This window comes from Gobio gobio (genome assembly GCF_949357685.1).
Source record: "Gobio gobio genome assembly, contig: scaffold_160, whole genome shotgun sequence".
Classification (NCBI taxonomy): Eukaryota; Metazoa; Chordata; class Actinopteri; order Cypriniformes; family Gobionidae; genus Gobio; species Gobio gobio.
Genome location: NW_027645701.1, coordinates 1 through 72,089, shown reverse-complemented (window position 1 = coordinate 72,089; position 72,089 = coordinate 1). Strand labels below are relative to the sequence as shown.

At 41.0% G+C, this 72,089-nt stretch overlaps 4 protein-coding genes across 6 annotated transcripts; 1 reads left to right on the top strand and 3 right to left on the bottom strand.

The window, feature by feature from the left end:
* Nucleotides 1-35,454: 35,454 nt before the first annotated feature.
* On the bottom strand, nt 35,455-44,648 carry LOC307122407 (interferon-induced GTP-binding protein Mx-like). Of its 2 annotated transcripts, XM_079846394.1 has the most exons (14): nt 44,523-44,648; nt 43,308-43,359; nt 43,002-43,198; nt 42,790-42,927; nt 42,517-42,671; nt 40,199-40,337; nt 39,728-39,926; nt 39,557-39,635; nt 39,359-39,481; nt 38,961-39,093; nt 36,769-36,927; nt 36,601-36,677; nt 36,254-36,511; nt 35,455-36,152 (listed from the first exon to the last, which is right to left on the bottom strand). In XM_079846394.1, exons 2-14 carry the CDS (start codon nt 43,355-43,357, stop codon nt 35,928-35,930), a joined length of 1,932 nt encoding a protein of 643 aa, XP_079702520.1. In that variant the 5' UTR covers nt 43,358-43,359; nt 44,523-44,648; the 3' UTR covers nt 35,455-35,927. The 2 variants fall into 2 exon arrangements, with proteins under 2 accessions (XP_079702520.1, XP_079702519.1); XM_079846393.1 differs by lacking the exon at nt 44,523-44,648 and having other exon boundaries at nt 43,308-43,465.
* Nucleotides 43,670-47,431, bottom strand: LOC307122408 (uncharacterized protein). Of its 2 annotated transcripts, none has more exons than XM_079846395.1 (4): nt 47,258-47,431; nt 46,858-46,951; nt 46,038-46,131; nt 43,670-45,890 (listed from the first exon to the last, which is right to left on the bottom strand). In XM_079846395.1, the coding sequence occupies exons 1-4, from the start codon at nt 47,277-47,279 to the stop codon at nt 45,189-45,191; spliced, it is 912 nt and encodes a 303-aa protein (XP_079702521.1). In that variant the 5' UTR covers nt 47,280-47,431; the 3' UTR covers nt 43,670-45,188. The 2 variants fall into 2 exon arrangements, with proteins under 2 accessions (XP_079702521.1, XP_079702522.1); XM_079846396.1 differs by having other exon boundaries at nt 43,678-45,890; nt 47,244-47,431.
* A 1,711-nt stretch (nt 47,432-49,142) lies between these two features.
* LOC307122405 (uncharacterized protein) lies at nt 49,143-51,010 on the bottom strand. Its single transcript, XM_079846391.1, has 4 exons — nt 50,642-51,010; nt 50,469-50,562; nt 50,306-50,393; nt 49,143-50,227 (listed from the first exon to the last, which is right to left on the bottom strand). Exons 1-4 carry the CDS (start codon nt 50,679-50,681, stop codon nt 49,535-49,537), a joined length of 915 nt encoding a protein of 304 aa, XP_079702517.1. The 5' UTR covers nt 50,682-51,010; the 3' UTR covers nt 49,143-49,534.
* Nucleotides 51,011-55,578: 4,568 nt separating this feature from the next.
* LOC307122406 (plasma membrane calcium-transporting ATPase 2-like) lies at nt 55,579-69,977 on the top strand (the record flags this gene model as incomplete). Its single annotated transcript, XM_079846392.1, has 6 exons — nt 55,579-56,180; nt 59,562-59,976; nt 64,178-64,375; nt 68,580-68,837; nt 69,489-69,614; nt 69,741-69,977. Coding segments are annotated over exons 2-6 (1,009 nt in total), but the record flags the coding sequence as incomplete, so codon positions are not given.
* Nucleotides 69,978-72,089: the final 2,112 nt, after the last annotated feature.

Genomic DNA, 72,089 nt, shown 5'->3' with positions numbered 1-72,089 from the left:
ATATTTGAATGTGATTTGAAATGCTTGTGGTCCACTTTGATTTGATTGTGTAAACTGAAGGTATTTTCTTACCTGTAAAAGAAAGGGAAAGGAGTTAACTCAGGAAGAAAAATAGAAATTCTAAATAGGTGCAACCTAGAAAAGACCGGTCTAACTTAGATTATTAATAACTTAGGTGAACTAAAGAACAAAAAGAGAGTGAAATACCTTTTCATTTATTTTATTTACCTCAATATTAAGAACCTGCAAGGTATATATTTTTTGTTTTGTTTTGCATACTGTAAATTCTATGTGTGTTTTGCATTCAGTAAATTGCCGGCCTTTTGTATTTAAAGCAACGGTCTCTGGTGTAATTATTTTTTTGCTTCCCACTCCTTAGAACCTAGAACTGGTCCAGTGGCGCAGTAAGTGGTGTGATACCGGTGCTACAATGGGGTTGCATAGCCTCAGACCAGTCAGGGTGCCCATGCTGACCCCTGTCCACCCGCCGAAAGCGGCAACAGTGGGCACGTGAGCATCAGAACCTGAAACTTTTAGCCGGAACTTCATTTAGACCCAGAGGTGTCAAGTAACTAAGTACAAATACTTCGTTACCTTACTTAAGTAGAAATTTTGAGTATCTATACTTTACTGGAGTAATTCTTTTTCAGCCTACTTTTTACTTCTACTCCTTACATTTTCAAGCAATTATCTGTACTTTCTACTCCTTACATTTTAAAAATAGCCTTGTTACTCCTATTCCATTTCGGCATGTTTTCATTCCGGCTTGTCATAAAAAAAAAAACAACTATCCAGATAAATCGCGCCATCCGGACAGAGTGAATTTGATTGTGGTTGGATGAGAAGGATAAACACAAACCATTCCGACACCCTATTGGGTTGTACGCGATCAATCATGCCTGCACCTGAACAAATCACACACCATGCTGCCAGATAGGGCGGGATCTCACCGACGAGCACGCACTTTCAGCCAATCAGCGATCAGCAGGCAGACGTGCTCATTCATGACTTTAGCCGGGTTTTTAGCGCGATAACTCGTAGCTGTATATTCCAGTGATCGCTATGCCAATGGCATAAATATACAGTAAGTTGTATCTACAGTAAAGAGTGGGAGAGTGACTCAACTGTCAAACACCTGTGACTCGAAGACTCTTTATAAATATAACCGTGACTCCTGTCCATCGTCATATACACACTCAGGACATCTGCAACTAGCAACCCCGACAGCTGCTGAAAGAGGTTTAAAGGTCCCATGGCATGAAATTTCCATTTGATGAGCTTTTTCAACATTAATATGAGTTCCCCTAGCCTGAATATTGTCCCCAAGTGGATAAAAAGGTTGATCGGTGTAAAACCGAGTTCTGGCTGTCTTTCTCTGCCTTTGAGAAAATGACAGGCCAGACGAGCCAATCCTGAAGTCTCCTGGTTTGACGTCCAAGCAGGAACGGTTTCCTCCCTTTCCTCCACCCAGAGAATCTGGCACGCCCATGCAAACGCTCGAGAGATCATTACTTGTGAACGAGTGAACGCTGGCAGTTTCTCAGTGTTTGGATGTACAAATGAAAACAGAAGTCTTTCTTCAGTTCCTTCTGATCTGTGATCAGTGATTTCTGATGTGTAGCTAATTATTTATTATTCGTGCACACACTGCGGCTTCTCTCTCTCCCGACAGAAAGGTGTTTTCTATCTTGTGAGTCAGTGTTTTTGTACGTCCTCGTCGCGTCTATCTGTTCTTAAATGTGCATATAGTCTTTTCTGCTCAACACCAGCAGAGTCACGTCTTTAGAGATAAACCTCACACACGCCGAAGCTCCGCCTTCAACATCCCCGACCCCCAGTACTGCATCTGGCCCACAGCGGAGGCACCAAACGCGGCGTGAGATTAAGCAGAAGGGGGGTAAGCGTGAACATATCTGGGCTAGGCTAGCCAGCTTTCCCCACAATAAACTGGATTACATTCGATTACTGCTGTTGTGTCTTTGTTTGCGCTGTGTAACGTTACTCAATGCGCGTCACTGACGCTTATCATATGATTGGAACATATCTAGAAATAATGCTATACTCAACACTTACTAACTCGTTCATCTCGCTGTAATGGTACATTGCTGTATATAATGATGAAGACGGACTCGGCGTAAATGGGACTCGTGTTTATTCAGAACTCTCAGATACAAACACAATAAACTCGCGCTGACAGACAGCGCTCTCATAACTCAGTAGTTACTATAAATAACTTTGTTAGCAATCGCTCCGTCTCCGTGATGTCCGGTTCGCGAACAAATCGTTCTTTTGAATCGGTTCTTTTTAGTGAACCGAACCAGTTCACCAAATCGGACTGAATCGTTCTAAACGGTTCGCGTCTCGAGTCAGCGCTGATCCATAATTTACTAAAGTTACTAACTTTCTGACATGAGTGACAGTCCCTCTGACTAGAAATAAACTAATAACCTGAAGTATATTCTAGTAACTACAACAGTTCACCCTGAACTGAGACATGCTGAGAGAACTGATGAGAAGTGAACACAGGTCCATCCGTCTCTGGCAGACTCGTGCCTGCTCGTGCCTCGTTAAACCACGCCCCCTCCGCTCATTTAAAATGCACAGATGTCAGCCAATCACAACAGTGGGCGTTTTTACTGAAGTCTCACAGCAGACACGCCTCTTGAAGCAGGGCATTCAGCCACAGGGCAAACAGCAGTATAGAAAAAATTTTATGATGTAAAAATCATACTAACAATATAAGTACACCTCAGGAAACACTATAAAATAATAGAAAAATGCCATGCCATGGGACCTTTAAATCAAGATTAATCTGCTTTGACTGTGCTAAGTGCATGTGCAATGTACTTCACGAAAGACATACTGTAGTTTTGTCAAAGCAAAGTGCAACACAAAGGTAAGCGCATTGTTGTTATGTTATGTTGGCGGATTACTGTACAGTATCAATGAATTATGCATTTTGGCAGTGGTGTGTGCATTAACGTGTGAAATACCTGTTTATTACATTGCTTTTATGGAACATAGCAGTATGGAACTATTTGGTGTCAAAATATGGAACACCAAAAGGGCCGAAATCTGTATAAATTTTTCCCTCTCTCACTACCCTCTGTCCTGCATGTACGAGGGTAGTCCCGACCCAGGGGTTATGCAGGAACTGCGTGCGGTGGTGGACCTCGCTCTCTGGGCGACGGAAATCACTGCACGCTCCCTGGGTCAGGCGATGTCCACACTAGTGGTCCAGGAACCTGGGGCTAAACCTGGCAGATATGCGTGAGTCCGACTAAGTTCGGTTCCTTAACGCCCCTGTCTGTCAGGCTAGCCTCTTCGGCGACGCCGTCGAGTACTTTGCCCAGCAGTTCTCGATGGCCTAGAAGCAGACAGAGGTGGTTTAAAAAAAAAAAAATCCTAATTCGCAGCACCTCTGCCTGCTTGTCGCAGAGGGCGCCCCCCCTGCGTCCGCCTCCGCCCCTGTGAAACCCAGGCAGCAGCCTCCATCTGGGAGGCAGGGTGCCGGACGTAAGGGAGGCGCCCAACCCACTCAGGGCTTGCTAGTCTACAAGCAAGCGTAAGGGCAAGCGGCCCTGAGATGGGCAGCCCAGGGAGAACAGGAGCTGCTCCGAGGGAGTTGGTGTCCGCACCCCTCCCTCACCCCCCCGGAGAAGGACCGGGGGCCCTGACTGGTGTCAATACTCTGCCGCTGGCTCTCCGGAGTCCAGCGGTACCCACATTTTCAGAGCAGTTTCCTCTCTCCCTGGGCCCCAAGAGGGCCAGGTTGGCAGTGTGCGACGCCCCCGGGCCTTGTCACTTCTTTCCTCCCCTCCCTTCGCCAGGGGGCAGCAGTGTGGGCACCGAGAACGCCCCCGGGCCTTCTCACCCACACTCTGCCCCACCCTGGAATACTCAGACAACACTCCGGGCCGCCTCCGGGCCTCCCGAGTCGGGTCTGTCTATTCCGCCTCGCTGCCCCACCCCGGGTACGTCTGTGGTGCCGTTGGTCCCGCTTGTGCGGTCTCTGGGCTTCGGCCCCCAGGCCGTCTCGCTGGCTCATCCGTACCATCAGACTCGGCTACGCGATTCAGTTCGCTCACCGGCCTCACAAGTACAAGGGCATCCTCTTCACCTCCGTGCGAAGCAGCAATGCTCAGGTCTTGCGGTCAGAGATCGATGTCCTACTGGCGAAGGACGCGGTCGAGCCGGTTCCTCCAGCCGATATGAAGGCGGGGTTCTACAGCCCCTACTTCATTGTACCCAAGAAAGGGGGTGGGTTACGGCCAATCTTGGACCTGCGTATCCTGAATCGGGCCCTGCACAAGCTCCCGTTCCGGATGCTAACGCAGAAACGCATCTTCGAATGCATCCGTCCCCAAGATTGGTTCGCAGCGATCGACCTGAAGGATGCGTACTTTCATGTCTCTATCCTTCCTCGACACAGACGTTCCTACGTTTTGCGTTCGAGGGGAAGGCATATCAGTACAAAGTCCTGCCCTTCGGGCTGTCCCTGTCGCCTCGCGTCTTCACGAAAGTCGCAGAGGCAGCCATTGTTCCGCTCAGAGAACGCGGCGTTCGTATCCTCAACTATCTCGACGACTGGCTCATACTCGCCCAGTCTCGGGAGCAGTTGTGCCAACACAGGGACATGGTGCTCAGTCACCTCAGCCTGTTGGGCCTTCGGGTCAACCGAGAGAAGAGCAAACTCTGTCCCACGCAGAGGATCTCTTATCTCGGTATGGAGCTGGATTCGGTCAGCCAGACTGCGCGCCTCACGGAAGAGCGGGTCCGGTCGGTGTTGAACTGCTTGAATTCGTTCAAGAACAGGACAGCGGTCCCACTGAAATTTTTTCAGAGGCTCCTGGGGCATATGGCATCTGCAGCCGCGGTAACGCCGCTCGGATTGCTTCATATGAGACCGCTTCAACACTGGCTCCATGGCCGAGTCCCGAGGTGGGCGTGGCAGAGCAGCCAGTACCGGGTCCCAGTGACTCCTTACTGCCGCCAAACTTTCAGCCCATGGTCCGACGCTTCGTTTCTCCGGGCCGGGGTGCCCTTAGAACAAGTGTCCAGGCATGCTGTGCTCTTCACGGATGCCTCCTCCACGGGCTGGGGGGCCACGTACAACGGGCATGCAGTTTCAGGTCTGTGGACGGGACCTCAATTGCATTGGCATATCAATTGCCTCGAGTTGTTAGCGGTACACTTGGCACTGCGCCGCCTCAAGGGGCCGCTACGTGGCAAGCATGTACTGGTCCGTACGGACAGCACTGCGGCCGTTGCGTACATCAACCGTCAGGGTGGTCTACGCTCCCGTTGCATGTTCCAACTCGCCCGCCACCTCCTCCTTTGGAGTCAGAAGCATCTGAGGTCGCTTCGTGCCATTCACATCCCAGGTGCGCTGAACCAGACAGCCGACGAGCTCTCTCGCCAGTCGACACCTCCGGGGGAGTGGCGACTCCATCCCCAGGCGGTCCAGCTGATATGGGACCTCTTCGGAGCCGCACAGGTAGACCTGTTTGCCTCTCCGGACTCGACCCATTGCCAGTGGTACTATTCCCTGACCGGGGGCACCCTCGGCACGGATGCACTGGCGCACAGCTGGCCCCTTCTTTCTCAGGGACGGGGCACTCTATGGCACCCGCGTCCAGACCTCTGGAAACTCCATGTCTGGTCCCTGGACGGGACGCGGAGGTTCTAGGTGGTCTACCACAGGCAGTGGTGGACACCATCTCTTCTGCTAGAGCCCCCTCTACGAGGCGCCTCTACGCTTTGAAGTGGAACCTGTTCGTTGAATGGTGCTCTTCCCACCGGGAAGACCCCCGAAGGTGTTCGGTTAGTGTCGTGCTTTCTTTCCTGCAAGATGGGCTGGAGCGAAGGCTGTCTCCCTCCACCCTCAAAGTGTACGTCGCAGCAATAGCGGCGTATCACGACGCAGTCGAAGGTAAGTCCATAGGAAAGCACGACTTAATCGTCAGATTCCTCAGAGGTGCGAGGAGGCTAAATCCTCCTCGTCCAAACTCGTTACCCTCTTGGGACTTAGCTCTAGTGCTCAGAGCACTTCAGAGCCCTCCCTTTGAGCCTTTGCAGTCTGTGGAGCTTAAAATCCTGTCAATGAAGACAGTTCTTCTGACGGCATTGGCCTCCATCAAGAGGGTAGGGGACCTGCATGCACTTTCGGTCAACGAATCGTGCCTAGAATTCGGGCCGGCCAACTCTCACGTTGTCCTGAGACCCCAGCCTGGATACGTGCCCAAGGTTCCTACCACTCCCTTCCGGGACCAGGTAGTGAACCTGCAAGCGCTGCCCTCGGAGGAGGCAGACCCAGCCCAGGCTTTATGTCCCGTCCGCGCTCTTCGCGCTTACGTCGACCGGACACAAAGCTTTCGGACCTCAGAGCAACTCTTTGTCTGTTACGGAGGCCAGCAGAAGGGAAAGGCTGTCTCCAAGCAGAGGTTAGCCCACTGGATAGTGGATGTTATCGTCTTGGCTTACCAGTCCCAAGACGTGCCTTGCCCGTTCGGGTTGCGAGCACACTCAACAAGGAGTGTTGCTTCTTCCTGGGCGCTGGCTCAAGGCGCCTCGCTGACAGATATATGTAGAGCTGCGGGCTGGGCGACACCTAACACGTTCGCTAGATTCTATAGCCTCCGTGTAGAGCCGGTATCTTCCCGCATCCTCGCCCCCAGTGGCCAGTAGCGCTAAGTGCCCATTCTAAGTGTCGGCTTGCAACGCCACTTCCGCCCTCTGGGCCGGATACGTGCGTCTATTTTCTCCAGTTGTGTTCCCCGGAAACGGCTAACCCTGTCGAGCTCCTCCGTCACCCCTGCGGTGCCAGACGTTGCGGTCGTCTGACGCCAGGCCTGCACCCGTATGCTTGTGAAACGTGTGTGTAGGCTGGGTTCCATATGTAGCGGTCCCCTCACGGCTACCCCATATGTGTATTCTTCCACGGTACCAGCTACCCTACTCGGCTAGCCCCGTGTCTTTCCCTTGACAGAGCCCGCTCTGTCGTCTCTGGGCGTGTTCTTTCCCCCCTGGGACCAGGCTGGAACCACCCCAGAGACTGCCATATGTTGCACTACCCTGCCAGGTTAGTCCTTATGTGTTTTCTGCCACCTAGCCTTCTACGAAGGACGTGGCTCTGCAGCGTACCATCTCCCGAGACGGGCACGCTTTCCCAGCGTTATCCAATAGTCACACTGAGTGGGTCTTGCAGAAACAGCAGTGACTGACCTCCCTGCTTGGAGCCCTGACTTCCGTACCATCTAAGACGGTCCAGTGCGCTCAAGCAGGACGCTGGAAGGGCCAGCGCCCTGGCGTTTTGGTAGGGATCTCAATTCGTCGGTCAGTTCCGACGTACGTCGAACGTGACCGACTGAAAGGGAACGTCTCGGTTACGTATGTAACCCTCGTTCCCTGAAGGAGGGAACGGAGACGTACGTCCCGTCGCCAGGTGCTGTGCTTCCGCTAGGGGGCCGAGTCACTAGTTCGGCTCCTCAGCAGAAAAAAGCAATGATCAAGCATTCCACTTCCTTATTTATACCCGCGCTGCGGGGCGGTGCGTGGAATGCGTGGATCGCATGCCAATCTCCATTGGCTCGTTTTTAATACACTCGAAGTAGATTGGTCTCTGAGATCAGATCCCAATTCGTCGGTCAGTTCCGACGTACGTCTCCGTTCCCTCCTTCAGGGAACAAGGTTTACATACGTAACCGAGACGTTATCAATAACCATTTTTTTAAATATAAATGTACATTTGGTGAGGTTGTTTGGGCTGGAAATCGTCTACCCAATCTGGCCACACTGATCACACATTCAAAAAATGGTTATTGATAACATGCCTCTGAATTTTGACTTCTTGCACCTTTACAATATTTATAGGCAACTAGTAATCAAATCTTCTGCTCCATGAAACACGTTAATGCTCAGTAGTACACATATGGTTCTTTAATGTATTTGTATTGTCCTAAAATGCGTTCATTTTCAATGGGAATATAAGCGGCTGAAACGCATAGCCAAGTGCAACTAAAAATGTTCAACATTAACTTTTTAATATAACATTATAGTCATTATGGCCTTTAGAAAAATGTTTTTTTGAGGAGGTGGGGTATGCACTGTGACCTAATTTTTTGTCCTTAAAGGGATAGTTCACCCAAAAATGAAAATTCTGTCATCATTTACTCACCCTCAAGTTGTTCCAAAGCTGTATGAGTTTCTTTGTTCTGAAGATATTTTGAAGAATGTTTGTAACCAAGCAGATAGAGCAACTATTGACTGCCATAGTAGGGGGAAAATACTATGGCAGTCAATGGTTGCATATAATCTGCTTGGTTACAAACATTCTTCAATCTTCAGAACAAAGAAACTCATACAGGTTGGAACAACTTGAGGGTGAGTAAATGATGACAGAATTTTCATTTTTGGGTGAACTACCCCTTTAATGGCATTTTTTCCCCTTACATTACTTTTACTTTTATACTTTAAGTAGTTTTGAAACCAGTACTTTTACACTTTTACTTGAGTAAAAACCTTGAGTTGATACTTCAACTTCTACAGAAGTCTTTTTAAACCCCAGTATCTATACTTCTACCTGAGTAATGAATGCGAATACTTTTGACACCTCTGTTTAGACCCTGGTCCCTGCAGTTACACCGAGTACCACTCCAAAATGCCTAGTTCCTGGAGAAAGCTCCTGCGGTGGAAACACGCCTCAAATCTGTTGTGTAATTCAAAATATTAACTTTTCACAGTATGAAGCCAAACAAGTTAAGACGCCACTTAAGAGACTTCACATCATGAACAAAAAGAGAAGCTCATTGAAGTTGAGAAGTTGTTGTACTGTATAAATTACAATATTTCAAATAAATCCGATTGGATTTTGCAAGCAAGGTTGTGTCTATGAGTGTCTTTATGTGGGTACATGTAGGTAAGGGGACTTGAAAATATTTTAAAGGTCCTGTTCTTCGTGATCCCATTTTTCAAACTTTAGTTAGTGTGTAATGTTGCTGTTAGAGCATAAATAATACCTGTAAAATTATAAAGCTCAAAGTTCAATGCCAAGCGAGATATTTTATTTAACAGAAGTTCCCTTTCAAAGCCTACAGCGAACGGCCAGTTTGGACTACATCCTGGTACATCCTGCTTTAATTACGTCAGTAGAACAGTTTGTCGACTAACCTCCGCCCACAAGAATATGCGAAAAAGGGGGCGTGGTCTTGTTGCTCCCTCGTGGAGAAGAGGAAGTGTTGCGTTCGGTTCGGTTGCGTTTGTCGCCATCAGACGCTGTTATTTTCATCCCGGAGTCAAATCACCTTTGTTTGGCCTTCAGGGGCTGTAGTTTGAGCGCATTCATCTCCCCGTTATGGTAAGAGGCCTGACCTTCCCGGGCAACGTGCGCTAAGCTGCTGTCGAATCACAACACGGGAACTGCTGGCACAATCAGAACTCGTTACGTATTTCTGAAGGAGGGACTTCATAGAACGAGGAACTTCTCAGGCCGTTTTGAGGACAGCGAAAACAGCAGTATACAGATAAGTAAATTGTGTGAAAAATACTGTGTTTTTTTACACATGAAACATGAACACATGTTATATTGCACACTGTAAACACAATCAAAGCTTCCTTTAAATAAATTAAATAAAAAGTTTGGGAACCACTGGTCTATATAATGTAACAGCACAGCACTCTTGTTCGAGCTTAATTATACAGGTTTGAAAAAAACAGAAGACATTTTGTTTCTCAATAATGTTGTCACCATATGACATACATGATGCTTTGGAGTTACTCAGATGACATTCCCATTGCTTGAACACTGGTCGAAGGAGCGAGGAGAGGTTCCCATTGTCTGAATCTCCGGTTCTACACAACTCCTTTATCTGGTCACTGAACTCCAAGATTTTCTACACATACAGAAACAGAAGTTCAGTTCAGTCAGGATTTCTCAGATATTGGACAATATAAGTAATGATGCTTGTGCTTCCTGTACCTTGCTGAGAAAAGGCCCCATGCACACAGGTTCTAAAGGAGGACCGTCAGCATAACTCTTGAACTCAACTCTCACTGTAGACAAGTTGATGTGAATTAAGTGATATTTTACAGGAAGTGAAGCCTGTAAAATAAGATAACTCATAAGTTTAATGTTTAGATTAAGTTTCAGAATATTTTGAAATGTTTAGACTTGCCTTGATATGTTCGACCAGCTGGCCAGGCAGGATGTTGTGGTCCTCTGCTCTTCAAGAAGAAAACTAGTGGCAACAAAAAAACACTCTTAAATTGCTTTGAACATTACACAAAATAACAGATAACGGAATATTTACCAGTTTAAATGCAACATAATACCTGAAGTGCATATATACTAAAATGTGAAAATTAATCTTTCCTGTAGCTCAAGCAGTAGAGCATGGCACTAGTAATGCCAAGGTCATGGGTTCGATTCCCAGGGAAAGCAAGAACTGACAAAATGTAAAATGTGTACCTTGAATGCAATGTAAGTCGCTTTGGATAAATGCGTCTGCCAAATGCATAAATGTAAATGTAATCTGGAGTTACAGTGGGAGAACAAGTATTCGATACACTGCTGATTTTGCAGGTTTGCCCACTTACAAAGCATGTAGAAGTCTGCAATTTGTATCATAGGTACACTTCAACTGTGAGTGACGGAATCTAAAACCAAAATCCAGAAAATCACATTGTATGATTTTTAAGTAATTAATTAGCATTTTATTTCATGACATAAGTATTTGATACATCAGAAAAGCAGAACTTAATATTTGGTACAGAAACCTATGTTTGCAATTATAGAGATCATACGTTTCCTGTAGTTCTTGACCAGGTTTGCACACACTGCAGAAGGGATTTTGGCCCACTCCTCCATACAGACCTTCTCCAGATCCTTCAGGTTTCGGGGCTGTCGCTGGGCAATACGGACTTTCAGCTCCCTCCAAAGACTTTCTATTGGTTTCAGGTCTGGAGACTGGCTAGGCCACTCCAGGACCTTGAGATGCTTCTTACAGAGCCACTCCTTAGTTGCCCTGGCTGTGTGTTTCGGGTCGTTGTCATGCTGGAAGACCCAGCCATGACCCATCTTCAATGCTCTTACTGAGGGAAGGAGGTTGTTGGCCAAGATCTCGCTATACATGGCCCCATCCATCCTCCCCTCAATACGGTGCAGTCGTCCTGTCCCCTCTGCAGAAAAGCATCCCCAAAGAATGATGTTTCCACCTCCATGCTTCACGGTTGGGATGGTGTTCTTGGGGTTGCACTCATCCTTCTTCTTCCTCCAAACACGGCGAGTGGAGTTTAGACCAAAAAGCTCTATTTTTTTTTAATCAGACCACATGACCTTCTCCCATTCCTCCTCTGGATCATCCAGATGGTCATTGGCAAACTTCAGACGGGCCTGGACATGCGCTGGCTTGAGCAGGGGGGCCTTGCGTGCGCTGCAGGATTTTAATCCATGACGGCGTAGTGTGTTACTAATGGTTTTCTTTGAGACTGTGGTCCCAGCTCTCTTCAGGTCATTGACCAGGTCCTGCCATGTAGTTCTGGGCTGATCCCTCACTTTTCTAATGATCATTGATGCCCCACGAGGTGAGATCTTGCATGGTGCCCCAGACCGAGGGAGATTGACAGTCATCTTGAACTTCTTCCATTTTCTTATAATTGCGCCAACAGTTGTTGCCTTCGCACCAAGCTGCTTGCTTATTGTCCTGTAGCCCATCCCAGCCTTGTGCAGGTCTACAATTTCATCCCTGATGTCCTTACACAGCTCTCTGGTTTTGGCCATTGTGGAGAGGTTGGAGTCTGTTTTATTGAGTGTGTGGACAGGTGTCTTTTATACAGGTAACGAGTTCAAACAGGTGCAGTTAATACAGGTAATGAGTGGAGAACAGGAGGGCTTCTTAAAGCAGCACTAGGTAACTTTTCAACCTTCATAATATATTTTCAAGACTCTTGTGATGATACATCGACTTACAATAGGTTGAATGACACGTCTGCCATAGCCTGACGGCAGAGGTGGAAAGTAACGAATTACATTTACTCGCGTTACTGTAATTGAGTAGTTTTTATGTGTACTTCTACTTTTTTAAGTAGTCATTCAGTGTTGACAGAACGCAGTTCGGAGAGTACGAATAGAGAATTCGCTGTCGCTGTTGTTGTTGTTTCAGAGTGCGTTCATATACAAGTGAGTGACTTTGTTTATGTTATTCATTATCTTTAAAGAGCCATAGTTAAAATATACATTTGATTTTATTGAGGTTATTTAGTTGTAATCGCGGATGCTCGCCATATCATTGTGTACCTATTGCATCATATGCAACGCTAGTGAAAGCATACAGAGACAGTTAATTATTAATGTTTTGAGATACTTTGAGTCACGTTGAGCATGTGTACGTTATTATGTACTGTATAAGTGATCTTATGCACATTATATACGCCATAGGTGTTGATTATCCCGAGCTCACGTGGCAGATAATGTGATGCTAATTTCACGTGTGCTAATCTAGCCTATCGATCGATATATATGTATAACTATATACATAATGGATATTTAAGTGACAAAGTGATTTCATTCTTGTTATTATTTGCATTACTAATTGAGTATTGTTATTTCTGTTGTTCAGAACCACTCATACTACTCATAATACAGTCCAAACTACTCTGTATCATTCTGCCATCCATCTGCTACTTGTACGACAATTCATCAAGCCAATAAAGTGTACTTCGTCTCTGACCGGACGACTTATGTCTGCTCAATATCCACCAGCACCCACACTAGTCTACCCCACAAGAAAGCAAAGGTTTTGTCGGAGGAAAGCAAAAAGAGGAAACGAGAAAGTGATCGGATTAAAGGTAGGACGAGGATGGGCCAGCGTTTGCTCGTTGGCGTGAGCTGAAGGAGGAGGGGCTACATTCTTGCAAGTAAATACATAAGACGTACAAAATCATATTTTAGGATACCTAACATGTCTGTGATATTTGTTTATTTGTCTTGCCTCAAGCTATAATGCAAATCGATTTTTCAAATTTGCAGATTCATCTATGGTAGCTTGATATTATAATATTGACGATATGTGACCCTGTCTGTGAAAACACAGCTAAAGTCATTTTTTGTCATTCGCTTTTTTATACATAAAATCATCCTACATAATGTAAAGAACATTCTGTGAAAATATAACCTTGATATCTTTAATATTGACTGAGTAAGACCATGTCAAAAGTTAGCTGTATTTCGGCCTCAGAAAATCATGATTTTGAGAAATTCCAATTTTAAAATCAAGCTTATTTTTGAAATTGTAAAACATTTTAACCATTATTATTCTGATAATGTGCCATATACCACATTAAAGCTAAGATTCTCCCATTTTCAGTAATATAGGACACATTTATGGGAAAATTCTTAGTTTTGTAAAACAAGTCTATTTATTATGATGTGCATGTCCAAAAAGCGTGAAACATTGAAACGAATGGGGGCACCACAAGAGCTTGATTTACCAAGTCAGTTCACTCTAATGATTTGTAGGCTATAACTTTAATAGTAAAATTAAATCTCAGTAGAAAATGTCATTAATAGGCCTATATATATCCATTAAATATAAAACATCCATAGAAAATCTCACTGTGTAACATTTGGAGTAAATCCAGGACTAGGCCTAATGCCCTAACAAGTTAACAGGTCAGTCTCAAACTTTGTGCAGATAGTTAGTCATAACTGTGAATCTTCACTTGTCTCACAATTCGATTAGATTATGATTCATTCGGATTTTTTCATGGCTCATTGTGCTTAATAACTCTTTTAGCCTACATAAAGCACGTCCTGCACTTTATGTTCTCATTCATGCATGTTCTATTCGTATAGGTTTACAAACCGAAACCAAAACATCAGATGCAAGAGCTTTGCTTCCGAAGGACACACGCAACTTTTTTAAATTAATATATAATACGGGTTCTTTATTTAGCCTACAAAAAACAGTAGGCCTATATTAATCCTTATTAATTAAACTATCAGCTGTTCTGTTCCTTGCACTTCGCTTGCCGCGGCCGCCCTGTCAGAGAGCGAATTCATAAACTCAACGCCTCAGCATCCAAAAAACTAACTATTTAGACACTTAGCAGCAGGGCCGTGCAGAGAGTTCGTCAGGGGCAGGGGCTCAAATGTAAAAAAGGGGCAATATGTAAATATATATATATATACACACACATATATACACACATACACACATACACACATATATATATATATATATATATATATATATATATATATATATATATATATATATATATGTACATATATATGTATATGTGTATATATATATATATGTATATGTATATATATCCTTACGCTCATCAAGCCTGCATTTATTTAATCAAAAATACAGAAAAAACAGTAGCCTAATATTGTGAAATATTATTACATTGTGTTCTTTTTAACTTTTTATTAATCAAAGAATCTTTAAAAGAGTATCACAGTTTCCATCATTGACATTAAATCCTCATATTAGAATGATTTCTGAATGATCATGTGACACTGAAGACTGGAGTAATGATGCTGAAAATACAGCTGTGATTACAGGAATAAATTATATTTTAAATTATTTTAAAATAGAAAACCATTATTTAATATATTTCGCAATATTGCTGTTTTTTATCAAATAAATGCAGGCTTGATGAACATAAGAGACTTATTTCATAATGCTGCATAATATTCAAAAATGGTAATATAATAAAGTCCTTTCACGTAACCATTTCACCACACTTCACTTAATAGGCCTGTAGGTGCCGGTGGCACTTGGGTTTTGTTAACTTTGATAGTTTCATGAAATAGTAAACGATGTATCAATATAGGCTACATAAACACAAGTGAATTTACTACTTACCATTAATGCGACTTTTGCTGCTGTGGTTTTGTGCAGGGATTTGTTTGTTGTCTGTTAAAATCCATTTAGTCAGTGATGCAATTTAGAAAATGAGCCAAACCGCAGGAAATTGTTCCACAAACGTTAGTTCGCAGGGACGGATTGGTAATCTGTGCGTTCTGGAAAAGTCCAGAACGGCCGTCCAACTGAGGGCCGTCGCCCGGCCGTCGGCAAAAAAAAAAAAAAAAAAAAGTCTATGGCTAGCAGAAAACGTAAGGAGAAAGGTGGATGGGGGAAAAGTTTCCAAGTCTCTCGAGTCGAGACTACTGGCTTTTTGGTTGCAGTGCAATGATGTGACCAACGAGATGCTGAGTCAGTTTGACGGCAAGACATTTAGTAGTCGCTTTATCCTCCTTCAAGAGGAAGCTGTAGAAAAAATAAAAGCACTTTTTGTAAGGTGGTATACAATATAGCTTAATAACCTGGTATTTAAAATTTTAAAATTTAAAATATCATAGTTGTGGTTTGGCCAAAGTGAACATTACTCGTCATTATATGCCTCCGTGTTCCCTCATGAGAGGACTCGAGACCGGTGTGTCTCATTCTCAATCATGCACACCGATCTCGCTCGCTATTACTGAACTACATCTCAAACTAGCGCACGAAATCAACGTCATCACTCTCAGCCACTCCCTCTGTTCGCTGATTGGACCGGTAAAAAATTGTTCGGGCGAAAACCTAAGCATATACAGCAGTACCAGACATAGTACTGAAGGAAAATGAAAATTGAGCGGAAGTACGTAGGAGGGCGGAGCCAGGCTAGAAAAAAACAGCCTAAACAAATCATCAAATTCCCTAGACACATACATTTTAGAGAACAAAATGTTAAATTATTCTTTTCAGATTGTAACCTGAATTTGTCATGCTTTTGGAAGAAATCTCTCTCCATTTGTGTCGCCACCTCCAGAGAAATCTTATCATCGATCTGCTGTTGTCCTCTACACTTCACCATGATGTAACCTTTGCGGAGAGGAATCACTTTGTTCTGAACAATGTCCAGAATGTTCTTCTCTGTTCCCCTGTCTATGAGGTCTGGCTTGGTCAAAATGCCTGTGAGAATGAAAAAGAATATTTTGTACAATCTGCAAATTTGCTGACACTAATGCTTTAAGATATTTGTTGATATATTAGATGTTGTGCGGATCATCTGCTTCATTACCGACAGTTCTTCTGCCCTCAGGATCTACTTCTTGTGCCATTCTTAATGCTTCTGTTGTTGCAATGTCAATGTTACAAGGGACCACTACCATGTTTATAGTCTCTTGCTTCTCAATAAATTTCATGATCAGACGTTTGATCTACAAGACATGAAGACATAGTTTAAAAACGGAATGACTAAGGTACTGAGTGTGGCGTGCAAGACAATAATAAATGAGATTATATTGCCCACCTTGTTTTCAATATCATCTGGTTGTCCTTTGACTGGGACTCTGGCAATTCCAGGTAGATCGATCAGTGTGAGGTCACACACATCTGGTGACATGACCTCTAAAGTGATGAGGTCATCACATATGCCAACCCCTTTTCCTGCCAGATCATCCTGGGCTGTAGGACACACATACCGCATCATTAAATAATTACATGTTTCTCAACCTGAATGCACAGTTTAATACAGAGCACTCCTGCATGATTATGCAAGGCTAAAAGGTCACCTGATTTATAATAAAGCAGACTACAGTAGAGTTAACGCACTGTAATAGAGAGGTGTATGCTACAATTACAAATAACTATCCCCAGTATCCTAAGTGGAACTATTTGACAAGATTCTCCCAAATGTTGACTACACCCTCACACGATATTTGCTTGGATTTTCCCATCGCACAGATTTTCGAGTCGACAACGCCAACAAACAAGTTGGCCGTTGGATTTAGAATTTTATGAAAAATAACAGACACCAACAAACGCTGATTGAACATGTTCAGTCAGGTGAAAACAATCCCCGACCAACGGCAACAGATGCAGACGAGTTTGTTGGCGTTTGTCTGTGCGGTGTGAATTGGCCTTTAAAGGTATAGTTCACCCAAAAATGAAAATTTGCTGTTAATTTACTCACCCTCAGGCCATCCAAGATGTAGGTGACTTTTTTTTCTTCAGTTGTACAGTAAAGAAGATTTTTAGCTGAAAACGTGGTCCTTGGTGATTCATATAATTCAAGTCAATGCTACCATCACTTTGAGAGTCAAAAAAACATACAGGCAAAAGAAAAAATAATTCACGTCCTTCTCGACGATACATTGAGGTCTTATGAAGTGAAACGATCAATTTATTTACAACATTATTATATGTAATCCACAGCCTCAGCAAATGGTCCTGAGCGTGTTTATGAAAGTCTGGAGCGCAAACTTCCTGTCACATTATGAACTGATCCCTATCCTGGATCCCATAACCTATATAAAAACGTACGGTTACGTTCACTTGCGTGAAGGGCCCCCTCAGCCTGGACCGCAATATCAACCGAATCCCCCTGGAAAATATAAAAGCCTGGGGAAGATTGACTTTTCAAAGGTTCCCAACGTTTGAGATCCCGCACATACGTCGTTATGCGACAGGATGCTCATGCTTCAGACTGTCGTGAATGCTCTCAGGACCGTTTGCCGAGGCTGTGGATTACAAGTAATAATGTTGTAAATAATCTTCAGCTTCTTGCACAGGCCAATCGGTTTGCTTCATAAGACCTCAATGTATTGTCAGGAGCCATAGATATTAATTTTGCTTTGCCTGTTTATGTTTTATTGACTCCCAAAGTGACGTAAATTCACAGCAAATTTTAATTTTTGGGTGAACTATCCCTTTAAGTATGATCTTTTCAGCGACATGACCTGAGCATGTTTAATATTATCGTTGTATAATCTTTAATCTTGTCTTAAAATATCCTTGTCTGCATTATGTTGTATATGCATTGATATGACATCAAGATTACAGATGAAAAGAAGACTTATGTAATGTAAGTAGTACAGTGATTCTGTAGTCATATAACGTCTCGGTTACGTATGTAACCCTTGTTCCCTGAGGAGGGAACGGAGACGTACGTCAGTGACTGACGAATGGGGGGGTTTCGCCTAGAAGCCAATTACCTTCGAGGTGTTTAACAGCGGCCAATGGCGTGCCAATGCCATGGGCATGCGGAATTTGCATGCGTAACTCCGCCCCACCTCGTGGGTATATAAGGAAGTACGCTAGCAAAATCGCATTATGTATCTGCGGCGGAGCCAAGATCTGAACTCCGCGTTCAAGCAGCACAGCTGACGTGGCTGAGGAACGTACGTCTCCGTTCCCTCCTCAGGGAACGAGGGTTACATACGTAACCGAGACGTTCCCTTTCGTTCAGTCACTCCGACTTACGTCAGTGACTGACGAATGGGGGTTCCAATATAACCGCGCCACTCAGCTGTCGTCCAGTGCCCTGCGTAAGTGTGAAATCCCGCCACTTAAGGCCGTAGGACTCCCACTTATCACAGGATTACCAAGGTACACTGGGAAGCATATCCCAGTGAGGGAATGCCAAAGATGCCTACCCGTGGGGAGGACTTAGAGAGTATACATATGACCCGCTGTGGGCTGCATTTGGGAAACTCTGGGGTACCAGCCGAAGGTGGATTTTTAACCTTAGGGGTGGCAGGGCTTGCCAAGGGAAAGACACCTGCTCACTGAGGAGGCTTACGGTGGAAATACTCGTGTGGGGGTCGCCGGAGGGAACCATGCACACGGGGCACCTGGCCGGACATGAGGGTCTGGGCTCGAAAGGGCAGACTGAACTGATGTCGGCGTCGACAGTGCTGGAGGAGCTCAGGGCTCTCGGGGAGCTCACCTGAGGAGAATATCGCACGTATCCAGTCCGTGGAGTGGAGTGGCGAGCAAGCGAAGACACCAGAGCCTTGTCCATTACCGGCCCCTCGGGGGGGCGAGTACATAGTCGGACACTGGCTCCACTCGGAGATTGTAGAATCTGGCAAATGTGTTGGGTGTCGCCCAGCCTGCAGCTCTGCAGATGTCTGTTAGCGAGGCGCCATGCGCTAAAGCCCAAGATGAGGCCACACTCCGGGTGGAGTGTGCCCTCACACCAAGGGGACATGGTCGACCTTGCTGCTGGTAAGCCAAAACAATGGTGTCCACTATCCAGTGAGAAAACCTCTCAGGGTTTTTCCTGGGTCAAAAATGGTCTTCGGTGGTGTCTGACAGACATGGTCATCCACACACACAGTAAAAAAGTACCCTACCCACGTGATCTGTGAGCGCAATACTGACAATACATTTAAAATAAATGCAAAGAAACCGTTTGTAATTTTTGCTTATCTTATTTTGACATCTGATATTATGTATGATCTCTACCTTGATGTTTGTTTCTTTTGATCCTAATTTTTTACACTTTTTACTGATAATTGTTTTGGTATAATCATATCAATATTAAAAAGTAGCATTAAAAAATGTACAAATAGCCTAATTTTCTACCATATACAATTTTGTAAAATTATCAGCTAGCTAACAACTTTGTTCTGGTCTCACCTAACTCCAGTCTACACTAAATTACATTTCACTGCACATTGTCAACATAAATAAGCTGAATGACTGTGGATGATTAAACTAATTCCTTCTATCCGCTCTTGCTAAATGGGGTAAGCATACTTGTGTTCTCGTTTCAGATGTTCTGAGTAAATGAATAAACTGATTCGTTCGTTCAGTGTGGGACGGATCAGTTGTTCTAACCAGTCGCTAAAATGATTCGATTCAAAGGAGTCATTGGTTCGCGAATCGTACATTAGCAGACGCGTTGCGTGCGAATCCCGTCTGTTAGAACATCGCGAAAGATTTGTCAATACAGAATACACTTCATAACAGAATATAATGTTTTCCCGTTTATTGAAACTTATGTTTATGTCAACTGGTCAGAGAAAAGTCAATGTTTTTTGAGCGCAGTTCACACTCAGCGGGAATTCAAGGAAAAAAAATATCCGAATGCGGCACGTGCAACATGGATTCGGTCTTCCGACCTTTTGATTTTGATTAATATGTGAAATATGAACCAATATGTGAAATATGAGAAGACATCGACAGAAAGAGAGAGCGGTCGCGCGGGGGAGGAGCTCTCTGCTCGTTCTCTGTCACTCATTTAACACTGCCATATCACAGGTGCAACAGTCATCTATTCTACACTCATAAATCACAATAACTCATCAAATAAGGCTTTGGCGGGCCAAAAATTTGTCTTGGCGGCCGCCAAAAAATTTTCAATGCAGGAAAAACCCTGCCTCTGCTTTGAGAGAGCTCTTCCCTTCCGCTCTCCACCATAACAGACAAAAAGCTGGTCTGAGGTCCTGAAACACTGCGTCATGTCTACGTAAGCGCGGAGAGCGCGTACTGGACAGAGCAATGCCAAGGCTGGGTCTGGTTCACTACCTGATCTCTGAAGGGAGTGGTAGGAACCTTGGGCACATATCCAGGCCGGGGTCTCAAGGTCACGTGAGAGTTAGCCGGCCCGAATTCTAGGCACGCTTCGTCAACCGAAAATGCCTGCAGGTCCCCGACCCTCTTGAGAGAGGCCAATGTGGTCAGCAGAGCCATCTTCATCGACAGGAACTTAATATCGGCCGACCGCAAAGGCTCAAAGGGAGGCCTCTGCAGAGCACTTAAGACTACTGAGAGGTCCCAAGAGGGAACGAGAGGAGAGCGAGGAGGATTCAGTCTCCTCGCTCCCCTCAGGAACCTGATGATCAGGTCGTTCTGACTTACCTTTTTGTCTCCCAAGAGGTCGTGATGGGCAGATTGCAGCCACATACACTTTCAGGGTGGAGGGAGACAGCCTTCGCTCCAGCCCCTCTTGGAGAAACTCAAGCACGGACCCGATCGGGCATTTCCAGGGGTCTTCTTGGCGGGAAGAGCACCAGGTGACGAAGAGGTTCCACTTCAACGCATAGAGGTGTCGTGTAGACTCTGCCCTAGCGGAAGTGATGGTGGCGGCCACCGTAGGTGGCAGGCCACTCAAACCTGCCGCGTCCCGTCCAGAAGCCACACGTGGAGCTTCCAGAGTGCTGGACGCGGGTGCCATAGGGTGCCCCGTCTCTGAGAGAGGATGTCCGGTCTCAGAGGGATAGGCCAGGGAGGGGCTGTCGCAAGGAGTAGCAGTTCTGAGAACCAGGTCTGGCCGTGCCAATACGGGGCGACCAACATGACCTGCTCCTTGTCCTCCCTGATCTTGCACAGTACTCGTGCGAGAAGGCTCACTGGGGGAAACGCATATAAGCTTAGGCCCTGGGGCCAGCTGTGCGCCAGTGCATCCGTGCCGAGCGTGCCCTCGGTCAGGGAATAGTACAGGCTGCAATGGGAAGAGTCGTGGGAGGCAAACAGATCTACCTGTGCGTCGCCGAACTGTTCCCAAATCAGCTGGACCGTCTGGGGATGGAGTCTCCATTCTCCAGGAAGTGGCTGAATCCGTGAGAGCTCGTCAACTGCACGGTTCAGTTCTCCCAGGATGTGGATAGCACGAAGGGACCTCAGGTGCTTCTGACTCCATAAAACGAGATGGCGGGCGAGTTGAGACATACGGCGGGAGCGTAGACCACCCTGGTGGTTGATGTACGCTACAGTGGCCGTGTTGTCTGTCCGGACAAGTACGTGTTGACCCCTCAGCAACGCTCGGAAGCGGTGCAGGGCGAACCGTACTGCCAGCAACTCGAGGCAATTGACATGCAGAAGGCGCTGGGGTCCTGTCCAGGAGCCCGCGGCTGCTTGTCCATTGCACATGGCACCCCAGCCCGTGGAGGAGGCATCCGTTGATACAACAACATGCCTGGAAACTCGTTCTAAGGACACGCCGGTCCGTAGAAAACTGAGGTTCGACCACGGGGTGAGTGTCTGTAAGCAGGCCCGGGTTATTTGGACCCGGAGCGTGCCAGACCGCCATGCCCATCTCGGGACTCGATCGCGAAGCCAGTGCTGAAGCGGTCTCATATGTAGCAATCCGAGCGGCGTCACCGCGGCTGCAGATGCCATATGCCCCAGGAGCCTCTGAAAGTGTTTCAGTGGAACCACACTCTTGCTCTCGATTTGACGGAGGCAAGTCAGCAGAGACTGCGCGCGCTCGCTCGTAAGCAGCGCGCACATGGCGACCGAGTCGATCTCCATACCGAGAAAAGAGATCCTCTGCACGGGGCAGAGTTTGCTCTTCTCCCAGTTGACGCGAAGGCCCAGACAGGCTAAGTGGTGGAGAACCAGATCTCTGTGTTCGCAAACCTGCTCTCGAGAGTGACTGCGTGAAATGAATCAGCCAGTCGTCGAGGTAGTTCAGGATGCGAACCCCGTGCTGCCGTAGGGGCACAAGGGCTGCCTCGGCAATCTTCGTAAAGACGCGAGGGGACAGAGATAGCCCGAATGGGAGGACCGCGTACTGGTATGCCCGCCCCTCGAAAGCAAACCGTAGGAACGGTCTGTGTCGAGGTAGGATGGAGACATGAAAGTAGGCGTCCTTCAGGTCGATCGCTGTCAACATCTTGAACGGTAGCCTGGGTAGGTAACGGTTCAAGATGCGCAGGTCCAGGATTGGTCTTAACCCACCGGTCTTTTTGGGTACAATGAAGTAGGGGCTGTAAAACCCGGACTTCATCTCGGCTGGAGGGACAGGTTCGATCGCACCCTTCGCCAGTAGGGTGGCAACCTCCGCTCGCATGACAGGGGCATTGGCCCCGACCATAGTAAAGCGGACTCCCCGAAAGCAGGGAGGAACCTGCGCGAACTGAATCGCATAGCCGCGCCTGACTGTCTTCGCGACCCAGCGGGACAGCCCTGGAATCTGAAGCCAGGCTCCCAGGAACTGCACCAGCGGGGTCATTCGGACTACAGACGTACCCGGTGTGGGGCAGCGATGCAGCGTTACCGACCCGGACAAGGGAGGCTGTTGGGCGTCCCCGTGTGGGGGTGCGGTTAACGGCTGCGTCCTGACAGAGGAGACCAGGGAAGGACGTACGTTCCACTGGGGTCTGCTCTGCCAGGAGGCTGGCGACAGAGAGGGATGCGAGTGGCGGGACCCGTGGGTGGCGCGCACTGGCATCACAGATCTCTGAGGGCTCAGGGATGGGGGTGTCAGTTCTTTCTTTAACCACATTAGGTTGCTGCTGACCCTGGGGCCAGCAGCTGAACAAAAGATTCTCCCCCGGCCCTCCACCGGGGGAAGGAGCGACCCTGCTGCCGTCTCCTGGAAAGAACTGCCCATCCCTGAGCTGTCCGCATCAGGAGCGCCGCTTAGCCTGCCGTTTTTTAGCGGGCTGTGGGGCTGGAGCGGACTGGGACGCCTTCCTGCGGCTACCTCTGCGCGGCCCGGGTGGAGGCTGCTGCTTGGGTTGCGTGCCGCCACCGACCTCGCTCTCGGCGGCGAGCAGGCTGAGGCAACTGCGCGGGCAGTGGGGTGGAGGCAGCAGCTGACCGCCAGGGGCAGTATGTGTTTTATGGCCTCAGTCTGCTTCTGAGCGGCCGAGAACTGTTGGGTGAAGCTCTCGACCGCCATGCCGAATAGCCCATCCTGGGTTCGCTCGCCGTCGCGCATATCGACCAGGGTGAGCCATAGGTGTCTCTCCTGGACCACGTTTGTTGACATCACCTGACCCAGGGAGCGTGCGGTCACCTTCGTCGCCCGGAGAGCGAGGTCGGTGGCTGCACGCAACTCATTGCTGAGTACTGGATCAGCCACCAGGGATGACGAAAACCTACAGACTTTGGAGGGGTGCTTTGGGTCACCGCGCCAAGTCGAAGCACTCTGCGGACACAGTTGCATCGCAACAGAGCGTTCGAGCCGCGGCTCCATCGAGGGCAGTGAAGGCGGAAGAGTTCGCCGAACGGTCACGGGAAGACAACGGGTTCTTCCAGGACCGCGCGATCTCTTCATGCATCTCGGGGAAGAAAGGAATTCAAGGGGCGGTCGGACGGGTGTCCGAGCGCGCCTCCCCCAAAAACCAATCATCCAACCGCGAACGCTCAGGTCGGGGTGGAGGGTTCCACTCCAACCCAAGCTCTGCGGCGGCCCGAGACAGCATGGCTGTCAATTCTGGGTCCGACTCGGGCAATGCTGGCGCACCCGAAGGTGGCAGCACAGCCGAATCCGAGATGTTGGAGCACCCGATCTCTGTGTCCGCAAACCTGCTCTCGAGAGTGGCCCAGTCTGAGCCAGTCGTCGAGATAGTTCAGGATGCGAACCCCGTGCTGCCGTAGGGGCACAAGGGCTGCCTCGGCAATCTTCGTAAAGACGCGAGGGGACAGAGATAGCCCGAATGGGAGGACCGCGTACTGATATGCCCGCCCCTCGAAAGCAAACCGTAGGAACGGTCTGTGTCGAGGAAGGATGGAGACATTAGAAGTAGGTGTCCTTCATGTCGATCGCTGCAAACCAATCGTGAGGACGAACGCATTCGCATTCGACCGCGCAATCTCTTCATGCATCTCGGGGAAGAAAGGAATTCAAGGGGCGGTCGGACGGGTGTCCGAGCGCGCCTCCCCCAAAAACCAATCATCCAATCGCGAACGCTCAGGTCGGGGTGGAGGGTTCCACTCCAACCCAAGCTCTGCGGCGGCCCGAGACAGCATGGCTGTCAATTCTGGGTCCGACTCGGGCAATGCTGGCGCACCCGAAGGTGGCAGCACAGCCGAATCATCATCCTCAGATGACTCCAGCCCACATTGTGATGCGGCGATAGACATCTCTTCATCCTCCGCCACACCAAACGCCACAGTCGGGACGGCAGGAGACGGCCCCGATGTAGACCCCTGGACACGGACCGGGTCAGGTGCATGAGAGGGGGGTGTGGGCCGAGGCATGAGCGTCAGAGCTTTATTCCACACCGTCACCCTCAGGTCACCCTGGCCACCAGCCAAAGTTCAGCCTCCGGCGGAGACCGCAGATTGGGGTGTGGCAGAGGGGACTCTCGCTCCGGCATCCGCACGGAGTTCACGGAGTCTCGACCGTAACACAGAGATGGCCATGTTCCCGCAGAGAGAACATGAGTCATCCATGAGCGCCGCTTGAGCGTGCTGAAAGCCCAAACACGTCAAACAGTGCTCGTGCCCGTCGAAAGGCTGCAGAGATCTACCGCACCCTGAAGTGCACGGGCGAGACATCCTGAAAAGGACGTGCCACGCGCAAGCTCTTTTATGAGAGGAAGCCTCGCAGTCGATGCCGAAGCGCCCAGGGAAACACACACCAGCTGTCAAACGGACCACTGCGCAGATCAGCAGGCAGGAAGTATGCGATCACTGGAACACGCCGTAACACCAACACCGACTGGAAAGCTGCTCGTCTCGAAGAAGCTGACAGAGTCTCAGAAGGCTGTAGGAGTGAAGAGGTAGGTTCTCTTGGCTCCGAAAGCAGAAACATAATGCGATATTGCCACGTACTTCCTTTTATACTCACGCGGTGAGGCGGAGTTACGTATGCAAATTCCACATGCCCCATGGCATTGGCACGCCATTGGGCGTTTTCTCTAAGCTCGAAGATGATAGGCTTCTAAGCGAAACCCCCATTCGTTAGTCACTAACGTTACGTCGTAGTGACTGAACGAAAGGGAACTGTTTAATGGTCTGACTTTGTAACGTGTTTCAGCAATACATTTCTAACATTACTTTATTGCATATTACTTTCAGAAAGTGTTAAAATGTAGACTCATGTCTAATTTGTGCAAAGACTAATATTCATCGACCTGTAAGTTATAAGCCTTACCATTTCCAGAGGCTCCATTTCAACATTTGCAAATAGATTTTACGCGGATGTCACCTGTTCAGAATTGCAAATATTTTTTAGTGATTGTTGACAGATTCACAAAGTGGCCAGAAGCTTTCCCATTTGCGTGGGAGATTGTGAACTGAAACTAATCATATTAATAATCATATTCTTTAAAAAAAAAAAAAAAAGAAGTCTGCCTTCCAAGGATCCTTCAAATTGAGATAGCCTTCAGCGACTTTTGATAATGTGGCAGCCAAGATATGCAGCCTTTTGTTTAAGAAACACCCACTTTCACATATGTCCTCACGCATTTATTCATTTGATTTAAATGTGTATAATTTATTACTGTGAACTGATTATTTATATTTCTGTTATTATTATAGAAACCACTCTTAATATCACAGATACAGTGAGGAAAATAAGTATTTGAACACCCTGCTATTTTGCAAGTTCTCCCACTTAGAAATCATGGAGGGGTCTGAAATTGTCATCGTAGGTGCATGTCCACTGTGAGAGACATAATCTAAAAAAAAAATCCAAGAAATCACAATGTATGATTTTTTTTACTATTTATTTGTATGATACAGCTGCAAATAAGTATTTTAACACATGTCTATCAGCTAGAATTCTGACCCTCAAAGACCTGTTAGTCTGCCTTTAAAATGTCCACCTCCACTCCATTTATTATCCTAAATTAGATGCACCTGTTTGAGGTCGTTAGCTGCATAAAGACACCTGTCCACCCCATACAATCAGTAAGAATCCAACTACTAACATGGCCAAGACAAAGAGCTGTCCAAAGACACTAGAGACAAAATTGTACACCTCCACAAGGCTGGAAAGGGCTACGGGGAAATTGCCAAGCAGCTTGTTGGAAAAAGGTCCACTGTTGGAGCAATCATTAGAAAATGGAAGAAGCTAAACATGACTGTCAATCTCCCTCGGAGCTGGTCAATGACCTGAAAAGAGCTGGGACCACCGTTTCCAAGGTTACTATTGGTAATACACTAAGACGTCATGGTTTGAAATCATGCATGGCACGGAAGGTAAACCAGCACATGTTCAGGCCCGTCTTAAGTTTGCCAATGACCATTTGGATGGGAGTCATGGGAGAAACTCATGTGGTCAGATGAGACAAAAATAGAACTTTTTGGTCATAATTCCACTAAACGTGAGGAAGAAGAATGATGAGTACCATCCCAAGAAACACCATCCCTACTGTGAAGCATGGGGGTGGTAGCATCATGCTTTGGGGGTGTTTTTCTGCACATGGGACAGGGCGACTGCACTGTATTAAAGGGTAAGTTCACCCAAAAATGAAAATGATGTCATTAATTACTCACCCTCATGTCGTTCGACACCCGTAAGACCTCCGTTCATCTTCAGAACACAAATGAAGACTACTCAAAATGAAAGGTTAGTATAAAATGTTCAATGTTTATCTTGTTATAATTTTGAGATGCATATTACATATGCTTTTATATGCCTAGTTTATTTTTTAGTATTTGCTCTGTAGTAAAAAAACGATGATTTAAAATGATAAATTATACACATGGGAAGTTTAATTATAGCACATTTCATATAGCCTACATACAATATTCAAAGTGCTTTACTTTTTTAATGCAAGAGAGAAACAAAAATCATTTAACAAGATCATTTTAAAATAATATGAGAAATCAAAAAAGTAAAAAAAATAAAAGAAAGAGTGGAGAGTGGGGACAGTTGCAACGTGTGGCAGTTGCAACATTGCTGATTTATCCAATCAGGAATGAGCTGGAGTCATGACACTCCTACTGCACATGCTCAGTATGCCCCTCCTTCTTTCTGGAAGTTAACAGCCACATGTGAAACTACCTTAAGGGAGAACTGAAATTAAAGGTATAAAAGTAATTTTTTTTACTACTAGATTTTTTGTCATACTGTCTAAACAGTTTTAGTATTGATCTTTATAGTTTTATAGTTTGAATGTGCAGTTTCTTAGCTCTTAACAGATCTAGGTACAATGTGTTCAAGCTAATGTGTTAGGCTAGCATCACTAGTTTTAAGATGGCTGCCAGGGGGTGGGACACATTGTTGCAACTGTCCCCACATGGTGTTGCAACTGTTCCTCATGACAATAATAATGACAATTAGATAAAAATAAATAAAAAAAGGCAAATCAGTGGTTTGGTAAAGAACATATTTCAATAGCCAGGTGTCTCCTCTTTGTATTTCAGCAAATTGCTTTTTTAAAAGTCAAACTAGGCTGCAGTGTATCCTACATTTTCTGTTCTGTTTTTTCAGTATGCCACGAGACAGGAAAAGGACAACAGATAGGGGTGTCCCTCTACCTATTCTGTCCTTAGCTGCTGCTGTAGTGAGCAATGATGGCAGGACAGTGAGGTCTGTGGCAAAAGAGTATTCAATTTGCCACACAACCCTCTACCGCTTTATTAAAAAGAGAGAGAGGTTAAGTCCAGGAGAGGAGATGAGGACAGGTTATTGGACCCCGAGGAGGGTCTTCTCAGTCCAACAGGAAGATAGTCTGGCAGAATACCTAAAAAGAGCAGCTGATCTTTTCTATGGTCTCAGCACTAAAGAGGTAAGGATGAGGAAGGTATTAAAGCAGAGAGTAGGCTTAAAGGGAGGGCTGGTAGGGAGAATTATATAAGAATATTGAGACTGTGAAATAATAAGATAAGAGAAATTACCATTCCACCTCCATTTTCATTTACCATCCAATTCGCAGGTTCGTAGATTAGCCTTCCAACTGGCTGTCTATTACAAGTGCTCCTACCCTGAAACCTGGAATGAGTGCTCCCTGGCTGGCAGGGATTGGTTTATGGGGTTCATGAAAAGACAGCCCAGTCTGTCTATACGGTGCCCTCAAGCTACCAGTCTCACACGGAACACAAGCTTCAACCGTCACAATGTATCCTTGTTTTACGACAATCTTGCAAATGTGCTTGCCAAAAACAAATTCGAAGGGAAGGACATCTGGAATATGGACGAGACCGGGGTCACAACTGTCCAAGAACCAGAAAATGTTGTTGCCGGGCGCGGCGTCAGACAGGTGGGGGCAGTAACCTCCGGAGAGAGAGGAACACTGGTAACAGTTGCATGTGCAGGCAATGCATTAGGGAACATGATTCCACCCATGTTCATATTCCCGCGGGTTAACTTCAAGGACCATTTCATCCGCGATGGCCCGCCTGGATGCATTGGAGCCGCCAATAAATCAGGGTGGATGATGGAGGACCATTTCCTTCAGTTCCTTAAACATTTCCACCACCACACGAGGGCCTCATTGGATGCCAAAGTCCTCTTGATCCTTGATAATCATTCCTCCCATCTTTCTGTAAGAGGAATAGATTTCTGCAGAGAAAATGGCATTGTCATGCTATCGTTTCCACCCCATTGCTCCCACAAATTACAGCCACTCGATCGTACCGTTTATGGCCCCTTAAAACGTCATGTCAACTCATTTTGCGATACCTGGATGAGAAGTCACCCAGGCCTGACGATGTCCATCTACGACATTCCTGGAATCGTTAGGTTGGCCCTCCCATTGGCTGGAACACCAAGCAATGTGCAGAATGGCTTTAGCAGCACTGGAATTTGGCCTTATAACCGAGATAAATTCAAAGACAGTGACTTTGCACCATCTTTGGTGACAGACCGGCCGCCACCACCAGTTCTTCCAGAGCAAGCTGGGACATCTGCTCCTTTGGAAGTTTCTCCAGTGCACGCTGGGACTTCTGCCTCTTCTGCAGTTCCTCCAGTGCAAGCTGGGACTTCTGCTTCTTCTGCAGTTCCTCCAGTGCATGCTGGGACTTCTGCTTCTACTACAGTTACTCCAGTGCAAGCTGAGTTCTCACCTGAGACTGTTAGACCTCACCCCAGAGCAGGACCACGGAAGATAACAAAAGCAAACAGTAGGAAAAAATGCAAATCGGCCATCTTGACAGACACCCCCGAAAAGGAGGCTTTGGAGAGGGAGAAAGCAAAAGTTAAGAGAAAGCCAACAAATGTTAAGAGAAAACTGACAAAAAACACACTGGAAACAAGCCAACAAACCAAAACCGCGAAGAAAAAGCATACAGAGAAGGACAGTGACTCTGAGAATGAAGAAGATTTTTGCATTGTCTGTTTGGAGAGCTACTCCAGACCGAGCGAGGTGTGGCTTCAATGTTGGCAGTGCAAGGCATGGGCTCATGAAGCCTGCACTGATGGTGGTTCCATTTACGTTTGCCACAATTGTGAGTCAGATGGGGAATTGTGAATACGTGATGCTATGAAATAATTAGTTTGTGTTATTTTGGTGGTTATGAAATTGTTAGGGCCTACATAAATCAGTTTGTGGGATTGACAAAGGTGTTACATGCTTGTGTACTTGTTTTTGTACTTTAATAAGTTAACTCAGTGAACTCTGTTCTCAAATAAACTAAAAAAGAATGTGAAAAATGATGCCGAAGTATGAGTTTTATTACATCTAAATGACTGTTGCAACTACCCCTCAGTACTGTTGCAACTGTCCCCATATATGGGGACAGTTGCAACATTTTTCAGGGTCCATTTAAGTACAAATTACTTTCATATTATCACATGTACACATGTTGCAACAGTATGGGCAGGTAGGTGACACATATGGGTTTAATATATATATTTTTTGTCTTTCTAATACAAACAGTCGCTGAGAAACTTGAGAAAATGTAAAAAGTGTTGCAACCGCCCCCACTCTCCCTACGTTGAACGTTGTCATTATCGTAATGAGCACCGTTTCCGCCTGAAAAAAAAGATTTTGACAAAAAATCCATTCCCAAAAAAGTTAGTTATAATATCCTTCTTTTTGAGTGCCTCTCAAAAATGCTACAGTGTTTGTGGTGATACTGATGCTGAATAGACTCAATTTATAGTAGGCTATATCACACCCCCTGATAAGAATGAAAATGAAAGTAGATCATGAAGGTTGTGTGATGAGAGTATTTTAGGATTGTAATTAAGTTGTATTAAAACATAACTTTAAGTGTATTTAGTGTACTTTATTTATGTGCTAAATTGGAACAACTTCAAGTATACTTAGTACATCTTAAGTATATGCCTGTGTAGGGATTAATTACATGCTTGATTATTGCTTTATTTGTGTTATAAGTATAATTAGTATACTTTATTTGTATTATAAGTATACTTTTTGTGTTATAAGCATGCTTTATTTGTGTTATAAGTATATTTTTTTTGTGTTATAAGCATACTTTATTTGAATTATAAGTATACTTTTTTGTGATATAAGTATACTTTATTTGTGTTATAAGCTTTATTTGAATTAAGTATACCTTTTGTGTTATAAGTATACTTTATTTGTGTAATAGGTGTACTTTATTTGTGTTTAAGTACATTACAAATTCATTCTTTTTGACTTACATTTCATAAACTCAGATAAGCTCAGTACCAACTAATTTTCCGTCAGTTTATTTTTGTGAATTTAAATGTGTGCAAAGGATTGTGGGGGATTTAAGGCCGCAAAGGATACATCCGATGCGTCCTTTAAAGCAGGCCAAATGAAGGACGCGAAGTGAAGATCTTGCAAACTAACAAACCTTTATAGCCTAACTTTAGCTTTATATCTCTACTTTTTGTATTTAGGCTTCAGAATTTATTGAGGGAACCAGGATAATGCTAACTTCTGGGATGGCCTACAAAACTGCATCGGTCCACCAGCACTTTATAACAGCAAGCCTTGCCTTGAACAGGACATTTTCTGACAAACAAACCAAAAAAGTGAAAATTAAAGCAAAGTTAGTCTATTAAGGTTTCCCCTAAATCATACCCCGTTTCTTTTATTAGTGTCCTGTAACATTTAAACAGTATGAACATACAACAGAAATCAGGCTCGAGCACGTTTAACAAATTACTCACTCCCAATGTTGTTTTGCGCTGTATTTGGACTTAAAGGAATAGTTCACCCTGAAATGAAAATAAAGCAATCTTTTACTCAGCCTGCTGCTGTTCTAATGCCCTATGTCCTTCTATCTTTTTATGACCTCAAATGCAGAATTTTTTTTTTTAAGTATACTGCACGCGTTCCTTCCTTTAATGGCAGTGAATAGCGACCAGGCTAAAAAAATATATAAAAGTATCGCACAATGATACAGTGAGACACGCGCCATATATGGAAAGTGTTCAGGAGGAATACTACACTGTAAAAAAAATTATAATCTTCCCAACTCAAAATTTTCTAGTGACTGGTCACATCTAAAATTTTCAATTGGCCAAATTTAATTTCTGTGAATTGAATTTTATCCATTGTGGCAACAGTCTGTTAACATGGGCTCAATTAGAAATAATATGTTGAGCCAATGGAAAAATGTAATTTACCAACACTGTAAAAAAATGTCAGGCCTCTCCAATTAAAAATGTTCTAGTGACTGATCACATCTAAATTTTTCAATTTGGCCAACTAAAAAAATTAGATGTGATCAGTCACTAGAAAATTTTGAATTTGAGAAATGTTTTACAGTGAAACTGTGTGGTTGGTCCAATTAAATATTTTAAATTGTAGTAACAATTGTTTATTTCTCACTGTCCCAAAAGACGAAAATGACTAAAAACATAAATATATTAAGCAAAATACAGAAACAGACAACAGGGTTGACATTTTATCACATTACTTTATTAACAAGTAAATTCCAACACAGGATATTTGGGTGAAAATACCTTATTTTCAATAAGGAAAAACTCTGAATACATTCAAGAAGTCTTCTGCATAAAAGGATGTCTTAAAGTGGTGAAGAAAACACGGCACTGCAAGCTAAAAACCTGCAAATAAAAGTAAAAGCTAACATTAATGACAAAGCTCCCCTGCATCACATCTGGCAAGAGACAGAACAGAAGTTTCTTCATTATATAATGAGGATGAGACGAATGAATGGACATAAGAAAATCACGAGCTTGACGTGTTTGATATTAAAAGGCAATAACTTAAGGCAATAAACGCACCGTGTTCAACAGTCGCATGCCGCACATATCACACAAATGATTTAATTACCTTATTACCTATTGTTTTAGACATATAAGACATGAGGAAAATAAAACTATTGGCTACAGGCTATTAGATAATTATGTGGTAAACGAGAACACACTCATGAAACCAATGAATGCATGAACTCGTGATTCTACAAAATGTATTTTAAACTTCATACCCGGTCATAAAGCAAAACTCTGTAGAATAATTTCAGTGCTAAATACTCACCAACGTCTTTGTGAGATGAATATCTATGAGGCGCCTATGAGGCGCCACGTATAGGATTTAAATCAAACTTCGCTTATCAATACATACATAACTTGATACATTAAGTGATAGCAGGCCTGTGAACCTAGCCTACATCAAACAGTAAATTGAATGAGAATAAAGCAGTATTAAGATGGTAAAACTATTTTGAAGTCAGATTATATAGGTTATAATAGTCTAGGCCTAGGCTATAGGCTATAGGCTATAAGGCATGAATATATTTTTTCTCACACTGTATGTACAATTACAGATGTAACATCAAGCATTTTCTATGTATTTTTTTACATATATTTTTTTAAAGCATTTCAATATATTTAACAGTGCACTTCACATATAGCTAAATGTGAATATATTACATATGGGTGCAATTAAAATGAATTTATTAATATGCTATATAAGTGCTCCGGTTTATTATGGTCTAATGGTGTTTAAAATACTGTGATATTTTATGGATGCAACGATGCATTAGGCATACTGAATGTAGTGATTGTTAAATGTTCAGAAATAGATGTACTAATACAGCACAAGCGTTTTCAAAGAGATATGGCCCACTAGGGGCGATTCTTGCTGGATTTCTGCCATGCCAAATCATATAGGCTATGTTTATATATGGTTTGCGAACGTACTTATACACAAATCATTTATCTGCTGGTTGTGCGATGACATGCACGTTGAAACCATTTCTACAACAATCTATTTCTTCACTTGCTTTAATAGACGGACTAATTATGTTTATGGCTATATTAGGACTAGCCTAAATTATGTGGTCCGAAACAGACGCGCGTCTTTGGCTAAATTTGGGCCAAATCTGACGGACTAAACAGAGCCCAGGTTTCGACGTCTTTTTTTTGGGCTAAATTTGGACCAAATCTGACGGACCAAATAGAGCCCAGTTTTCAACGTCTTTTTTTGGGCTAAATGAAGGCTATGACGGGCCGACTTGATTTAGCCCAAAAAACAACGTCCAAAAGACGTCTGGTGCTGGGTGGGATATCTGTTAATCAACCTCCGTCCTGATCAAAACTACTAAATGTTTTTAAAAAAATCCAGGATTTTACTCTTTAATTGCCAAGTTCATAAATGATGACACTGATTTGGGGACAAAACACACAAAACTAAGCTTCTTCTTTTAGCACAGGCCAAAGGGTCAATGGTGCCACCTGGCAATCAAAAGTAGCTACACTCTAAAAAATGTTTGGATAAAAACAACCCAAGTTGGGTTGAAAATGGACTAACCCAGCAATTGGGTTGTTTTAACCCATTGAATGGGTCATTTTAACCCAGCGGTTGGGTTAAATGTTTGCTTAAAACAACCCAATTGCTGGGTTAGTCCATTTTCAACCCAAATTGGGTTATTTTTAACCCAGTATTTTTTAGAGTGTAAAAATTACCAATTTTACCTCTTTTTTAACAGGGAAAACCACCAACAATGAAGAATGCATGATTATATTGTGTCATGGCTTTGCAATCAAAAAATATAGTTATAATGCAAGTCAATGGGGAAAAAACTGTTTGTTTTTTTTGTTAGTGTAAATACTACTGTACATAATTTGTTAATAAAACGTGTAAGGTGGAAAATAATCAAAGATATTTGAAATATGACAAAATCATCTGCTTTGCTGTTAGCAGCCATCGTCGTGATCAGGGTATTGAAATTGACTCAACCCCCTCCCCCTTAACGCCATCAGAAGGGCCAGTTGGGGTTTGAAGAACAAAAGGCTGGCTGGTCAAAAGGTTTTCGCACCTGTGATACAATGGGGGAAGGTTTGGTCTGATTGGTTATTTTCAAATGTCTCACGGTTTGGTCTGATTGGTCAGTTTTACAAGAGTCAGGTTTGAATTTGGTGACATCAGGAAAGAGGATAAAAGAGAATTTCGACTGTAGCTCGCCCTCTTTGGTTTCTCTGGCTTTCTCTGGAGAGAGCTGTTCTTTAGCTCTCTCCCTTTCTCTCTCTCTCTCTCTCTCTCTCTCTCTCTTTCTGTCTCTCTCTCTCTCACAGGTAACATTCTAGGCAGAGGCCTACAGAGCATAATTAAGGGTTTATGTTTTACATTTATTTGAAACTATTTTAAGTGTAACCATAACCAGTATTTGTGTTTCCTTTTAGAAGAGATTTATGTCTATGATGTAATTGACATTTTACATTTACTTGATTGTTAATAAATTGTTACATTTTGATCCTTTCTGAATTAATCTGTAATTATTAACTATCTCCAATGTGGAACGGTATAATTGCAACAAAGGGTTAAAACGGAACGATTAAATGTATGATCGGCTATCAAATATAGATGACCAAACAACCGGTTGGGATTCTCTTCTAAATGCGACAACTATGATAAATGGAGTCAGATAAAGAATATTATAATCAAATCCATTCTTCCAGCTGAGACACTGAACGCGTAAGGCCTTCACCGCGGTTCGCTACCGATCATTGGAGCGAATTCATGCGGTCTTACAAACGTTTGGTTGTTCAGCATTACACAATCTTAGGTAGTTAAACTAGGTCTTTAGGGACAGTATACAGGATGGTGTATCAGTCAGTATATACAATATAATGAGATTAAATAGATTCACTTCTGTATTGTGATATTCTGTATTGCCAACAGTCGAAGGAAATCGCCATTAAGGCACTGGTATCTTACAACAAAATAATTCCAATTACAGCTAAGCATTAATAAAGAAATACAAATATAAATTAGCACCTCATAAATTGAGGCGTATTCATTCCTAAACTATGGTGCATTTCCATAGTAACATAAATAATCTGGGCAAACCTGGTGGGATGAAACCCACAAAAGCTGAGACCAAACCTACGATCAATCTACAAACGATTCTTTGTCTTTTATTTATACTCTGTAATCCTGAGTGTTTATTATTAAATTGAATCTTCAATTTTGATTTTCATTGTGATTATCACTAAAGTCATACAAACCACACTGGACTTTTTGTTAGATGATTATCTTTCATATGCTGCTGAAATTAATCATTTAATTGTCAGTGATTATTGAAAGAAAGACAAGGCTGCAATTATGTCAGGACAGCTCTTCTGACTCAGAGGTGTATACTGATGCGTTCTTGTGCCAGACGCAGCCGCTCCATGCGTTGGTGTAAGTCTGCTCTCTTCCGCCCAGCCTCTGTGTCCTCCACGAGCAGCTTCACAACATCCGCTCCATCCCGCAGGTCCATAGTGTGAGCCCGCAACATCACGGCAGCTTCCTTCAGTACGAACAGCAGGATCACCATGGGAATGTAGTCAGCTAGACGCTGATACACAATCTGTTTGATTGACAGAACATGTGAGAAGTTCATTACAATCACTGCCAAATATGAAAAAAAAAAAAAACACGCTAACACTGAAATGAGGAACTGATTTACACCTCATAGTAGATGATCAGTTTATCAGGCGTCAGACTCCTGGTGTCAAAAACAGCACAGTTGTTGGGTGAGGTTGCATTCTCTCCCGTATCCAAAGTAATGGACTCATATTCCTGTCTCTTTTCCACAAACTTGAAGTCTACAATTTTCTGGGTAAAAATGGGATCCTGCGTGTACACAAGCTTCTCCATGTTAATGTACTCATGGATCCTCTTCTCCACCTTGCTTTCTTGCTTTGAATGAATGTCGTCAATGTGGTTCTTAGGGAATACATACATCAGAAATGTTATGTTTAAGATTAGTCTAAGATATTGTCTATTAAGATGATTTAAGTGTCATTTTAACACACCAGTATTATGTGTCTGAGATGAGGGTAGTTTGGGAAACACAGCTCACACATCACCCTAAACTCCCTCTGCACAATACCTAAGGTTATATTAAATTAGAACTGTTATTATAAACAATTGCAAATGTAATCCACATATAATGTAAAAATGCCAAGTAAAGTTACAGCTACCTCGGATGAACTTCAAAGTATCCATTGCTGGTTGTTTAAGTTCTCCAACATGTTTCTTTACCATTGATTCATACACACAGTAGTCACTGAAGGTCACCAGTTCTCTCCCACGATGAGCTTCATCATATTTTTCTGTCATCTCTTTTACAGACTCTCTGACTAAAAAAAAAAATATAATAGTCATTATTAAATTACAGGTAAATTGTGAAAGCTTTGTATGTAAAAAATACATTGTATGTATGGTAGAGGTCTTTTCCCTGTATCACTCTGCTTTTCTGTGTTTGTGAGTTCCAGACAGATTGTCAGTCTGTTTATTAGTTGCAGGGATTTCCAGGGACTCTTTCTGCAGTTACATCTTTAATAAGTAAATTGCTGAATTCGGAACTGCGTATTAGACAACTTCTCTTACTATTCCTGCCATATAAAGATATGGTAAAAATAATATGAATAGTATCATCGTATCAACTCAACCGATCCATTCAAATTAATTCCGGAATGAACATGCTAGTGTGTGTTGCTAGAGATGCAGCGGTTATTTAGACTTTATGTAGTTTGGAACCATAGAAATATATAAATAGATTCCTCATTAGCAGCTGTTTCTATGAGGTGCTATTACGTAAGCCGTCTGCCATATTGGAATGTTCAAAGCCGGTCCGTGAACATTCGCATTTGCAACCGTAGTTAGATGCATGTATAAATATCTATTTCTGCAATAGACCTCAGCAGATTAACATTAACACAATACAAGATGAAGGCATTAGCTAACATTAAAAAGTTACCATAAATTAAAAAACCTGTAATACCGAGTCAATACTTATAAAAACACAAACCAACACATTCTCACCTGTGAAAGTTTATCCTATTTCTGATGACAGCCTCTGAAATGTTGACCGTTCCATGATGGCAGATAACATTTCTGGAGAAGTCGAACATGGCCTCTACTTATAAATATATATGTTTAAATATTCATACATGTGTATAACTAAGGTTGCAGACACACAGTCAACAAGTCTTTCTCTCGAGTGTTCACGGACCGCCCTTGACGTTCCAATATGGCGGCATCTTATGTATAGTGGGTCATAGAAACAGCTGAGGCATCTGTGTATATACAGCTCTGGAAAAAAATAAGAGACCATTCCAAGTTCAGAAATCAATGTTAAATAATTTTTTCCAGAGCTGTATGTATACACCGATCAGCCATAACATTATGACAGGTGACATGAATAACACTGATTATCTCTTCATCATGGTACCTGCAAGTGAACATTTGGTCCTCAAAGTTCATGTGTAATTAAAGCAGGAAAAATGGGCAAGCGTAAGGATTTGAGCAAGTCTGACAAGGTTCAATTTGTGATGGCTAGACGACTGGGTCAGAGCATTTCCAAAACTGCAGCTCTTGCGGGGTGTTCCCAGTCTGCAGTGGTCAGTATCTATCAAAAGTGGTCCAAGAAAGGAACAGCGGTGGACTGGCTCATTGATGCACGTGGGTAGCGAAGGCTGGCCTGTTCGGTCCGATCAAACAGATGAGCTACTGTAGCTCAAATTGCTCAAAAAGTTGATGCTGATTCTGACAGAAATGTGCCAGAATACACAGGGCATCGCAGTTTGTTGCGTATAGGGCTGCATAGCCGCAGACCAGTCAGGGTGCCCATGCTGACCCCTGTCTACCCGCCGAAAGCGCCAACAGTGGGCACGTGAGCATCAGAACCCGAAACTTTTAGCCGGAACTTTATTTAGACCCTGGTCCCAGCGGTCGAAACACACAGAGTACCACTCCAAAGTGCCTAGTTCCTGGAGAAAGCTCCTGCGGTGGAAACACGCCTCAAATCTGTTGTGTAACTCAAAATATTAACTTTTCACAGTATGAAGCCGAACAAGTTAAGACGCCACTTAAGAGACTTCACATCATGAACAAAAAGAGAAGCCCATTGAAGTTGAGAAGTTGTTGTACTGTATAAATTACAATATTTCAAATAAATCCGACTGGATTTTGCAAGCAAGTTTGTGTCTATGAGTGTCTTTATGTGGGTACATGTAGGTAAGGGGACTTGAAAATATTTTAAATAACAAAAGTTTGTGAACCACAGGTCTATATAATGTAACAGCAGCACTCTTGTTCGAGCTTAATTATACAAGTTTGAAAAAACAGAAGAAATTTTGTTTCTCAATAATGTTGTCACCATATGACGTACATGATGCTTTGGAGTTACTCAGATGACATTCCCATTGCTTGAACACTGGTCGAAGGAGCGAGTAGAGGTTCCCATTGTCTGAATCTCCGGTTCTACACAACTCACTTATCTGGTCACTGAACTCCAAGATTTTCTACACATACAGAAACAGAAGTTCAGTTCAGTCAGGATTTCTCAGATATTGGACAACATAAGTAATGATAAGTAATGAGCCTTCCTGTAGCTCAAACAGTAGAGCATGGCGCTAGCAACGCCAAGGTCATGGGTTCGATTCCCAGGGAAAGCAAGAATTGACAAAATGTAAAATGTGTACCTTGAATGCAATATAAGTCGCTTTGGATAAAAGCATCTGCCAAATGCATAAAAAATAAAAATAATGATGCTTGTGCTTCCTGTACCTTGCTGAGATAAGGCCCCATGCGCTCAGGTTCTAAAGGAGGCCCGTCAGCATAAGTCTTGAGCTCAACTCTCACTGCAGACAAGTTGATGTGAATTTGATCTCTAAGTGATGGAAGTGAAGCCTGTAAAATAAGGAATAACTCATAAGTTTAGTGTTTAGAGTAAGTTTCAGAAAATTTTGCAATGTTTAGACTTGCCTTGATATGTTGGACCAGCTCTTTAGTGAGTCTGGTGGCCAGGCAGGATATTGTGGCCCTCTCCTCTTCAAGAAGAAAACTAGTGGCAACAGAAACACTCTTAAATTGCTTTGAACATTACACAAAATATCAGATAACTGAATATCTACCAGGTTAAATGCAACGTAATACTTGAAGTGCACGTGACTGGCGAAGAACTCTTGTTCCTGTCTTGTGGCTTCAGCCAGAGAAACGTTTTCATTGATGTCACTCTGGCCTCTGCATCGTACAATGGTGAAGCCCTTTTTGAGAGTAACCACTTTACCCTGCAGTACTTGTAAGATGTCAGCCTCTGCTCCTTTATCTACCAGGTCTGGCTTTGTCAATATTGCTGAAACAATAAAAAAGTGTCAGACATGAATGAAATAGCCCTGATGTGATATTATGTGTTATATCAAGCAAAACTACCTTTCTATATATATATATATATATATATATATATATATATATATATATATATATATATATATATATATATATATATATATATATATATATATATATATATATATATATATATATATATATATATATATATATATATATATATATATACATATATATATATACTCAAATGTGAAAATTCATCTGTAGTTATTATACCTAAAGTCCTTGAGCCATCAGGATCGACACCCTGAGCCATTCTAAGTGCTTCTGTGGTTGCGATGTCAACATTGCAAGGAACAACAACCAAATTAATGGTTTCTTTTTTTTCAATGAATTTTAATATCAGGCGTCGAATCTGCAATTAATCAAACACAAATTTCTAAGACAATAAAGACCTGAAACCATTTCAAACTGTAGTATCCATGTGACATCATCTTGTTGCAGGTTTTATTCAGCAAGTGCTGTCAAGTTATCAAATGTATTATTTTAAATTAAATTTTACTTTTTTTCCAAATTGAATTCTGTTTAATTTTATATGTTTAATTACATAAAAATAATAAAAACATATTTTATTTTCCAAAGAAAGTAACTGAATTCATAATAATATGGGGTTATTCATAATTACATATTTTTATCAATTCACAGCTTTGGAGAAATATGTCTTGCTATATTCAAATAATGATTCAAAAAGATTACAAAACTGTGTCTTTGATTACTTCTGGTTCATGGCATTTGAAATTAAAGCTCAAGTTGGTCACATTGCATTGTGGGATACAATATTCCACATAGCAGGTCTGCTGTCACTGCACAATTACATACTACTTACTATTTGGTTACACTTAATTTTAAGGTGTCATAGTTACAGTGTAATTATATATTTAAGTACAGCCGCGAGCATGTAAATACATGATGAGGTAAATTGGAAAACGCCAATACACACAACTACAAATTTATCAATCTAGCACCACTACACCTTTATAATAATTTACCTTGCAGCTTTCAGTGAACAAATATGGTGTTTTGACAAATGTATTTATTAAAAATGTTGCTATTATTACTTACATTAAATATTGCAGAATATAAATCACATTTATAGAGGCTGTTTTCGTATTTTCTACGTGTTTACAATATTTTTTATTTCAAATTCAATAGATTATTTATTTATTTATTTTAGAAACCATATGGTAATGAGGAGCATGGTTTTCCATGTGACTTAAATGATCTAACAGTTAAATGAAACTACAGTTAAACTATAAAAACAATTTCATTAGGGTAATTAAAGGATAAGTCAACAAAACATCCCATGAATTAAGGACGTTTTTTTCTCTTTAAATGTTTTATGAACTTTTTAATAGTTCTAATGAAATGTAATTAAATGTTATTTAAATGAGAGCCTCATGAAATATATATATCAGTGTCTTACATAAATTAGGTGTTAACTCTAAAATATTATTGTTTTTAAAGGGGTAGTTCAACCCAAAATGTGATCATTTACTCACCCTAATGTCATTCCAAACCTGAATACATGTATTTCTGTGTAACATAAAAGAAAATCATTTGAGTCAGTTTTTTTTTTTTTTGTCCATACAATATTCAATGGTAGTCAAACCAAAATGGTAACATTCTTCAAAATACCTTCTCTTGTGTTTCACAGAAGAGAGTAAGTCAAACAGGTTTGGAACAACTTAAATAATGACAGAATTTAATAGCAGTAAATTCACTTTAATGCATCCTAGCTCAAAATCAGTTCTTTACTGTCAAGTGCATTTCTGTGTGACTAAAGGTTGAGCAAACTACATTTGCAGTAAATTCAATAACATCCATCATTATTTGTCCCTGTCCTAGTTTTATTTATTTACTCGAATTTAAGGCCCTAACCCCAGCAAAAACATTCACGGGGGAACTCGCCGGATGGGCTGGGTTTGTCCAGGGCCGTATTTTAGCCCCAGTCCAGCCCTGGCGACAGGGTCATGGGCGGCCAAGGCTCATTGATGCATGTGGGGAGCTAAGGCTTGCCCATGTGCTCCGATCAAACAGACGAACTGTAGCTCAAATTGCTCAGGAAGTTGCTGGTTCTGATAGAAAGGTGTCAGAATACACAGTGCATCGCAGTTTGTTGCGTATGGGGCTGCATAGCCGCAGACCAGTCAGGGTGCCCATGCTGACCCCTGTCCGCCGCCGAAAGCGCCAACATGGCCGGGTGCGTGTACATCACTTAATGTTATGCCTGATCGTTGTATGTAACAATAACACTGTAAAATAAAGTGTTACCTACTATTTCTGCTGTGTATAGTATTTGAACTAAACATGTATATAGCATTTGACAGTTACTCTCAGGTAGCACTTTATTTTACAGTCATGTACAGCATGTTCATACTATGTACTTATTATAGTAATAACAGGGTAATAAATAGGTACTAGCCCTACCCCTAAACCTGACCCATGTTTAGGACCTTATATTACCAAGTAATTCTTAGGTAAGTACATGTAAGTGCATATACTGTGAAATAAAGTGCAACCCATTTTTATATCACCTGGTCTCCAATGTCTTCCGGTTGTCCTTTCACAGGTACTCTTGTTATACCAGGTAGATCGATCAGTGTGAGGTCGCAAACATCAGGTGACGTGATCTCTAAACTGATGAGATCATCACAGATTCCTACTCCATCTCCAGCAAGCATATTTTGTGCTGTAAAAGAAAAATACTACATACTCAACACTCATTCATCATGATAAACTGCTGCCATTAAGCCATATACATATAATGATTATTTCTAAATTATATTTAGCTTGATATATAGCCTTACCCTTTCTGACGTAACTTTCAACTTGTGCGGGCTCATGAAAGGTCTCTCGTACATCATTGTAAGAGATTACGGCGGTCCAGTTGCTCCCAGTATTCAGCTTCCTGAGTTTTAGCTCCAGTGGACATCGGGTGACAATGCCTGAATGAGCCATATCAAAATATATAAATGCCTCCTAATGAATAAGATATCTAGTGTAATGGTGTACAACATACCACTCCCACGAGGCAGAGCGACTCCTGACAGCGCCTCTAGAACAGAGCTTTTCCCTGAGCTCTGGTCTCCCACCACTGCAATGGACGGCAGTGCAAGTTCCTTCTCAATGCCGATCCGCCTCATGAAGTCAATCATCTCAATGTAGGGGCGAACCTGCGCGTCCCACTGCTGCAGAAATATTCCACTGTTCTCGGGGCTTCAAACACACATTTGACAGTTACACTGAATTTGTACAAAATAAGAAGCATGGTTGCTTTGTCAGTTTAAGTGAACAATAATACAGTGAACAAATAGGTTTTCCTTACCCGGTTTCATCTGAAGAATCAAAATCCAGTATTTCTGGTGAGCTGTCCATGACTGAAATTATATAAACCTCAGTGATTAACTTTCTTTTAGCTGCAAATGTGTTTAAATTAGGACTCAATCAAGTAAAGTTTAGTCAGAAACGAAGTCCTGGCAAATCAGTGCCAAATGCATACTATGAACCTTATATAGGTTGAATATAGCCTGTGGTTTTGGGGGGTTGTCCACAGACAACAATAGCCAACCATGAGCAGAATTTAGTTTTACAAAAAGGATATGGTCAGCACTTGAACTGACCTCAAGTTAGGGAAAAAAATAAGGGAAGAACAGAATGCAAATATACTGCAAATTGGGCCTTTGTTTTATGGGAATTAGTTTATTTATATAGCCAGTGTGTGTTTCATGTGCTTCTTATTTTTCAACTATCACACTTGGTTTCTTAAAGTCCATTTTTAATAGTTTAACAGACTCAGATTCCACAATGAGTAAATTATTAAAAGACAGATGCTGTGCTGTATATTTATGCTATGATATTATTGGCGAGACCTGAATGAGGAAGCAGTTAGCACAAAAGCTGAATTGCAAAATATGTTTTTTGCATTTGTTGTTAAATGCAAACCTGCCATGCAGTTTCGGTAAATGATTTACATACAGTAAAAAAAAATGCTTTCCCTCAGTTTATGGGTTAATTTATCATGTAATGTATTATAACAAAGACTGGGTTTCACTTTATTTTGATGGTCCCTTTAACACATTCTGTTGGCTATAATGTGTTGAGATGTGTTGCACCTACATGTCTACTAACTCATTAGTGTTAGTAGAGTATTAGTAGACTGGTAGTGTTAGAATTGACATGTAGTTGCAGTTACTTATAGTCAGTAGAATGTCTGTTGGAGGACCATCACAATAAAGAGATAGCAAATATTAAGCAGACAAGCTACTAATACTCTAGTGAGAGTTAGATGACATGTATGTAGTTGCAAAGTTCCTTATAATCAAATCACATCAAAATTAAGTGTTACCAAATGTCTGAAGCATGTCTCACACAAAAGTCACTTTCAGGCCAAGCAGCTTTCTGTTTGTCAACACGGCAAATACATGTAACCAACTTGAACCCGTTGTGAAATCTGCAATGGGGAAACCTTCAACCTTCATGCATAATTCCAGTTTGTGTGTATTCCTATTAAAATGCAGAACATTAGTAAATGTGACTGCACCTTGACTCTCATTTTGAAGCTGTAATTTCTGTGCTCGAATGAGTCACATCGTCAGCAACTCTAGAAGAAAGAATAAAAAAACATATACTTACTAATGATCCTCCATAAAAAAGAACTATGCCTGTGTCTCGTTTCAAAGGCTGCATCCTCCGGAGGTCACATTTGTGGTCACATACATCGTTGGAGCTGCCTCATTTCAGAAAAGTAACCATTACATTCCAAAGTTAAAGTAATTTATGTTCCATGAGGAATAACTGTCACTTTTATAATGGTTACTTTTCAGAAATGTCACTCTAGTCTAGTGCCTGGTTTCACAGACAAAGCTTAAGCTAAAATGCATGTTTGAGCTGTCATATTCTATGTCATATTATCTAATGTCAGGGCCATTGTTTTGTCTCAAGATGCACAGCAGTAATGTTTTTTTCTAAGGCACGTTTATAAAAGCTACTTAAATGAATCCATGAAAATAGGGGTATTAATTATTCATTATGCATTGTACTGAACTACAATGAACAGCTCTGAACACAGCTGGGAACACATTTCCTCTAGACGTGTCTTAAGTAAAACGGGCAACTTATCCTTGAAACACTTTACCTTAAGTACTTTATTACTTTAAATAACTTCAGAAAGAGCAACATTGATGGTTTTAAGTGCATCAGAATGATTTCAGAATCTCTCGATTAGTTTTTCGAACAAAAATATTAATCTTTTTCTGTCCTCGGCATATGGGGATTCAGTGTGTCCTGTGCCATTTGTTTCAAGAGCCATGGCGGTGAAAGTCTCTCTGTCTCTATCAAGGGCCGCTCTGTCCCGCTCCAGTCTCGCTCTGTCCTGTTCCAGAGACGCTCTTTCCCGGTCAATTGCAGCTCGGTCCTTTTCCAACTGCGCTCTGTCTCTCTCCAATGCCGTTTTCTCTCTTTCGGCGACAGCCCTCTCGCGCTCCAACAGCACTCGCTCTCGGTCCAGGTCTGTGTGCTCCTTCTCCAGCATCTGTCGCTCTCTTTTAAGTTTGGCTCTTTCAAAGTGTAGCTCGTCTTGAGTCTCTGAGGGGCTTTTTTCCACCGGTCTCCCTTTCACGCTTTCTGCTGTATCTGATGAGGGTCCATCATCGGCTACTGTCGCTTGAGTATTGACCTCGATGACTGAATGTGTCAGTAATTCTAAAATATCACTCCCCATTTCTACCTGATACATCTTCTTGCAGGGCTGGGCTACACATTCGGTCTCATCGGCCAGGTTGGTCAGTAAGTTCGGTTTAGGAGGGTCAATGTCAGTGGGCTCGCCATCTACGGCCTTTTCCATGAGTCTGAACCACCGCCAGGATTCAGGTTTAACCGTTTCGACATCCTTCGCAAGAGCTTTTAAAACCTAGGCAAAAAGAGTGGCGAAAACGACATCAGGACAATTGCATGCATTCATATTGAATTTATAACTAGATTTGTATGAGTGGTGTGCAGCTATACAAGTAAATCATTTTAATTGAGAATAAAGACAGACCCTATGCGTCCATCTTACCTTGTATTTGCATTTTAAATTCTCCCACTTTCGTTTTGCTCTTTGAGAAGTAATATTTCCATCCAGGTTTGGATTTGACTCTTGAATGAACAGCCTACAAACAGAAAACTTTCTTTATCAATTTCTCTATTACAACTGCAATATTTTTTTTTTTTTTTTTTTTTTTTTTTTACAAAAAATATATTAATGAAATGTTTTTCACAATTTTTTAAATTATTATATTTATACATTTATTTTATATATTTTTTTACAAATAATTTCTAAAAATAATTAATTAATTCCTTCTACCAATATTTGTGCTGTTTATTTCTCGTCATTGTGACCTTTATCTGGTTCACTGGGTGCTGTCAATATAAACTATATTTATTGCGACAATTGCTAAAATTATGTAATGTATTTACCTGAATTTTGTTTTTAATTGTTATCTAACTAATCTAAAGTGGGTAGCAACAAATACACTATAAACTTAATATAACTAAATAGTAACAAATAATTTCCCAATTAAATTAAAAAATATTAAATCAATAATATTAAAACATTTTCTAAATTAAACATAATTTATGTATAATACAGCCAATAATTCATATAATATAATATATAATATTATATAATAATATTTTTTTTGTCAAAATTACACCGCATAAAAGGGTTATAATATGAAGTACGTCTTTTTAGAATGGGGTTACCATAAATGGGGGTCAATGGCAAAAAAATGTGTTCTTTATTGTAAAACAATTGCAACAACAAACAATAAGCATAGACAATGAGGATACAAACAACATGTGCTGCAGATGCAAAATGAATCACAATGAATACATACTCCCAGCCATTTCTGCATGTGTTTCTCCAGCCTGAGAATAAATAGCCATGGGCCATGCGCCACCTGATCAGTGTCTCTGTGTCCTTGTGAGACCCTGAAACAGAACCGCAGTGCAAACAAACAGGACAATATGAATTCACTGTAGGTTTGAGAACACGTGATTTTATATACACATGCAAAAACAAACAGCCCAGTCAAACCACATTTCAGACTGAGAACTGTCAGTCTGAAATAATAGTAATACATTTATTTATTAAGATAATGCAACTGCACATGTCAACATTAAATTGGTTTTAAGTCCACGCTGAATTGCATGTGAACTCATAAAAGAGAGTTACAGAAATGTGCGAAAGTTTTGCATGCGTGCAGACACTGTGCAGGCTTACAGAATGACACTCACACTGTTGAGATGGTTGCGCCATTTCTTAAAGTGAGAGAGGTGGCCAAACTCCTCTTATGAGATATATAGTAATATCATGAATGTTATGGATTTCTTTCACTTCTTCATCAACCGTTTGTCTGTTGCAGACAGCACTTCTTCACAGCTTTTCCCATTTCTAACAGACAGAAGAATGATGTTAGATTATTGCCCTCTAGCTGTCAGGAGCAAAACAGCTTTACAATAAGAATGTCTTCTTATCAATTCCATTTCATCTTCAGTTATAGATAGTAAATCTACACGTTTTGTGAAAAATCGAGTCTGAATCCTGCAACAACAACAAAAATGCTGAATCATGAAATTAACAACATTCATCAAAAAAAAAAAAAAGATGAAATAAAATACAACAGACATGTTATAATTATAAATATTATTACAAACTTAAACTAAAGGAATATTAGAAATGTTTTCCTGGCAAGTAACTGAAATAAGTTTAAGATAAAGCACTGATACCAGTGGAAATAAGAAATAACTGGGGGGAAAAACATGAAAAAATTAAATTATACATGAAAACTGAAAATATAAAAGTTAATTCAAAACTGGGTAGTAAATGACTATGTAATCTGGATTACTTATCTGATTCCAAAATATTAAGTACTTGTAATTGGAACTAGAAATTAGAAAATACTCAGAATCAGGCTAATATTTTGTATTGATTACATGATGTTATTCTCACAATGCCAGTAAATTAATCATAATTCATTGATTCACACTATAATTCTTTATCTTTTTGATTTTCCTATTCTATAAAAACCTACTGCTTTTATACGTTTAGAAGTTCTTCCAGGTTTGTGGAATTGCACACACAGACCAACCACTAGTCATGTGACTGTCACTGAAAACTGAGACCCACACAGCATTTGATCTGTGGATTTACAGTCATCACTTCATGAAGTGTTTTCTCAATATTGCAACATTGCATATCTAATCAACTCCTGGCGAATATATTTATTACTATTTGAATTATCACTCAGTGAGTCATTTAACCATGTATTACTATATATGGAATGCATTAAAATGTACAAATTCACGTCATATTTCATATTTATATGCAATCCAGGGATTGCCCAACTTTTTTGTCATTGAACCTCTTTGACCTAATAATATATTTATTTAATTACATGATAGATTTTCATTAAACACACAAACCCATGCAGTTTCATCACAAACCCCAGTCTGGGAGACCATGACGTAATTTAATATTTAATGCACTTCATGTTGTTGATAACAACGAATGGAATATATTTTCTTTCTCTTTGTATTTTTATTTCAATATGGTACAAGATTATCCTGTTCATCAAAGTGAAAAACGAGTTAGGTCAAAAGTAATCGATAAGTAATCAAAAAGTAGTCCGATTATCTTAATTTAAATGTGCAATGTAATGAACTAAGTTACTAATCTTTGTCATGTAATTTGGAATCAGTATACAATTAGTAAATAATCTACTCACTGTCAATAGTAAGATTTCTCTGAAAGAATTAAGAGTTGATAAACAGTTGGATCAAAGTCTAAATGCTTTTATTTTATATTTTTATATTGAAAATAACTTAAAAACAGTGAGACCGAGCCTAGTTATTACACTTAGTCCAGTGTATATATTTTTTTAGTATAGGTTTATTTTTGAACACCACAAATTTTTTTTATACATTTAAAAGCCTTACCGTTCATTGAAAAAACAGTTGTCACAATGGAACCTGTCATTAAAAAGCTTTTTATACTTTTTTAACAAACTTTTAGTAGTAAAGTTATAATCAATTTAATCTAAATTTACCAGGTAATCTACAAAACTAGCACAACCTAACCCTCCCTTGCACATCTGAATGAAAACAGTGGACCGTGAATCTTGGGTTTTGACATTTATTGTATGGCACAAACGGTATACATTACTTACAGACACTGTTGTATTACATTATATCAGAAATAAAGCATCACATTCACCATTTACAAATAATTAAATAAATCTCAAAAACATTTTAGTGTAGGGGTCCTTGAGCACCTTGCCAATGTATGTGGTAAGTGAACTCCACTCTATGAGTAGACTGTATGTTTGACAAATGTAACTGATTTAGGAGTGAAAAAAATTATAATAATTTTAATATCGACAAAAATGAGGTTTTTAAATGTCTCTTCAGATGGCAAAGACAAGAACCCAAGGAGTGTCCAGATATCCCATAAGCTCACAGAACTCGTTGCAATATCCGTTTTTCCCTGAGGTTTGTCTTATTCTCAGAGTTGCTTCACATTTTTTCAATCACCCTTTCAAGTAAGAATATTAATTTCTCTCTGTTCTTTTCATGAGGACAGTCCAGTCCATTGCATGCTGAACTGCTTCCAATGTGATTTGTGAAATCCGTCGACTTTCTGTCTCTTTCAAGGGCCGCTCTGTCCCTGACCAAAGCGTCTCTGTCTTTCTGCAATCGGGCTCTGTCCTGTTCCAAAGACGCCTTGTCTCTGTTAACCGCAGCTTTGTCCTTCTCTACCTGAGCTTTGTCCCGCTGAAGAGCCGCTCTTTCCCGTTCCGCAAGGGCCCTTTCCCGCTCTAGAAGGGCTTTTTCTCTGTCCAGGCCTCCGAGCTCTTTCTCTAGAAGCTGTCTATCTCTTTGAAGTTTGGTTCTCATGATGTCCAGTGAATGACCCTCTGCTGTCTGTTTGCCTGTTTGCATTTCTTGCTTAACCAGATGCTGTTTGGAGGCTTGTGGCACATTCACCGAAGTTCCTTCTTCTTCCAGAAACTCCAATATTTCCCCTCCGACTTTGATCTGGCGTAACCTCTTACTCGGATGAGGAGTATGAACATTGTCAGCTTCTGATGTGATCACTTGCTGGCTGATCTTTTCTTCAAACTCTTCACTCAGAGCATCATCCATGAGATTGAACCATTTCCAGCAGGTGGGGTTCTTCTCCACTCCGGTGGGAGGATATTTTGCATCCTTAAAATCGAAATGGTAAATCCATTAAACTGTTGAATACGTTGGCGTTTGAAAAACACAATTGAAAATGAGACCAACCTTATATCTTGCTTTCAGGTTTTCCCACTTTTTGGCAATCTGCTCAGTTGTCATCTTTTCCTCAAGCCCCATTTCTCTGAGTATTGCACTGGGAGAAAAAAATAATCATAATAATACATTTTAATCAGAATACAGGCTCAGCTCAAATTCTAACAAATCGCACCTCCAGGCTGTTTTTGACGAATTTTTCCTCCCATCAAAAAGCGCTGAGTTGCTCGACCGCAGCTGTATCAGTTTTGTGATATCCTCAGTGGACACTAGTGCACATAAAACAGCCAGTTACTTAGCTTTATGCTCACATTACTAATTCGTTTCGGGCAAAAACGAAAGACTTACTTTTATAGATGAGTTTAGCGCTGGTCGACGCCGATTCCATATTTTATATCACTTCGTAAAACAGATTTCTAGGGCCCTTAATAGTGCACGTTGGCAGTGTGCTTCTGTTAACATTCCCTCCCAGGGAAAATGGCGCCGTACGAGCACATCCTGGATAGGCTGCCTACTAAGGGCCCTTATTTTGAAGGAGTGGATGTGCGTCCTTGGTGTGCTTATAATTGCTTCTCGAAATGCAAATTCTAGTTTGACCTAAGCAGAATTACTACATGTGATTAAAATATTAAACTCAATCGCGCATTAACGAGCTCTTTATATGGCCACTGACTAGGCTAGAAAAGACCACCAAATCAAAGAAAGGAAATAAACATTAAACGGGGCGTGGCTTATTGGACCGGAGGTCGTCTCTAATATGTATAAATAATATTTGTTAGCTCTTCTTCTGTGTATTTTTCAATTTAAAGACTAATGAAGTCTTTATTTAGTTTTAAATTCTTGTCGTACGGTATCATACGGTATTTAATTGGTCTATTCCGAACAGCGCTGAGAAAATAACAGGCATCTCAAGACAATACAATCATGTGACAGTTATTACTCTTCTCAGCGATGATTAGAATTGACCAATCAAAGTAGTTTGTGTATAACAGATGAATATTTTTTAATTCATCTAAAAACGGGATTGTGGGTCAGTTTTGCACGCCAAGTGTGAATAAATTAATATATTTAACAAATTTACAGAACTAATGTATCCAGTAACGTCGTGAGATTTGTGAATACATGTGTGAAGTTGCGGTTCTCAGCCATGCGCCACCTGGAGGAAGACAACTTTTGTCCCATAGAAAAAATAACCAACATTTTCCATCAAATGGTGAAGGTGACAAATCAACGAGGTGAGCAGGTGAAAGTTATGTTTAGGATATGAAAAAGTACATCTGTTCCAAAAGAATTGAAGAATAGCCTATTTGTGTCATTATATCATGTATAACATGTCTATCACTCTAATGAAGGCACGTTGTGAGATGGGTTAATGTGCATGGTTACACACCTCCACATCAGATTTACTTATACTCATAAAATAAGTACAGTATATGTATAAGTAAACAGCTGCTATTATCCTATCCAGATCTTCATGTAGCATGTTTCAACTAATGCACTTGTCCTTTACTGCTAAATGATTAATAATAGAGGGGGACTCCTTCCCTAATGAAGAATCAGTCAACAAGTCATGTCAGGATGGAGTGTCAACATACAATTCATCAACTAATTGGACAAGAGAGATGTGACCTAGTTGATGCTTAGATCTGCCCAGCAGCTAGTGCATAAAACTTTCAGATGCATTTAAAAGGCAGGAAAGTGTGTAAATATGACATGCCATTTGTGCCAACAACAAAAAAAGAAAAGAAAGTTGATTGCTTTGTACAATGCATTTGTCTATGTCTATTGTAACCTGCATTGACATTCCACGACCCGACAAGCGCCTAGTCACCATCTTCAATCAGAGGAAACAAGCTATGGCAGACGAAGTGTCTGTCGGCGTCTGGTGGTACAGTGTGAATTGGCCTATAGTTCTTACGTTTCATCTTCATGCTCCGTCATAATGTTTATAGTTTTAGGGTGCTTTCACACGTGGTTCGATTGCCTGGTCTGAACCCGCATTCGATTGCTCCCCCCTTCCCCAGCCAGTCACAGTGATTTTGCCAAGACATAAAGACATGTTCCTAGATCAACATCTTTGGTTGATCCTGGAACAACAGCACTGTCCGAAAACATAGTGCTAACCCTACCCCTAAACCTAACGCTACCCATAACTTATCCCTAAAATCAGAGGGAAATGATAGGTGAATAAGAATGGTGTAGAAGCCCCTAACTCTTCTTTTAAAGGGATAGTTCACCCAAAAATGTAAATATTGTCATCATTTACTCTCTCTCAAGTTGTTCCAAACCTGTATGAATTTCTTCCTCTGAACACAAAGGAAGATATTTGGAAGAATTTTTGTAACCAAGCAGATCTCGACTACCATAGTATTTTCCATAGTAATTTTAGTATTTACCATAGTAACTTGAGTGTGACTAAATGATGACAGAATTTTTACTGTTGGGTGAACTATCCCTTTAAGCCTAATCTGTAAGCATATTCCTCAAATTTGATTGGTTGATTATAATGTTCATGTTCTGCTTGGTAAAATCACGTTCACCCCCAAAAAACACCCCGACAGATTTTGTTTTTGGCTGTAATTTGATCAAAGCAGCCTTCCATAAACAACATAAACAAAGAACATACACTTCAGCATATACTAATTTTTCTTAAGTACACAAAAACATGGACCAATGTATAGTAAAAAGCAGTTGACTTCTTTCTGGCACATATTGAACCTCATACAGAAGTGGAACGGGCAAAACTCTGTTCCATCGATATATTGCCCACTCTACTTTATCGCATTGATAACGAAATGCTTTTTACATCATCAGTTCAGTCATGTGAAAGGGTGTCCTTTGTTGTCCAGCATGGAGCAAGGGGGCTAATCTCTGTGCATATGTCCTTAAAAGCACTGATGCTGTTTTCCTCTTAAATTATTAAGCTTCTTCAGCGGCTTTAAACCATTGAGAGAAGATTAGTGAGGTTTTTCTATGACGGTGTGTTTGTGCGTGCGCGTGTGTACACATGAAGTGTGTAAGGTTGATGGTGTGTTTGTGCCGTCTACGTTCTGTTTATGCAAGGATTCAATATCTCAATGTGAGCACTCCAACAGAGACTAATCGATCCAACGGTGCCAATTAAACCTCAAGCCCTTGTCTTTCAGAATCACATTGGCTCTTATGTCAAGTGTTGCATCTGTCACTCAAACGATCCAAAATGGCCATTTTGTACTTCAAATCAACATCTGTATCAGATACGGATGCGTATTTAGCATGTTTAGGTGTATAATTACGATTTTATAAGCGCATGTATGTGTTATGTGCATTTGAGAGAGTTTTTGACATGCACTGTATTGTAATTTCCCGCTATGTGAATCTGTGTCTCTCTAATCCAGCAGTCTGTATCCTGTGTTGGGGAAGAAGAGGGGGTTGTATGTGTCTCTGTAATCTTGCTATGTCTGTGTGGAACTATGTTGGTAATCCTGCTGTGTGGTGTGTGTGTGTGTGTGTGTGTGTGTGTGTGTGTGTGTGTGTGTGTGTGTGTGTGTGTGTGTGTGTGTGTGTGTGTGTGTGTGTGTGTGTGTGTGTGTGTGTGTGTGTGTGTGTGTGTGTGTGTGTGTGTGTGTGTGTGTGTGTGTGTGTGTGTGTGTGCATGTATGTGTTCGCTCGAGTGTGTGTCTTCAATGTAATCCTATGACAGTGAGCATTTGTGCACGTGTATGGTCGTCAATGTTAAAGCATACATGCCTTGAGTGTTTAGCTCCATTTTACACCGTATGGCCGGCTGCACCGGCACACACTCGACTCCACGTGTGGGCAGGGTTTGACATCATCAGCCGTCATTGCGGCACAGAGGTGATACGGGAGGGCAGGGCCTGGATCAGGAAAGACATTTGGCTTGATCTCTAATTTACCAGAGGCGTGGCTGGGGGAGGGGAACGACTGGTTTGGAATGACAAACTGGAATTAGGATGAAGATAGTAAGTAGTCTCAGATCAACTGTTACAACTTTTAACCATTATGGAGAAATCTAAAAATATGGTCTCATGTTGCAGATATTGTGGGTTTAAAAAATGGGAATGTGTTTTAATCCGGATGTTGAAGAGGTCAGCAGTGGGTCTTCACTTGTGAAAAAGAAGTACTTCATCATAAACTTATAGAAATAATATACTTTAAATGAATATAAGAGAAAAACTGAATGTGATGTTTTAGGACACTTAACTGCAAAAAATATATATTTTTTTATTTTAAGGTGTACATGTTACAGTGTAATTACATGTACTTACTATAGGGTTAGGGTTAGGATTGGGGTTTGGTTTAGGGTTAGTTACATGTACGGTAATTATGCTTAATTTATAGGCTAGTTATTACTACAGTAACTACGTGTTACATGTAACAAAGACACTAAAATAAATTGTTTCCAAATTTTTTGACCCATACATCTTTGTATGTCATTTCATAATTACTTCTTACATTTAAAATACACCTACACCTAATTATTATCAATCTACTTCACATCTGCCTTGGTATGTTAGTCAACACATCGAAATATGTGTACTTCTTTTGAATGACAAAAGATTATAAACTGTACTTTAAAGTTAAATGTTTAATTTGACATCATTACATAAGTGCACATTTTAAAACTGTGCTTGAAGGCATAGTTCACCCAAAAATAAAATTCTTGTCATCATTTACTCACCCTCACGTTATTCCAAGCATGTATTTCTATGTTCTCCTGAACACAAAATAAGATATTTTGAAGAATGTTGGTAACCAAACAGTTGATGGACCCCATTGACTTCCATAGTATTTTACCCCCTTACAATGGAAGTCAATGTGATCCATCAACAGTTCCACATATTCTAAAAAAATATCTTATTTTGTGTTCAGCACAAGAAAGAAATTCAAGTTTGGAACAACCTATGGGTGAGTAAATGATGACAGAGTTTTCATTTTGAGTGAACTATCGCTTTAAATGTGTTAAGAAACATGATACTGTCTTTAAGTAGCCCACACCTAAGTGGCATTTTATTTGATTCATATTCTGCATTTTTTTAGCCTACGTTTAAGTTTTGAAGTAGGCTACACAACAAGTGCACATTACATTCAAATAAGCACAATTATTTTTCACCATGGGTTGATATCTATAGGTGGTGGTGGTAGGGATGGATGCTCAGTCAAACCTGAGCTAGTTGTGCAGCGGGTTTAGCGATGGAGCCCGCGTCGCGAGAGTAGCGGATAGGCAGTACTATTTATAGCAAATCCTGTTTAAGCGAGGTCATGCTCTCTACCGTCCCTGAGACAGAGCAGTGGAGTTAAACGCTCGCGTGACAGCGTACGAGAAGCATCGCCTGCGCTTTTAGTTCATCGTTCCAAACAAAAAAACACATCCCAAGAGGCTATTTAGCATTATAAATAGCCTATCACAGGGGATTGTTTATTTTTGCTAATATGGTGGGACCACATCCAAACTAATCGTCTGAAAAAACGATTATTTTATAAATATTATTCTTTAATAGCTCCACAAACTATAGACAAAAATATTCTGAATTTAAATATTAGATGTGGCTAAATAGTGGAGCTAAAGCCTTCAATAAGATAATAATGTGTAAATCTCTACTATGGCGCTCCTCTTGTTGCTAATAATAATACACCAGATTTATCATGTCCATCACATCGCCCTATCTTTGCTGGTTGCTGGTGATGACAGCTGTTTCAACAAGGGATGACACCTGTACCTGGGACAAGCGCTGGCCAATGGGAGTCTGCGTTAAATCCCGAGCCGTGCCTCTGACGTAAATCTTCCACAGACTCCAACGCGGTGGGCGGGGCGTTACGGCTCGAGTTGTAGATCCACTGCGCGAGACTACTGATGCCAAGTGGAACTGACGCGCACCAGTTCAAAGTGAGTACACATGTATGCAATGAAAATGCAATATTATACAGTATTTAAAAGGATTGTTTCTTATGTTACTGTAGGGAAATGACATGTTTATCAAGTGGTTAGAGATTAGAGCCTATGCTTGAAGTTATTCTAATATTTTAGCTTGTGGAAATCGCGTCGTTTTGCATGCTTTTTATAATTTCCTCCTTATTTGCCTAAATGTTCTGCTTTATACCTTCTGACAGCATTTTCTTTATGAAAATGCATTACTGTTCCTTCTCTTTCTAAATATTCCACCAGACATTATGCAAGGAAGAATTTTTTTTTTCTTCCCCCAGATGAATCTATTTTAAAACAGTTATACATTTTAGATACTTAAGCCTATTTTTGATAGAGTTCGCGTGCATCAGTCGAATCATTTCTAAATGAGAACTGTGATTAAGTGACTGCTGCTGCTTCACGTGCTTTCGGAATAATCTTAAATAGTTTCCTGGTTGAAAAAAATTGGACGCCCTCTAGTCAAAATGTGATTGCAATGAGATCGTAATCACGACTAGTATTCCTAGTAAACTTCATGCTCATAAAGCCCTTGCAACACAGGGATCATAATATGGGCCCATTAATGTGCGCGCAATGCTGTTTGTGTCGCCAGGAGGATTTTGCATGGCACAATGACTTAATAATCATAATAACTACCTTGCATCATGCTTTCTGCTTTGGGGGCCATGTGAGCTTTATATGTTTGATTTGTCTTCAGGTCATTTCATGATTATAGGTCAAAAGTAGAATGTCATAATGCCTACATTTTATCCAGTGAGGGTGTAGTTAGTCACAACAAAATGCTGTAACACTTTATTTTAAGATGACGCACGTTACTACATGTACTTACTAGTAATAACAGTAAAGCATGCGTAAATACAAGTAACTAACCCTAAACCGAACCCTAACTCTATTAATTAATATTACTCAGTAGGACTTATTTGAGTAATTACAATGTAACTACGTCAACTTAAAATAAAGTGTAACCCAAAATGTTGATGGGGTCTCACAATATGTACAACGCAGCAACGTTTTTGTTTAAGTAACCACAAAGTTAAAACATTAAAAGACAGAAAATGCTGACGCTAAAGCGAACAGGAGGTGATAACCATAGCAACAGTATATCTGCTCGAGCGGTTTCCTCACGACTGACCGTTCGAAAGGGAACGTTCGTCCCATCTTATTTCGTTTTATTATTACACATGTATCACACACATGCAAAAACCCGTGAGTATTTTGGTTTAAAAGTTCTTGAAGTTAGCTAACTGTTAACAAAAGACTACCTGGGTGCACGACAAACATCGACCGTTTAAACATCCGCTTTAAATAGTTTATTTTATGACTATTTAAAACACTAGTTATTCGTGTTCCTGACATAAGCATAAATATGGAAGAGCCATTGCTAACATGTAGCCATTGTGCCTCTCTAGGCTACAACGTGTATTATGATAGAGTTATTTGAAAGCACAAGTTATTTCTCTATTGGAAAAATAAGTATTCTGCCAAGGTATTATGTGATGTTTGATGTCATACAGCAAAAATATACAACACTGAATATAGCGAAAGTCCTGTAAAACAACAAGATGTTCCAGTCAAATGCTCATCCATTAACACTTCTCACTTATTCCCTTCATCTAGACAGTAATATTCCATATCTGACTTCCAGAGCATGATGTGAGCATGACTCACACTTCTCATTCACAGCATGGATAAATATGGATTTTCAGCTTTCCTGTCACAGTCAGAAAGGTTCACAGACACATTCTTTCCGTTTATTTTTGAGAGCATTTAGTTTGGCACATTGAAAAAGACGATACTGTGTGTGGACACTCTTTATAAAAGATTTTATAATCTTTTTTATATATATTACAATACCAGTTTGGACCTCACATAAAATGATTGTGTATAAAACCTCTAATAGTAACCTTCAAGCTATTCTTTCAGCCTTCTTTATGAAATTCCTTATTTGTGATTCAAATAAATGTACCAAATACAAGCTTTTTTTTAATACAGAAGAGCAACTCTTGTGCTCCAGGCTCTTTCCGGCTTTCTCAGAAGTCTGAATGAACTGAGGGTACTATCTAAGAATGAGTAAATGTGTTTGTCTGTGTTCAACAGCGCATACTCTTCCATATATACAGCAGCCGTGCTTCACTACTGCCACAGATTGACTAATTAGATTAAGCAAGAAGCTTTCCTAAGATAATCATTCAGCAAGCCATTTCCTCTAATGGAGACTGTGCTCCTCAAGACTCTCCACTGAAGGTCAAATAATTTGATGAAGTAAAGGAGATTTTTTGGCATGTCGCTTTGTAATACAGACTTTTGTGTTGTTTTGGGTAATTGTATGTGACAGCGAGTCGCACAGTCTCTGGAATCAGTGCCATCTGACTGGCTGGTCGAGGTGCTGCATTTGTCTCATTGTTGCAGGAATGTATACGTAAAACAAATCTGTGAGTATATTCTTTTCTTATCTGTTTAATGATAATGAATTGAAGTACTGCAGGTCGACTATCACGGTGTGTTTTAGTTTGGTGCTTCTGCAATTGAATTATTTCAGTCGTTTGATTGGCAAGGTTGTATTATGTTGTTTTCTTCTAGCTATAAGTTCGGAAATAAAAGACTTATTTGGCACAGATAAAAAGTGAAGATAAAACTCCAGTTGTGTTGCGAACAAACATTTAATGTCTGAAGAAATATGAGATGTTTTAAAGTCTTAAAACTGTCAATTTATTCAAGATAACCAGAACGTATTGTGTCGTCCATGACCTTTGAGAGGGTTTTAGATGTCTCTCCAAAACAGCCTTTGAATCCTAACATAATTAGACTTCATTGCTGATGTGCAGTGAAATTTTTGTTCATTTGTTTGTTTGTTCAGTCCAGAGTTATTATGGTTAACTAAACTATTTACGAAATATTAATGAAAACCATAATAAGACTAAAATAACACTGGTTTGATCATCTGTTGCCTCAGTTTACTCTCTAAAACATTATTTCCCACTGTCTGTCTCTGTGAGTCATGTCTATTGTTTTTGGCAGGTCTCTTCTAGACGAGATGCCAGTTTTATGTAACAGAACTAATTTTAGCATTCCGATCTTTAAGCAGACGTAACGGATCTTTCCACTGAAGGGTCATTACAAAAGCCTACTGTCACTTTGCATACCTATCAACATTATCTTTAACAGTGACACATGGTTTGAAGTGACTTCCTTTGTTGATTGACAGTGGCATCACTTGATCTGGCAGTTGTGACAGGACACAAATAATCACATTTTATTTGGCTTCAAGTGCTAAATGTTCACAAACGCTGACATGGGAATGATAGGGCATGTAATGACCTTGCTTTTGGTTTTTGTTTTTAGATGTAACTTGGTGCACATGATGATTTGACCTTCAGTGACTCCAATCAAACCAAGATGAGAGAAGATACACCTGAAAATCAAGTGCAAATGGCATTCGAATTACACCTGGTTTGTCATCAGAAGAGTCGATTTTTGCATCCCTAAGGAAATAAGTCTGGATATTGTCACCGCTTGCCCAAGGGGAAGCCACTTCTCCTCCGTTTTTTGGTTGGCTTCTGCGGGACCATGGCCAGAAACTCATTCCGCGGGTCGAAGTACAAGGCAGAGGCCAATCATGATGGAGAGTTTGGCTGCTCACTCAAAGAGCTACGCTCTCTCATGGAACTCAGAGGGCCAGATGGATTACAAAAGATTCAGGAGTGCTATGGAGATGTTCAAGGACTCTGCTCCAGGTTAAAAACATCACCAATAGAGGGTAAATATTTCTATTGCTTCCAATGCACTCATTGACAATGATATGCACTGATATTTTCTTTTTTATTATTACTAAAACAAGCCCACTTTGTGAAAACTGGAAAATTTACTGCAATTCAAATTAAAATCAATTGGTTAAATATTTTGTTGAGTTAAAGTAATGGAAAAACATGTTGTCATGACTACAATTAAATATCCAATATCAACTGATACAGTAGCCTGACAAGCCAGACCCACATCAAGATGTTTAGTTTGGAAACTCACCATTGACAGGGCTCAATCTGAGGGGCGGGATAAATGGTTGTCTGTCAAATTCCCTCAGCACGCGATTGGATAGCACCACAACCAACCGAGGCGGAGCTAACGTTAGTTGATAGATTAAACTCCGAATACATCTTCCTTTCTTACGAATGACTTCAGTGCCGTTCTTTGTTCTTTCCTCAAAGAAAAGCTTAACTCCAAGTCTTCCAGAGTAGCGGCCAAAACCGATTTGAAAGACGCTGATCGTCAGCTTCTTTGTTTACCTGTAACACCAAGAACCTCCGCAACTCCGCTCCGTCATTATGTTTTAAACGTCATTAAGGGTTAGTTCACCCAAAAATGAAAATTCTGTCATTAATTACTCTGACGGGTTCGACACCCGTCAGACCTCCGTTCATCTTCGGAACAGAAATTAAGATATTTTAGTTGAAATCTGATGCCTCTGAAAGTCCTCCATTGGCTCAATGGTACTCTACACTCTCAAGACCCTTAAAAGTTACCAAAGACGTCGTTACAAAGTCCATCTCACTACAGTGGTTCTAAAATAACTTTATGAATCGGCGACAATAGTTTTTGTGCGCAAAAAAACCCTAAATAACGACTTACATAGTGATGACGATTTCAAAACAAAGCATCATGAAGCTTCGAAGCGTTATGAATCACTGAGTTGATTCAGCGGTTTGAATCGCCAAATTTCAGCAGTTTGGCGGTTTGACACGCGATCCGAATCATCATTCGGCTCAAATATATTATCTTAATTTCTGTTCCGAAGATGAACGGAGGTCTGACGGGTGTCGAACGACATGAGGGTAAGTAATTAATGACAGAATTTTCATTTTTGGGTGAACTAACCCTTTAAGCCCGCCCACCGACTCTTCACACGCTGTGATTGGCCTGACCAGAGTTTGGGTTTTCCAGCTCTGAGGTCTACCGAGAGTTGCTAGACTACACTTGCGGCAAAATTAATTTTCTGCCGCTAGGGTGCGTCTAGATTTCTAGGCTACTGATACAGATCAATTAAAAAAATCTCTAATATCGTCCGGTTACCGATATGGTACCGATATATCATGCATACCTAGAAAAAACATAACTTTCAGCTCTGCTGAGCCACAGGTCTCATTCAGCCAAATAATTTAGTGAGCAAAGGTTGAATGTTCAGACTTCACAAGGGTTGACCGATGACCTCTCACCATTTCGCCCTTGAGCAAGGCATTTAACCTCTTCCAGGAAGATTGTCTCTGTAACAAGTGTACTGTAATCGCTTTGGATAAATGCGTCAGCTAAATAACTAATTAGCAATTAGACGTTTCAAACATCTTTTTTCCATTTGCTTGTGTGCGTAGCGTTCTAGCTTTTATCCAGGACCATATGGCTTCATCAAGGACAATATTTTAGCTTTTAAGACTCTCTCAGCATCTCCTTTGGACGATGGAGCAAAAATGGAGCCCATAATGAGGTACATCCACATGCTCCAGGTAAAAGTTTGTGCCTTTAAAAGGCAGTTAAAGGCACAAACCCCTTTATGCAGTCAGTTGCTAATCATGTAGTTTACTCCGATATATTAAATTCTTTCACACCAAGAACGATAACTATAAAGTTAACAATAAAGATATAGTTCTAAAAATCATTTCAAATAAAAAGAATAGCAGATTATTACTCTAGTCTAAAGAGTCCACATAACAACTGTAATGATAATGGCACAGAGAAATTATATAGTTGGAATCACTTATAGAACTTTTTTTTTCCAGCTGATTAATGATTAAAACATTGACAGCCAATCAGAATCCATCCTGCTTTCAACCAATACAAATGTATTAAGCATTCACAATGCATTACGTACATTATTTTGTTTTCATTACATAGAAAAGGAAACATCACTATAATAGCCAACAAACTTCAGTTATTAGCATTAGTTAACATGAACTAACAATGAAAATACATTTATTAATCTTATAAAAAATCAAAAGTTTTATCGTTTCTTAATATTATTTAATGGGCAATGAACATTTGTATTTTTACTTAAAGTTTACAGCGACACTGTAACAAATGCATCGCTCATTGTTAGTCAATGTTAGTTTATGCATTAACTAACATTTACCAATGGGACCTTATTGTAAAGTGTTAATGATATTTGAAACTATTGACAGCCCTGATATTTTTTGTCATTATTTCTGTTTTCTAAGTGCCCCTGGTGAGGAATCAAAGCTATAATGAATAACACATTTTTTTTAAAAACGTTTTATTAATCTGCCGTAGATCACTTGTAGCTAAATCTCAGTTATTATGTGTCAGTCAGTTAAAAGATGTTTAACCACTGGACATTATTGCCTTTCTTACTTAGCAAGTGGCATCTGGCATGACACTTAATCGTCATGGTTATCAAAATGTCATCTTGGATTTTCCATTTCCTCTTTTTGGAACTCTCCTCTTTTTTATTCATCTCCTTCTGTGCTTCTAGTTTAGACCAATCCGTCTACATATTATTTCAGCAAACTCAACTCCAATCATTTGTCTAACACCATGATAAGCTTGATAATTCCAGTGAAATATGTTTACACACTACTCTTGTGATTCTTTTATTCAAGAATTTTATGTGCATTATAAATACACAGTCTGTTTGTTTTGAAAGACTCTCTTGTATTTGATCTTTGAGTATTGGTTTATTAAGTCCGATTTATCTTGTCATCCGTCTATATTTTCCGGTTCGATTTGCACTGGCTTACCGCTCTGTGCTGACATATTTAGCTTTGTCATGAGCCATAACACAGTTGTAGTTGTGACAGGTGGGACCGGCTCAATTTACCTCATGTAATCCCACTCACCTCAAACCGAGGCAGGCTCTTCATTGCTCCGCTTCACTCTAATCTCACTGGCCGCTGCTCTGTTCCATGGGGTTTACATTCATTTTTGCCCTTGCCAACAGTGGGTAAACCTTTGAGGGGGCAGAGGAATAGCGTTTTGCAATGGAGCAAGGGAAGGAAGAGAGGGATTACACTGTGTTAGTGTTCAGGCTGTGCTCTTGCTTGCGTAGCGGGTAGAAATCTTGATATTTTTCAGAATCCAACAAAACAAAACAAAAACCATCTCCAAATCCAATACAATTTAGAACTAGAATAAGTCCAAATTTGAGGATTGACTATTCACTCAACTTGATCCATCTGTCATTTTTCAAAATGTGTTTTTAAATGTACAATTGCAAACTCGGTACATATTATCCTCGTTCAGAATGTCAGTTCAAATCTGATTTTTGTGCATATCCCATTGAAATCCGATCAGATTTAGCAAGTGTGAAATGCAAAAAATCACATGAAATGCTATTTTTACAAGTCTATTTTGAGCTACATTCATATGTGGTTTGAAATACTATTCAAATTCTGGAAATCCCTTTCAGTCTGACTGCTCTGGACAGATTTTGCATGGTTTATGTGACTTTCTCACCCCACGTAAAATGTAAACTTCAGATGTTGTTATAGGAAACATGTTGAAAGTCGCTGCAGAAACAAGGTTGTGTTGTTGCAAAGTCCCAGAAAAGTAAAAAATGACAGTATAAGTGACATGTTTTGAGACCGACAGAGATGACAGCCCGGAATAAAGCCACGCATACCAGCCACCTACGTTTCTGCCGTTTTTGTAAAAAAGACAACATCTGAATGGCAAACCACTCCATGATGTGGTTGTTGTTTTTTGGCATATACCTACCATTGAAACCGATGCAGATATTCTGGAAAACGAAAGAGCAGCTTGGGACACAAATCGGATATGAACAGTTGCGATCGTACACAATGTGGACAATTTTAGATCAGATTGTTACAATATTTGTTGTGGTTGTTTGCTCTTGAAATCCAGCTTTATAGCATAATATTTTTATTATCTATATACCATAATGTTTTCTGTAATAGTAATGCAATAGTCATTTGATTCTGCTCTTTCTCTTTGTCTAGGATTAAGTGGTAATTCTGATGACATTGCAAGAAGAAAAGAAGAATTTGGAAAGAATTTTATACCACCTAAAAAGCCCAAAACATTCCTTCAGTTGGTGTGGGAAGCATTGCAGGATGTGACTCTAATTATTTTGGAAGTTGCAGCCATAATATCCTTAGGCCTTTCCTTCTATAAACCTCCTGATGGCGAGAGAGAATGTGAGTATCATAGGGCTTTTAAGCTTGCTATGAATAATATGCCGCTGTTTCTCTTGCTCAGTGGTACTCTGGAATAACAATTAATTTGAAATTGTAACATGGCCTGAAGGTGTCGTAGTGCTATTATGTATTCAACTCAACTAGGGCTTCTGGTTTTAGCAAAAAATATCTTCAAAAATAGCAATACTTTTTCCTGAGCCCTGCTCTGAATTTAGCAGTAAAATCCTGCATACCCTGCTGAAAAATCCAGCATAAATTCCATTTTGGTCCAGGCTGGTTTATGTTATGTTCTCAAGAAAAGAAGAAGAGCTGGTGTAACTGGTCCACCAGGACTCCCGCTTCCCATTCTGGTGTTATCATGCAAAACAATCCTTATATTGGTGAATAGCAATGCTGGATTTTCAAGGGCATTCTTTACTTACAAACAAGGTGCAAAATTGACACTTGAAATTGCCATGGGCCAGATTTACTAAACAGGGCAAATTAATGTAAAAGTTCTGCAGGTGATTTACTGACACAGATTCAGCAAGATCATTTACACAATGACCAACACAGTGTATCAAGAGCAGTGCAACTTCGCATAGGCTTGCAAACAAGCAGAGCTGAAGATAATCTGGGGCGTGAGATCTACTAACAGACAAAGAATGGTTTAAAACATGCTTTTTTGGGAGGGCGTTAAACAATCTTGCAAATACCAGTAAATTGACTTCCACAAACCTTAGTAAATCATGTTGCATGATTCATTTAAATACTCCTCCCAAAAAAGGAAATAAAGTCCTACAAATGCATATGCAATGAGGTTAGGCGCAAACATAACTGTCCACACCTTTTCATTGCTAATTTTTCACTGCGTGTTTTTAGTAAATCCTGACAGTAGTTTTTAACGCCAAAAGAGAGTTTGTACTGGCGCAAGCTGTTAGTAAATCTGGCCCCAAGTACATTGCATTATTTCTATTTGGAAAAACGTGTCAGTATAAATTATTTTCTTGCCAAGTCAATGTGTCATTTGCTGCATCATCATTCAAGATGAGTCAGTCTCTCAATGTTAAATTTGGACCCTGCTTATACTGCACATGCACTAAAGTACCTGAAATAATCTGTTAAAGGGATAGATCACCCAAAAATGAAAATCACCCCATGATTTACTCACCCTCAAGCCATTCTAGGTCTATATGACATTCTTCTTTCAGACGAATACAATCTGAGTTATATTTAAAAAATGTCCCTGCTAAAAACTGCATCTATCCATTATAAAAATAATCCACACGGCTCCGGGGGGTTAATAAAGGCTTTCTGAAGTGAAGCGATGCACTTGTGTAAGAAAAATATCCATATTTAACATGTTATAAAGTAAAATATCTAGCTTCCCGTGGACCGCTTTCCGTATTCAACTTCAAAAAGTGTAACCGGCGATGAATACGGAAGGCAGTCTGGTCTTTATTAAAGGATTAGTTCCCTTCAAAATGAAAATTTCCTGATAATTTACTATTCAGTCAAAAAGAAATTACGTTTTTTGACGAAAACATTCCAGGATTTTTCTCCACATAATGCACTTCTCTGGCAACCAACGGGTTGAAGGTCCAAATCGATGCAGTTTCAAAGCGCTTTGAATGATTTTAGAAGCTCTGCACGTTTCCAGACGAGGAATAGGGTCTTAAGCCGCGTTTCCACCGAAATTACCCGGAACTATTTGTACCAGGAACTTTGTTCCCAGGAACTTTTTCTCCCCCAGACCTGCTACAATCTGCGTTTCCACCGCGGTCTAAAGTACCGGGGAGATTAGGCAAATTAGTCCGGTGACGTGGCAATGCGCGCGACTGCTTCTCCCAGTCACCGACGGACATGAATCACTTTTGCGCGATACAGTCTGCAACAATAACAAGTGGAGGAGATGCAAGCAGCGCTGCTTTTGCATACACATTACCAACACTGCTTATTTAAACGTGCACTTTCACCTGCTTTGACCATTTTAATGCAAAATGGGATGATGGGCAATCCAAAATCTGAATGTGTTGTAATAGCTCAATTCCAAAACAAAATATTTTCTATAAAAGGATAATGAGGTTTCAGTCATTCATGACAGATGTGTGAAAAGTTAATTGAATGAAAACAATAGACTGAATTAAGCGGTTGAAAGATTAGGTACTAGACTGCAAGTATTTTATTTTTTATCACAATAACATCTCTTAACATTCACAAAAAAAAAAAGTCACATGAGTCACATGACAAAAAGTCCCGGTTAGCATCCTCCATGTCCCTCAGTGCATCAAGAAAGTCACAGTCCCTTTTCCTTTTCTCTAAGTAGAAAAATTGCACTGAAACACATGGAAATTAATACACAAGGCAACCATGAAACAATAGAAACCATCAATTAATTATTTAAAGTGTTTTCACTACAAATAATGAACAATTGTTTGCCCAGCTTGAACAATGCCCAGTGTGCCATTTTTATCATGGGCAATTTAAGTTTACAATTAAAAACAACAAAACTACTCAAAACCATTAAGGATTACACATCAGTTTTTAAATATATACACATTTTTGTCAGCTTTATACCTCTGCGTGTGTGTGTTTCGGCAGGAGACACGGGGTTAACGTACTGGTGACCGCGGGGGAAAACACGCTGGTCTCCGTTGCCTGCAATTCATCAGGGCCACTCGTTACACCTGGAAAAGCACGTTGAAAAAAGTTACTGCAACGTGTTTAAACACTGCAACGAGTTTAATAGATGATACCAAGATGAGATATTTACCTTCAACCCACTCGGATTCCTGGATGGTTTCCAACAACGCACTAGCCGAGTCTTTCGTTACCGCTGTACCAGAAAAGGACGGTCTGTGTCCCAACAATACGCCGGTCGGAACCGCTCCGGTTGTTATCCTTTAATTTCTTGTAATCTTGACTTAATTTCTTCAACTTCTCTCTGCACTGTTTTCCAGTGTGACTGGAACCGAGTCGATATCTTCAGGTAACGATACCTTTCCATTGCGGGTCGCCGTTTCCAGTTCCCGCTGGATGTCCTCCTCCGCTTATATGCTCAATAAAGCCTGAGCCTCGTCGTCGGTCCATCGGTCGAATTTTTTGTTGAACTCCATTGTTGCAAAGAAAATATTTACTGAACGCAGAACCCACGAAACCCACCTCGCAAAAGACTTGTAAATATGGCGGTGGAAAAAAAAATGCTCAACCAATCAGCATCTTCAGCGCCCAAGTCCCACCCCCGAAAGTTCGCGAACTTTTCAAAAGTACCACCTCGCAAGCAGGGCCGTTTGGAGGGGGAAATATTTACCCGGAACTTCATTTAGACCCTGGTTCCTGCGGTCGAAACACACCGAGTTCCCCCCCAAAGTTCCTGGTTCCGGGGTAAAGTTCCTGCGGTGGAAACGCGGCTTTATTTAGCAAAACGATAATTTTCAACAAAAAATACTTTTTAACCTAAATTGCTCATTTTGCACTGCTCTGCGGCCCTCCGCGGATTACGTAATCACGTTGGAAAGGTCACGCTAGATGTGAGGAGAAGTACCTCCCCTGTGTTTACAAAGCGCATCAAGCCCTTCGAAACCATTTGAAACTGCATTGATTTGGACCTTCAACCCGTTGGTTGCCATAGAAGTGCATTATGTGGAGAAAATTCCTGGAATGTTTTCCTCAAAAAACTTAGTTTCTTTTCGACTGAAGAAAGAAAGACACAAACACCTTGGATGAGATGGGGGTGAGTAAATTATCAGGACATTTTTTTATTTTGAAGGGAACTAATCCTTTAACCCCCAGAGCCATATGGGTTACTTTTATAATGGATGGATGCACTTTTTGGGCATCAAATGTTGGGCTGCCATTCACTGCCATTATAAAGCTTGGAAGAGCCAGGACATTTTCTAATATAAATCCAATTGTATTCATCTGAAAAAAGAATACACCTGAGTAAATTATGGGATAATTTTTATTTTACATTGTCACATGATCCTTCAGAAATCATTCTGATATGCTGATTGGCTTTATTATTAGCCTTTATTTGATCAATAAATCTTTTGTAACATTATAACAGTCTTAACTGTCACAACTGAATTTAAGTTCTGCTGAATAAAACTATTATTTTATTGCAAACAAATCTTGCTGACCCCAACCATTTGAAAGGTTGTGTGCATATACATATTTCTGGTTGCCATAGTAGCTATTTCTTACAGTTTCTTTCACATTGGTGCAGACTGTGGTAGGGCGGCTGGAGGAGCTGAGGACGAAGGTGAGGCAGATGCGGGCTGGATTGAGGGTGCTGCCATCCTCTTGTCCGTCGTTTGTGTGGTTCTTGTCACGGCTTTCAACGACTGGAGCAAAGAAAAACAATTCCGTGGACTGCAGAGCCGCATCGAACAAGAACAGAGGTTTACTGTGCTCCGAGGCGGTCAAGTCATTCAGATTCCTGTATCTGAGATTGTGGTTGGAGACATCGCACAAGTAAAATATGGTAAAATGATGGTCTCCCTTGAGATTCAAAACTCTTTTTAGTATATTGGACAATTAAGATCGAGTCATTATTTACTCAACCATTGTGTTGCTTTAAACTCATACGCTGTTAGATTAAAAAATGTTGTGTGTGGTTATACAGCTCTTGCCATAGAGTAACAGTTTATGATCACCATATCTGTCAAGCTTCAAAAAAAGGACATGTTAAAAGTGCTAGATGGATGATTCAAGGGAAGTCAAGATTATCATCAGTAAATGACTTCAATTTTGGTTTGATTTGCGCACAGACCGCACAGAGTCTGTTTTTTTATGAATTATTTTTGTGGTTCTTTTATGGGCCTTTTTTGAGCTTAATAATGATGGTATGAACTGTTGTTGTATGGAAAAGCACCGTTTGAAGAAAAAAAAAAGCTGCATACTGTTTGGAACAACATGAGGATGACAAAAAGACAAAATCATCTTTTTTGGATGAACTATTCCTTTAAAAAGTAATTTTAAAGTATTTAAAATACAGATTTTTTGCATTAGTCTGTTTTCTGTTCTTGTTTTTTGGTTGGTATTGACCTTGCTCGATTAAAACCTCTCTTGGCTTGCAATGCAAACATCTGTCTGTTGTGTCTCAGACAACACCATCTGTCCTTTCTGCTTGCAGGTGACCTCCTTCCTGCTGATGGTGTACTAATCCAAGGCAACGATCTAAAAATTGATGAGAGCTCCCTCACTGGAGAGTCAGACCATGTAAAAAAAACTCTGGACAAAGACCCCATGCTTCTTTCAGGTTTTTCCTCTGCTTTTCTTGAAGTGACAAGAATCGTAAAACTCAAAAAGGTCAAGACTGATGCAGTTTTGCCATTGCAATACTTAGATACCTGGTTACATGACCATTTTTACCCTGTTTGCTCAGGCACGCATGTGATGGAGGGCTCCGGAAAAGTTCTGGTCACTGCTGTCGGGGTGAACTCTCAGACGGGAATCATCTTCACTCTGCTCGGAGGCGGAGATGATGATGATGATGATGACGATGAGGAGAAAAAAGAAGAGAAGGAGAGGAAAAGGAGGGAGAAGGAGGAGAAAAAGAGGGAGAAGGAGGAGAAAAAGAAAGAAAAAGAGAGGAAGAAGAAGGAGAAAGAAAAAAAGAAAAGTATGTTGGTCAAGATGAGTTTCTGAAATACATTTCCAAAATAATGAGTCATTTTGGCCAGGAACTGTGTAGATACATAATTTTAACCTTTATCCCTCCCTCGCAATCCTCTAGTGGGTCATTATACTTTTAACTTTTTTTGATTAATTATAACTTTTTTTTTTGTCCAGAAAACTTATATCATTTCTTTTTCTATTTTTTAAAGCAATTTTTTGGGAGATTATTATTTTTATTTTTTTATTTACATTTAAATGACTAGATTTGATAAATAAATAATATAATTTAAGCACATTCTTCACATTCTTTCAAATTAAATTAAAAATAACTCCAATACATGCAATAACCAGCTCAAAATACCTCACATTGGGTCAATTTGGGTGTCTCTGCCGACCTCTTGTAGAAAAAAAAATATTGAATGACTTTTGATGGCCTTATAGCTTTATATGGATCAAATGAGCTGTTCTGCTGGGTCCTAAAGTCAGTTCTCGAGTCAGTTCTTTATCTCTTCAGTATGCATTCAGATACACATGTAGATATTATTTTTTTTTAAATTGTAAAGTTTCAGCATTTTTAATTTTGAGCATTTTTTTTTACTAAAGATTTCCTCGCATTCCATTCCTAAGGGGGTCAAACTGACCCGCGAGGGAAGGATTTGTTACTATTTTTTATAACCACATAAACTCCAATCATTTTTTTGTGTGTTCGTGGTCAAAAATTTCAAAAGGAGTTTCGGGTCAAAAAGACCCGAGAGGAGGAGGATTAAACATACATGACTAAAATCTCATATCATCTCCAAATGATCTGTATCTATAAATATCACAAATATGTGATCCATCTCACTTTTCAACAGACAAAAAGCCAGATGCAACAGATAAAAAGAAAGGTGTGTATCAACAGATATGCTGTAGTCGTATATCATAGCATTTCCTTTAGATCAGTGGTTCTCAACTGGTGGTCTGTTCTGTTCTGATGGGTTGTGGAGTTTAACAACAGGGAAAAACACTGCTAAATGCAAAAAATAAAATGTGACTAAACATTTAATCAGGCATTGCTTCCTATATCTTTTGTTGTTGATCAATCAAACCAATGAAACAGGGTTTTTTTGGGTGCAAATCTGCCACTTGGATAAATCTTGTCAAATTAGATCAATGACGTGACCTCATTGTCACAAAGTCATTTTGCTGGGCCTATGCAGTGATAATATTAACAAGTTTTAATGTTTGATATTAAGGACATTTTTGTTACTTTTGTATGACAAAACCAGTTGAGAACCACTACAGGAATATTAGCTACAGGAAGTAGCAGTCAGTGACATAGTTCAGTCAGTAGTTGCTCTTTTGCAGTAAGAAGACTGATTTGATTAGCAGTAAGAAGATTAGGGCCTTTGGCCGTACAGCTCTACTTTTTCTTCGTGTCCAAATATAAACACATAAAGGCAGACACATACTGTAGATCTCCACAGTAAACAATGTGTCACAGTTTCCACAAAGATGTTAAAGGGATAGTTTCAGAAATGAAAATTACCCCATGATTTACTCTCCCTCAAGCCGTCCTAGGTGTATATGACATTCTTCTTTCAGACGAAAGCAATCGGAGGTATATTAAAATATGTCCTGGCTCTTCCAAGCTTTATAATGGCAGTAAATTGCAGCCCCAAATTTGAAGCCCAAAGAAGTGCATCCATCCATTTTAAAAGTAATCCACACAGCTCCAGGGGTTAATAAAGGCCTTCTGAAGTGAATAGATGAGTTTTAGTAAGAAAAATATCCATATTTAACATGTTATAAAGTAAAATAACTAGCTTCCAGCATTCCGCCTTCTATATTCATCTTATGAAAAAAGCGTAACTGGCACGATGATGACTTCAGACATAGTGTAAGTGTTTTGAACTGTGAGAGGCATTACACTTTTTTCATAAGTTGAATACAGAAGGTGGTCCGCTGGAAGTTAGATATTTTACTTTATAAAGTTTTAAATATGGATTTTTTCTGACACAAACCCATCGATTCACTTCAGAAGGCCTTTATTAACCCCTCTGGAGACGTATGGGATACTTTTATAGTGGATGGATGCGCTTTTTTAGTCTTCAAATTTTGGGCTCCTATTTACTGC

Excerpts from the sequence above, each read along its gene's own strand:
- LOC307122407 (XM_079846394.1), bottom strand. The coding sequence starts at position 43,357 with ATGGACAGCTCACCAGAAATACTGGATTTTGATTCTTCAGATGAAACC. Across the intron at positions 36,512-36,600 it reads ATCTCAGACACATAATACTG|AACCACATTGACGACATTCA; the intron begins GTGTGTTAAAAT and ends GTATTCCCTAAG. Across the intron at positions 36,153-36,253 it reads AACTGATCATCTACTATGAG|ATTGTGTATCAGCGTCTAGC; the intron begins GTGTAAATCAGT and ends TCAATCAAACAG.
- LOC307122408 (XM_079846395.1), bottom strand. The coding sequence starts at position 47,279 with ATGGCGCAACCATCTCAACAGT. Across the intron at positions 46,132-46,857 it reads ACATGCAGAAATGGCTGGGA|GCTGTTCATTCAAGAGTCAA; the intron begins GTATGTATTCAT and ends TTCTGTTTGTAG. Across the intron at positions 45,891-46,037 it reads ATTTAAAATGCAAATACAAG|GTTTTAAAAGCTCTTGCGAA; the intron begins GTAAGATGGACG and ends CTTTTTGCCTAG.
- LOC307122405 (XM_079846391.1), bottom strand. The coding sequence starts at position 50,681 with ATGGAATCGGCGTCGACCAGCGCTAAACTCATCTATAAAA. Across the intron at positions 50,563-50,641 it reads CGCTAAACTCATCTATAAAA|TGTCCACTGAGGATATCACA; the intron begins GTAAGTCTTTCG and ends TATGTGCACTAG. Across the intron at positions 50,394-50,468 it reads TCGTCAAAAACAGCCTGGAG|TGCAATACTCAGAGAAATGG; the intron begins GTGCGATTTGTT and ends TTTTTCTCCCAG.